The sequence below is a fragment of the Erpetoichthys calabaricus genome, chromosome 6, assembly GCF_900747795.2.
Source record: "Erpetoichthys calabaricus chromosome 6, fErpCal1.3, whole genome shotgun sequence".
NCBI classification, from domain to species: Eukaryota; Metazoa; Chordata; class Cladistia; order Polypteriformes; family Polypteridae; genus Erpetoichthys; species Erpetoichthys calabaricus.
Window position 1 is genome coordinate 114044037 of NC_041399.2, and position 72089 is coordinate 114116125.

General features: G+C 37.9%; 1 protein-coding gene across 3 annotated transcripts; it reads right to left on the reverse strand.

Annotated features, from left to right (window-relative positions):
• Positions 1-9469: 9469 nt before the first annotated feature.
• On the reverse strand, positions 9470-58030 carry abcf2a (ATP-binding cassette, sub-family F (GCN20), member 2a). 3 transcript variants are annotated; one of them, XM_028803873.2, is made up of 15 exons: positions 57954-58030; positions 56462-56663; positions 55048-55260; positions 54612-54794; positions 54164-54335; positions 52999-53094; positions 43551-43653; positions 42974-43069; positions 36680-36799; positions 32402-32491; positions 30392-30502; positions 30054-30116; positions 25742-25870; positions 13335-13538; positions 9470-10431 (listed from the first exon to the last, which is right to left on the reverse strand). In XM_028803873.2, exons 2-15 carry the CDS (start codon positions 56610-56612, stop codon positions 10324-10326), a joined length of 1839 nt encoding a protein of 612 aa, XP_028659706.1. In that variant the 5' UTR covers positions 56613-56663; positions 57954-58030; the 3' UTR covers positions 9470-10323. The 3 variants fall into 3 exon arrangements, with proteins under 3 accessions (XP_028659706.1, XP_028659707.1, XP_028659708.1); XM_028803874.2 differs by having other exon boundaries at positions 57940-58011; XM_028803875.2 differs by lacking the exon at positions 57954-58030 and adding an exon at positions 57622-57747.
• Positions 58031-72089: the final 14059 nt, after the last annotated feature.

Genomic DNA, 72089 nt, shown 5'->3' on the forward strand with positions numbered 1-72089 from the left:
TTAAATTAAATAGTGATTGAGGTGATCATTAAAATGACAAGAGGGCAAACTGGCAGGAGTTGACACAGTGATGACAAAGTGATGAAATGACAACCTGGTCCTGAATATCTGAAAGACAACAGAACACACTGTGAACCACATCTCAAGTAGTGTTAAAGGAGCAAAGGCGGAAACTACTAACCTCGCAGATAGAAATATTTATGACAAAACTCACACAGCAAAAGCTTTTGTGTTAACCTTACTTGAATCTGTCTCCAGGCTTGTAGAACAAGATTCCATAGCAGTTCCTGAAAATAACCAGCTGTACACCAAAGACAACAAGCAGAATAAGTAATTGTTTAAAAATGAACTGGTAGGACATGGTGTTGACAGAAATGCACACAAGCAGAGAAATCCCTTGAGCCTTCCTTATGAAAGTGCTGCACCGAGTTTCTATTAAATTCATTCCAACATATTCAAAGAACGTAAAAGTGTTCTTTTATATTGTTAGCTTTTTAACTATTCATTCTCTACTTACTCCAATGGCAAGTTTGAGTGAAGCTGAAGTCTTTTGTTAATATTTAGCAATGGGTCAGAATGTGGCGCCAATTTAGAGTCAGGGGATACTGTGACATTTTTGTACCGGGTTTTATGAGGGAACCAAACTGCCGAGAGAGAAATCAAAGCAGGCAAGGGGAGTGGAGAGGTCCACACGGATTATGAAGAGGCTGGGATTAGAGTCAGTCAAGCTGTGAGGTGAGCCTGAAAAACTAGGCCCTCAGCTTTTTAATTCTCAGGGTAAAAAGTTTGGGAAATCCATCCTCCCAACTACTACTAGCCAAATGAATATTTTGTCCGCTGAAAGTGGCTTTTTTGAAAGTTCCCAAAATATTGCATGATGTTCAAAGCCCATAAGAATAAAAAACCTGGCAACAGAAAGGCAAATATGATCACTGGGACCAAAACTACATACCACTGCATTGTTATTATATCAGAAAATGGCAGGGACTTTACTGAAAATTACCCTTCATAATTACCACCCTTTTGTTCCAAATATCAACACTTTCAGTATTACATCACCGGAGGGGAAACATGATAGGCGTTCACACCCAAGAGCAAAACTGTTCCTGTTCGTTGCAGAAGTACTCAGCTTGTATGACAGGGAGGACTGTGATGGAGCGCATCCATGCTTGCCACAGGCATACAAAACATACGGTGTGTGGTGTGTTGTAAAAAAGCAATGACATTCTTTGCAAGTTCTCTTCACGTTGGTGTGGATTTCCTCCCAAAATCCAAATGTAATATGATATTCATCAACTCTACATTTCTTTGGAAAAGGAGGGTGCTTGTTGTTTAAATGACCTCAACCACTAACACCTTTTATTCCATTTATTTTATACAGTGATCTTCTTGTTGACATACACTATCAGTCACACAATTAGACACACTGAGAAATATTTGTTTTTCATAGAAATTGATACCTTATTAAGATACCATGAAATTGTTTTAAAAACATAGTGTATATAATGGCTTGAAATGACTGATCTTCAATTTATCATTCACATACGGGTGCAAAGCCCCATTTTTAGCAATGCCTTCGATGTCCAAATGGTAAACTCCCTTAGCTTACCCTTAATTAGTCACATTTACACACTAATTGGTTATTAGAGTAACCATTCTAGCAGCACTAGCACTACTGAAACCTGCTATCCTATTCAGCTGTGACGATTAGCACGGACGACCCTACACTTGTACACTTAGGGTAGGGCCGTCTGCTCCCACATCGTGCCTGGGAACCACTCTTGCCATGTTACCATGCCCCCTCCTTCCAAAACGCGAGTGCGGCAATTATTTATTTAAAAAGATGCCGATCAGCTGTGGATCTCACTTTATCACACATATTGATGAACATAACAAAGTTCATGCCTAGCATTGCTCCACAATGACACTTACAGCACATCACACCCAAATTCACACCCTCCTCAAATTTTTTTAATGGTTACTTTATTGCCAATATATGGCAAATTAAGTAAACTTAAGCACATAAGTCTTTTACCATCAAACTATTTAAAGCATTTGTATAACGTGTATGGGACAGAATCTCGGCATATAGTGCAAACGTTTCAATATACCGTTATGGATGAATGAAGTCCGAAGCAGTACCACATACACTGAGAACTAATACATGGATGTTCGATTGTGAAACTGATTTTCAGTAATAAGTATCTCTTATTATAGGTTAATAGAGCCGCTATCTGTGATACCCATCTAAGATGAATGGAAATCTAAGTAATCAACGTGTAAGAGTCAATCTTAGAAAGTTAATGCTTTAAGTGAAGTTAAATTCATATTAGTATTTGCTTTGTCATAACCATAGACAATGGTATAGCATTTTACCCCCTGTAAGTTAATAAGAGATAGAACTTTCTTGCTATAACTAAGATACAGTGTGTTAATTGAGTCAGTTGTTGTTTAGAATAGGTCCCAGAACACAGCAACTTAAAAGACACATGATCAGCATAGAAATAGGATAGGCATACAGTTTTCTGACCATTTTCAAATGTGATTTGTAACGATTAGAAATGAAACAAGATTTAAGCTTTGAACAGAACTTTTCTTAACAAGAACTTTTCTTTTTTTGCTACATCAATTTTTCTCTATTTTATGTGAACTGTTTTACTTTGAATTTTTACTCAAGCTTTTTAAAAACAAAGATATTTAGTTTGTGGAATAATTTTGACGCGTCACGCTTTTGCTGAATCCCATTTCCCATTTCATATGCTAGAGCTGCTGAACTTTGCTAACTTTGGGAAAACATAGCTACACAATGTATACCTCATGTTTTTTTGTTGATACATGGGTTGTCCATTTGGTCTGTTATAATAATACAGTACATACCCAATCTCCTTCCCTCATGGAGGCTTTTTCCTGTTTGGCTCGGGCCTCCCAAGTTCATCACTTCCTCTCAGTGTCGCTCACCAAACTGACTACTCTTATACTTGAAGTGTTTTGCTGGGAACGTGCAGCGGTGGTTGCTACGGCATTGACCTGGTTAAGCAAGCAACTGTAGCCTAGTCATATCAGGGCTTTGGTTTCCTGACATAAGTGTTGATTTATTATTACTTTCACTCATCCACTGTTTATCACACAAAGTTATCAGTCATTAGGCATTACACATAGCTATAAACCTCGATCGTGTGGCCTGAGTGGATGCAAGAAAGCCTCTGCCATGGTGCTGTTTCTGGTGTATAATTTCGGTTAACAAAATAGGCTAATAAGACCAATTTTCTTATTCTTGGATCCATATTTAGTATTTTTATCATTATTTTTGATTTTGTTTACCCTTCTTCTACACATTTTGCCTATTTTTTAAAATTTTCTTCCAATCATTAGCAACCGAATAGGTAGATGGATACTTGTCCTTTTATCAAGGTGGATTATAGTCAGTGGTACAGAGCACAGTAAAGTTCTTGCACGGACATGCTAATCAACATGCAACACATCACCACTGTCCGACGCCATAAACAGTCAGTCTTCCTTACCTGAAACAATCTCAGATCATTGACATGCTACTACAGGGAGATTCACTCAAAAGAGGACCCGAATATTCTGTAATAACTCTCTCTAGGACGAAGCAATCTGAACGAAACAACGTGCCATGTGCTCCTCAGTATATGGAGCTTCGAACAAGCTGGGATGTTTTGGAGCGATGAGGTAGGCGCTGGACAGCTGTTGTGACATTTAACCTCCATTTGCAACTTCAAGGTGCATACTGCCCATACCCCTTCACTCAGTCACTCAACTTCTCATCAGGATGGTGGTGTATAGTATTGAGCAGCGCATCTTCATGGTGTGAACCGATTGAGTCACCAATTCATTTAAACGATGTCAGAATCAGCTGGATGATCGTGAGTTAATGGGAAGTTATTTGCAGCAAGATGGAGCAATGTGTCACACATCAGCAAGGAGCATGGCAGAAATTGAGTCCTTCTTCAGCAACAGGGTAATTTCAAAGGGGCTTTGGCAACCATGGTAGTCGGATCTAACACCACCAGACTTCTTCCTTTGGGGTATGTTCAAATGAAAAGTCTATCGGAACAAGCCTCGCACTGTGGAGGATTTGAAGGAAAACATCCAATATGAAATTGCTGCTATTTCCCCCCAAGATGCTTGCTAATATGTTCAGGAACATGGAGCATCGCGTCAAAATGCGTCTGGCAGAAAACGGAAACCACTTCCAGCATCACATATAATGAAATCGATTACACATATGTCAAGGTATATAGTGTATTTTTTTTGGTTCAGATTGCTTCATCCTAGCAAAATATTCGGGGCCTCTTTCGAGTGAATTTCCCTGTAAAATAATTAATGGTTTACAAGTCATGAGCATTTAGGAGCCAATAGATTAGTTTCTTAAATTACAAATGTCAATCAAAAGCCTACCAGTGCAGTCTAATTTGAGGGGGTTTCCTTTTAAGAATGCACACGGCTGTGATGCCGAAAAGCCTGTTATGTAAATGATCTCCTACAGACATGTAGCTGGGATTCTAGACAGGCATTAACATTCAGCGAGGGCATCAAAGATGTAACTTGCCTGACAAGAGGTGTTAAAATATATATATATACCTAAACACTGTAGGTATTTTCCTAAAGATGGCCAAGGTGAAAAAAAGAACATATTTTGCAATCCTCAAAACTAGTTTCCTTGATGTACACATCTTTGAATTATCAGGGAGGATGAGAGAAGAAAGTTAGCAAGTCCACCTGAAAAGGCCTCTGATTCAATACCTGCACTGGCATATCTTCATTCACTTTCTCTCTAAAGCATTGTGAGGTTTAAAGAAAAAGGAAAAAATGGATTAGGCAAAAGAAAGAGATTTACTTGCCTGTAATTTCTTTCACCTTGAATAATTTGCAGTTTGCCTTGAGACACCTGAAGACAGCAGAAAAGAGGGTAGAAATGAGAACATGAGTTTGCAACTATAACCCACGTACAAACATTTGCCCTTGTTTTTAACTGTTTTGAGTATGCAGTCTAGTTAGAGTAATCATTGGACTCCTGAATGGCTAGCCTGAGGCTTGGAGAAATCCCGTATCTGCATTTAGTCCCTCTACTGATACAGAAACAAAACGCTTTTCTATTTCCTAAAACTATTGACCTCAAGAACGGGTTCCAGTCAGTAAACTTTACAAGGTCAAAGGATAGCACCACATCTCAAGATGTAATGTTTTTGGTTTAATACAGATCCTCATTAATGTTTGGGGCAGACACATTTCCCTTGATTGACCCCCACTCTGCTCCACAGTTTAAAATTCTAAACTAAACAATTCAGATGACATTAAAGTGCACATTGCACACTTTTATTTAAGTGCATTTGCATATGTTTCAGTCACACCATGTAGAAATTAAGACACTTTTTCTACATGATCCATATAATGTTTGGGACATAGCAATGGTGGGTATATTAAAGCAGTCACATTTAATTCTTTGTTGTTTATGCCTCGCATGCAGTGACTGCTTGAAATCTGCTTTTCACAGACATCACCAGGTGCTGAGGATCTTCTCTGGTGATGCTCTGCCAAGCCTCTAATGCAGCCATCTTCAGCTCCTGCTTGTTTCAGGGGCTTGTCCCCTTAAGTTTTCTCCTCAGCATATGGAAGGAATGTTGAATTGGATTTACATCGGGTGACTGGCTTGGCTGTGCAAGTGAAATTTCCATGTTTTAGCTTTGAAAAACTGCTGTGCTGCCTTAGCAGTATGTCTGGGATCATTACCTTATTGTGGGATGATGAGCCATCCAATGAGTTAGGAGGCCTTTACTAGAACTTGAACAGATGTTTCTAGACTCATCAGAATTCATTGCGACACTGCCATCAGTGAAGATAAGAGTGCCAGAGTCTGTTTGAGCCATACATGCTAAAGCCAAGAACACCCCCACCACCATGTTTAACAGATGAGGTGGTATGCTTTGGATCTTGGGCAGTTCATTTTCATCTCCACAATCTGCTCTTGCCATCACTCTGGTACAGGTTCATCTTGGTCTTTTCTTCAGGCTCTTTTAAGCACTTTTGAACAAACTAATCTGACCATCCCATTTTTGTGGCTAACTAGTGGCTTGCATCTTGCAATATGGCTGATGTTTTTCCATTCATGAAGTCTTCTGTGGATAGCAGTCTTTGACCACCCTCATCTGCCTCTTGAAGACCGTTTCCGATCTGTTGGAGAGGCATTTGTGGATTTTTCTTTACCATGGTGAGGATTTTTCCATCATCAGCAGTGGAGGTCTTCCTTAGCCTACTAGTCCCATTGTAATTACTGAGCTCATCAGTACATTCTTTCTTCTTAAGGATATTCCATACAGTTGATTTAGGGAATCCTAAGGTTTTACCGATGTCTCAAATGGTTTTATTCATTTTTTTCAGCCTCATAATGGCTTCTTTGACTTTAATTGGCACAGCTGTTGTCCTCATAATGAACAATGGCAACTCCACACAGTAGAAAGCAAGCCTGGGAATCTACTGAAGCAATGAAACACACCTGCGGAATCACAAAAACCTGTGACACCAATTGTCCCAAATATTATGGTGCCCTGTACACCATAATATTATAAATATGTATAAAAAGTGTTGTCACTTCTACATGGTGTGACCAGAATGGATGCAAAAACCCTTAAATGAAAGTCTGCAATGTGCACTTTAACCACTTCTGAACTGTTTGATTTATAATTTTTAACTGTGGAGCCGAGGGGTAAATCAAGGAATACATGTGCCTTTTTCCTAAACATTATAGGAAAAATAACTAAGTTATTTCAGCTTGATAACTTTGTGACAAATGTATCGAATGCTGAACTACAGCATTTACTCATTGTTCTGCTAAAATGCCAGTTATGAATTATCAAATTGACTTGGCTGAGCAGCAGCACAGACTTGTCACTTCTCGGTCTGCTTTTTTTTTTTTTTTTTTTTTTTTTTTTTTTTTTAAATTCCACGTTTAGACGTTGCTAAAATTATGAGAATATTACCAGAACCAAAACACTAAGGCAAAGAACCAAGCTATGAGCTGTCAACTAAAATAAATTCAAAACTAACACATTATAGTTTCAGGAGCAAGACATGAACCCACAACCTCAGGTTTGAACTCTAAGGTCCAAAGCCTTAACCACTGGGTAACACGGCTAGTATTGAATGAAAGGTTCTAATGAAACTCCAGCCTTCAGCACAGTTATTCAGGCAAATAATGTCAGAACATTTGCGTCCCAAAAAGAGCTTGACAAAAGCAAAAGTTATTTTAATAAGATGAAATAACTTGATGTCCTGATGTTGCAGTGTGCACAACCCTTTACAATGATGTGCTAACCATTGACAGACTTACTCAATGTCATTTTAATTAAACTTGGCTGTTCCTTTATGTCCCTTATGCTGAAAAAGATCTTCCATAAGGACATGTTAATAAAAAATAAACAAAACGTGGTAAAATGTAAAGAACATTAAAGGAATTACTGTGAAGACCATCATTAAGAAGTGAACAGAATGGGGTATAACCAGGACAAGCTCAAAAGTGAGGCAAAAGAAGTAGATAGGGACCTTGTAAGAGTTGTGGGAATATATGGCAATAACTAGCCACTTCCTACAAAACAATGGTGCATTTTGGCCACAAGACTTGAGTGTTGGGATAGGGGGGTAACAAAGAAAAAGTAAACCTGAGCAAACCCCAAAAACACATTCAATCTTCCACAATCACACAGAAAAATGTCTTTTGGCAAAGATAGAACCTTTAGGCATTTAATTCCAAAACAGATGTTTGGGGCAGTGTCTTAAGATAACATTTGTCATTATTCTGAATAAAACCAAACATTTTGCACTTTCAAAACTCAGCCTTGAGGATAATATGCAAATATTTTAGAAGCTATACAATATTTCACTGCTAGGTATTGGTAAAATTCCAAACAGAGTTAAAATTTGTATATTTCAATTCTAAGATTTAAATTTGGTAAAGCATATACTATACCTAAAGACACATTTATCATCAGCAACAAACTATATGTTTAGCTCACCAAATGTGCGTTAGACATACATCTTCAAATTCTTTGTACATATTAATTCTAATCATTTAACTTTGAACAATTAGCTTTGTACATTAGTGGCATCAGCAACATGACATGACACAGTATATTGTGCATAAAGCAATTACTGTTCAAAGGTGCCATGCTCTACAATAATACCAACAGAGACAAACTACACCTTTATTGCACTTATGCTGCTGCAGATCAGTATGGGTAAGAACATAAAAGGCTTGGAAGTGGAATACTACAGTATGAGAATGGGTAGAGTTAAGACTGAGTTGGTGGCAACAAGGTGGACAGAATTTTATTCTCTTTTATTAAATAGTTCAGGTTAATTTGAGAAAGAAAAAGTTAAACTTTGTCATTTGCATTTAGTGCAATTAAATGTTTACTTGTATGCCCCCAGCAATGAAAAACATTATACATTAAATGCAGCATCACACAATATAAATTGTCAGGATGAGTGGATGTTGACTTGCCTATAAGCCAAGAATTAAAAAAAAAAAAATGCTCAGAACCCAGTGATTCAAGTGTTGTGGTCCTGAGCCATTGTATAATGTCCTGACCAAAGAGTAGTCATGGGTCACTAATTGGTTGCGCCATCTTCACTGCCTTCTATGCCATACATTCTAGAGCAGAACAGGAGCTGTACCTGGATGAACTCCACTGTGCTTCTGTAGAAGTTAGTAAACTTAGATATTCAGAGGAAGTATGAATGTTTCCGTCTAAGTAAAGGCATTCATGATCCTTCTTGTCGACAGTGGAGATGTGTTGTGCTCACTATAGGTAACCAGTGGTGGCAATGAAGGGAATTTAAAGCAGCTGACAGAGTTTAAAGCAGTTGAGGGACACCATGGACGATCGGAGACTATCAGTCAGAACATTGTGGGGTCTGCCAAAAGCTAGCTTCTGAGGGTGGCATCAAGACACAAGTCTTGGAACCTGGAGAGTAAATCTGAGGCATATAAAGGTGGACAATATTTATAAAATAATGCATGTTGTACCAACTATAGACAACAGAAGATTAAGATACTAATGCTTCAAAAAGGAAGCAAAATAGTACACTTTGCGCACAGTATAGCCACCCCTGCATATCTCATTCAATTTCACACCTTGTCTTCTGCTGCGAGGAATCATATACTTGCTAAAACGAGAAGCCACTAATATAATCAATGTGACAAGTATAAAATACAGCTTGTTTATTGTGAGCAGACACAAGATCAGGCTTAAGAAAGTAGAGTACCAAAGGGTATGCTCATTACTACCATTTTTGAGAGGTTGGGAGCAGGCACTGATAGCACGTTGCCGCACCCACCACACGCCAAATCAACGGATTGGGTGACACCTCAGCACCACACTGGAACCGTGTAAGGTGGTTTTTTTTTTGTTTTTTTGTTTTGTAAATTATATATATTATATATAAAAAAACGGTGGCTGGAGTGCCAATCCTGCCACCCACTCCCAAGTTTTCCCTGTAAGTTGGAGGACCTGCTTGCAGGGCTGGATGCAGGTTAACATCATACCCATTGCTCAAGGGCCCAATGGAGTAGAGTCACTTCTGGCATTTACGGGATTTGAATTAGCAAGCATCTGATTGCCAGTGCAGATCCCTAGCCTCAGAGCCACTCTCCGGCCATTATATTTAAATGTTGAATAAAATACTGTGGCAGTTTAAAAGCTCCACATTCTGACATGATGGCAGAAAAGAAAATATGTGCAATATAATGCAGTACTCAACAAAGCAGGCTCCAAGTATTAATTTTTAAATGTTGCACACATCAACCTTTTTTTCTCATTTTAAACAGATATAAACACTAATGTTCAATTATATTGGTTGATGAACCTTTATTGCAGTTACAGTGTTAAATAATAAGATTAAAAAATCTCAGATCACAGGATTTGTAACAGCCCATAACTATTAGGAGCCAGTAAAAAAAAAAACAAAACAAAACAAAAAAAAAATCCTATAATCTGAAATGTTACTGGACATCAAAAACAATAAACATGTCCTCCTAAGTGCACATTTACATCAACTTCACTTGAGGCATCCAAAATAAAATGTTTTGGTTTTTTTTTTTTTTGTTTTTTTAAAACAGTACACTGAACAAGTTTGTTGACTACAGCAGATATGTTGATGTTTCATGTAACCTGGGATTTCAGCTGCAGTAAGTGGAGAGTAAGGGGAAAAGATGAGGAATCTTGCTGGTACAGCATGCGATTAAGACTGCTACGGCATCCTTAAAAAGCTGGGCAGTCCACATCAGGAAGAAAAATGGAAAAGCTATTTGTCATCCGAGATTTTAGATTTCAGGTGCTCTTTGTATGCCAAGATGTCAGTGTTCCATTTAGTGATGGTCTGGTTCTCGCAAACCCAGATCTCTTGAGCCACCTAGCAAAGAAAAAAGTGGATACATTAAGTAAAAAAAATTACCCAGACACTATTTTAGCGTGAAAGACCAAACAAGTTCCTTATTTCAAAATAATCTGGGATCTATATTAATATTTTGAATCTTAATTTCATGGTGGGTAATGAACTAACATGAAATTTCTCAATGACTCAAATATAATTCAGTCATGTGGGCTGAGCCTATTTATTGAGAGGCTGAAAGCAACCCTCAACAGGTCACCACTCCATCACAGGGGTCCACTCCCAAACACACATACAGGGCCAGTTTGAACTGCCCATTAACTTAGCCTATCCATCTTTCAAGACAAGGTGGAAAACCACAGTACCCACAGAAAAACCCAAGCTGACATGGGAAGAACTTCGCACACCTTGTATTGCTGTGATCTCACACCATGCAGCATCTCAGTTCAGAGATTTGCACTGTGGTGAACTGCTGGTGGTCAGCCATGAACCTGCAAAATGTGGCTCAGAAGCAGTCTCCCACTGATTTGCACCATGAGCTAATAGGAGAACTCCTTGTCTAAGCTATGCAGAGACTGCTTTTGAACACTACAGGGCTTCCTTGGAGAGTCAGTTGAGCTTGCACTCTCTCAACCCCCATCTTTTCTGCACATTATCACTACATTCCACCTGTTCACAGTACAGGTTTCACTCTTGTTGCCAAGTGTAATGCTGTGGACTAACACCACAAAGCATCTCAGTTTGCAAATTTGCATTGTGGTGAACTGCTAATGGCCAGATGCAAACTGACATCATCTGGCACAGAAGCAGTCTCCTTACAGTGTGAGCTAATAGGAGAATTCTAACCTTCCTGGTGACGACAGCTGAACTCTCTCTCAGCCCCCAACCTCTTCTATTCAAGTCCAGCACTGTGCTATTCAGGAATGGAATTTGATTCACAGATGCTGGATCAGTGAGAAGAAAAATTCCTAATATTTGTGCAAAAAATATCCTTAACAACTCCTCATGTGTTCTTGTTGAACTCATTTTAAAGTTACAATCTCAATCCACTCTATTAATTTCTTTCATAAATTTAAACACTTCAATCATGCCGCTTCTTAATCTCCATTTGCTTAAACTGAAAAGGCTCAGCTCTTTTTAACCTTTCCTCATAACTCATCCCCTGTATGAGGTATGACACCCTAACATATAGGACTGAGAATAGGATAATAGTCAGTCAACTGTCAAGTCATTACAGGCAGTCCCCGGGTTACGTACAAGATAGGGACTGTAGGTTTGTACTTAAGTTGAATTTGTATATAAGTCGGAACAGGTACATTATTTTAATAAATGCTATTGTTGACCGACTGTAACCAAGTGCTCTGCCAATGAATGATGGAGTTTCACCTCTCTCCGACTTTTTTATTATTTCTACTTTATTTTCAATGGTGATGGTTTTTCTCTTCTTTACTGTATCACCAGCACTTGCATCAGATTTGTGTTTCAGAGACATTCTTGAAGGGTGAAGACAAAAGGTTAAGATGAGCTCTTCTGCACAGCACTATATAAGCTATCACAGCAGGAAGGCACCCGTCAACACGTCTGATATACTGACAAGAGACAACTTCCTGCTGTGTGCTTAACAGAACAAGCAGGCATGCTATTGAGAATGACTGGGGCCGGCAAGGGGTGGGGGGGTACAATCACTCGCCCACCACACAGTCACCTCCACTACAGTATGCTGCCTGCAGCGTCCGTTCACCGAGAATGAACACGGTGTGGCCAAAAGCGGGTAGTGAATCGCTCAATTCCAATTCAACAGGCAGCCATCCGAGGCACACTACAATGCTACCCCCGCTTCCCTGTTCACCCTCAATGGCCTCTGTTCAGCCACAACCGGGTCACCACTTGCAGCATCACCAGCCGTGTGTGCTGGGCGGGCAGTGAAATGCCCCCTCCGGTCCATCCAGCCTGCGTCCAGTCAGTAGCAGTAGCTACGGCGGCGTAGTGGGCGGGCAGCGAACCATCGTCCTGCACACGAGCGATAGCTGTGGCCCCAGTGACTATGGACCACGGGTCACTGCTTGCTGCTGGGAGCCGCCCGAGGGACACTACACTGCGCGAGCAGCGAAGTCGCCTCCCTCCGGCCACCGCTTGCAGCATCCCCAGGCCGAAGATTACGGAGCGGCAATTACTGAGGCGCATGCGTTGCAGCTGCATCCTCGTTCATAAGTCGTATGTCCGTAACCTGGGGACTACCTGCATTTCCTTTACAAGTGTGCTACTCCATAGAATTTCATGAAATTCTATTGTTGAATGTTTTTGATTTGTCAGAATACTATATAGTGAAATATTATGCATTGAGTATTTTCTGACATCTAACAAAGGAGGTCGATGGATAGGTGGATTTCTCTCATTTTATTCAGTGAGAGAGATAGTTATTTACCAAAAAATGACTTTTTTTAAGCCTTTCTACTCATCTTTAGTAGAGGTGCCAATAATTGTGGAGGGGACCATATATTTTTTTTGTGCTGATATGGGATCTGCAGCTTCTGCTATGGCCTTAGTACTATGCAGTCAAGTCTTTTAAAAACAGATGATCATCATACTCTTATCAAGGTATTCTCAGAAACAGTTTTGAGCTTTTTCTTTTGAGGTGAAAATACTTCTGTCAACTACAATGGTTTTCCATTGCCACAAATGTTTTTGCCAAGTAAACCAAGGATTTATTTTATAAGACAAGTGAAATTGAGGTCTTTGTATACTTTGTTCCTGTGTTAGGGTTGTAACTGAATTGTTTTATTACACAGCAACGAAAAAAGAATGGAACATTTGCAAATTTATCCTTACATTTCAAAATAAACAGATACTGGCATACAGTTTGTGGGTATATCTAAGACACATGGTGAGACAAAATCTTGTGAAATAAAAAATTGCATCCTTACCTGCTGAATAAGCCTGAAGTCATGGCTAACTAACATCATGCCCCCTTCAAAGTCATTAATTGCATCTGCCAGCGCGTCTATGGTCTCAATATCAAGGTGATTGGTAGGTTCGTCCAGGAACAGCATGTGTGCATTTTGCCAGGCCAGCCAAGCAAAGCACACTCGGCACTTCTGACCATCAGATAAGTTACGAATGGGGCTCACCTGTGGAATTAGATACAGGATAGTTCTTAATTGTTAATGCTCCAGAAAGGCAAAAACTATCTGAGCAACTCCTGGTGCAAATCAGTCCATTATTGAAAAACTACTTCCCATTATTTTCAATAAAGAATGGATTTCTCGTGCATGAAAAAAAAAAAAACCTAAGACAGACAGATGGTTTTTTAAATCATCCACTGAAATTGGGATACCTGTGCAAATTATTTGCTTCAACTTGCAAGGCTTAATTTACTTTAATTGCTGAAAAACATCTGCAGGTTGTAACATTAATTGTTCCATGAAGAAGGCCCATTTGTAATATTTTGAAATTTCATTTTTTTTCCAGTTTTTACTAAGCTAAACTTTAAATTAAAACATCTGGCAGTTCACTGCTTACCTTTTCACCATTTTAGGTCATTCATTAAATTAAATTCATTAAATTGGAAGAAAAAGTGAAAAAGCTGAGGTGTTCAAATACTTTTGACCAGTAGTATATAGAGTGGGGCAAAAAAAGTATTTAGTCAGCCACCAATTGTGCAAGTTCTCCCACTTAAAAAGATGAGAGAGGTCTGTAATTTTCATCATAGGTATACCTCAACTATGAGAGACAAAATGAGAAAAAAAAATCCAGAAAATCACATTGTCTGATTTTTGAAGAATTTATTTGCAAATTATGGTGGGAAAAAAAGTATTTGGTCAATAACAAAAGTTCATCTCAATACTTTGTTATATACCCTTTGTTGGCAATGACAGAGGTCAAACATTTTCTATAAGTCTTCACAAGGTTTTCACACACTGTTGCTGGTATTTTGGCCCATTCCTCCATGCAGATCTCCTCTAGAGCAGTGATGTTTTGGGGCTGTCGCTGGACAACATGGACTTTCAACTCCCTCCAAAGATTTTCTATGGGGTTGAGATCTGGAGACTGGCTAGGCCACTCCAGGACCTTGAAATGCTTCTTACGAAGCCACTCCTTCGTTACCCGGGCGGTGTGTTTGTGATCATTGTCATGCTGAAAGACCCAGCCACGTTTCATCTTCAATGCCCTTGCTGATGGATGGAAGTTTTCACTCAAAATCTGACGATACATGGCCCCATTCATTCTTTCCTTTACATGGATCAGTCGTCCTGGTCCCTTTGCAGAAAAACAGCCCCAAAGCATGATGTTTCCACCCCCATGCTTTACAGTAGGTATGGTGTTCTTTGGATGCAACTCAGCATTCTCTCTCCTCCAAACAAAAGTTCTATTTTGGTTTCATCTGACCATAGGACATTCTCCCAATCCTCTTCTGGATCATCCAAATGCTCTCTAGCAAATTTCAGACGGGCCTGCACATGTACTGGCTTAAGCAGGGGGACACGTCTGGCACTGCAGGATTTGAGTCCCTGGCGGCGTAGTGTGTTACTGATGGTAGCCTTTGTTACTTTGGTCCCAGCTCTCTGCAGGTCACTCACTAGGTCCCCCCGTGTGGTTCTGGGATTTTTGCTCACCGTTCTTGCGATCATTTTGACCCCATGGGGTGAGATCTTGCGTGGAGCCCCAGCTCGAGGGAGATTATCAGTGGTCTTGTATGTCTTCCATTTTCTAATAATTGCTCCCACAGTTGATTTCTTCTCACCAAGCTGCTTACCTATTGCAGATTCAGTCTTCCCAGCCTGGTGCAGTTCTACACTTTTGTTTCTGGTGTCCTTTGACAGCTCTTTGGTCTTGGTCGTAGTGGAGTTTGGAGTGTGACTGTTTGAGGTTGTGGACAGGTGTCTTTTATATTGATAACAAGTTCAAACAGGTGCCATTAATACAGGTAACGAGTGGAGGACAGAAGAGCCTCTTACAGAAGAAGTTGCAGGTCTGTGAGAGCCAGAAATCTTGCTTGTTTGTAGCTGACCAAATACTTATTTTCCACCATAATTTGTAAATAAATTCTTTAAAAATCAGACAATGTGATTTTCTGGATTTTTTTCCTCATTTTGTCTCTCATAGTTGAGGTATACCTGTAATGAAAATTACAGGCCTCTCTCATCTTTTTAAGTGGGAGAACTTGCACAATTGGTGGCTGACTAAATACTTTTTTGCCCCACTGTATGTATACATATACACACACACACACACATATATTATATACACACACATATATACAGTGCCCTCCATACTGTTTAGGACAAAGAAGCATCTTTCTTTGATTTACCTCTCTGATCCACAGTTTAAAATTATAAATCAAACAATTCAAACATTGCAGAATTTAATATAAACACCATGTAGAGATGGCAACACCTTTTATATATGGGTCCCCCCTATTTCAGAACAACATAAAGTTTGGCACAATTGGCATTACAGGTGTATGAGATTACTGTGGGTTTGATTACTTCATTAGTGCACACATAAGATACCTAGGCTTAGTTCTACATATAGACTACCTCTGGAGACTGTAGTTGCCATTGTTCAATATGAGGAGATGAGCTGTGCCAATCAAAGGCAAAGCCATTATGTGGCTGAGAAAAAAAAGAACTATTAGAAACATTAGTAAAACCATAGGATTACCAAACAACCGCCTGGAATATCATTAAGAAGAACTGGTGAGCTCAGTAATTGCAAAGGGGCTGGAAGGCGGAAGATCTCCACTGCTGACGATGTAAAAACCCTAACTATTTTAAAGAAAACAATCGTGTCCAACAGATCAGAAACAGTCGACAGAAGGTGAATGTGGATGTGTCAGAGACTAATATCTAAAGACAACTTCATGAACAGAAACAGAGGCCACACAGCAAGATGTAAACCACTGGTTAGCCACAAAACCAGGATGGCCAGATTACTGTTTGCAAAAACTTACTTAAAGGAATCTGAATAACTAGGGGGCTCCGCCCCCTGCTCGCTTCGCTCGCCAACCCCTGGTGTTGGGAATGACAAAGAGCGTGATGTATGAATGAGATATAGAATAGTGTGACGGTGTAGATGATGCAAATAGAAAGCAAACAATAAAGTGTGTGGCACAGTGTAAAGGTTTATTTGAAAATTTCTTTGTACACGCCGTTTAAGTGTAAAAGGTAATTCCAGCTCAGAACTTGTAAGGTCATTTAAGATGGTTATTGTTGTGATCAGAGTCAAGTTTGTCAGAGCTTAGAAAGAGTTGTGTCTTTCCAGGAAGTAATGGAATGACTTGGGTATTTATGTTTTCCACATTAATATTTTTTGGACATAATATAGTGCGTCGTGTTAAAAGGGGCATTTGGTCTAATGAGATTGCTGTTCCAAATCTCTCTGTAACTAAGTCGTCGCAGATAAAGGCTTGAGGAATTGTAATAATATGTGGCTGAAGTCCATCTGTATTAGTGAGTGTACCATCTCTCAGTTGTAATAAGCAATTGTTATGATCTGGTTTTGGACATCGTATCTTTTTTACTAACTGTATCTTTTGAAAGCAATGCCAATTGTCTGCGTATTTTAAGGTGCACTGAACAATAGCTGAGTGCATGGCATCTGGAAGAATAGCTAATCACTGTCTAAAATCTCCTCCTCATAAAAGTACCTTTCCTCCAAATCGAATATTATTATTCATAAACGTTTGTTCATGCCATTGAACATTCATCAATAAACAACATTTTTTCAAGACGGATGTCACGTGCAGTGCCACCGTTAATGTTCATAGTGGATTCCGATTTGTAGGATCTAATGTAGTTGATAAAGATTTCACTTTCTGGTACATCGTCAGTTATAAGCTTCTGTAGATATTCAGTATATGAATATAAAGAAGGCAGTCTAATTTGACCCTTTTGACAACAACGTGTAAATGTATAACTTGTATTGCCAGTTGTTTCTTCAGGGAAGTGAACTGAATGACAATGATTGCAAATGACATTCATTAATCCGAATGAATTTTCCTGGTGTATGTTTTGCTTGTGCCGTTTGAGAGGCGCGTTTCTGCATGTGTAGTATTTGGGACGTGTTGTTTTGGAGCTGTAATCGATTTGCCTGTGCTGGGTGAGAAGCCCGTTGTAGCCTTCGCTGCCATTAACGTATGTCTGAGACGGGAGGTGTTTCGTTTTGAATCCGTGCCTGTTGCGATGCAGCACTTTGATTGATAGTTTGCGTCATGTGGATCTAGGATGTAGATTTGTGCATATTAAATGAACTATTGTAGGATGTAATGCAGTTCATAAAGTTTTTACTTTTAGGTACATCGTTGGGGGGGCTCGTAGGCTCGCAGGTCTCACCTTCTCTCTCTCTCTCATTTTTCCTAGGGCACGAAGCGGAAGCGGAAGCAAAGCAGAAGCGGACAATGGCCGACAGTGAGGTGAATCGCATTGCAACTGTAGTCGAGGAACTCCAGGCACTCGATGAACAGATTCAGAATCTTCTGTCCAGACGAAGATACCTCAGAGATCTGAAGGCTCAGCTGTTGGATAAACCGTCCTCGCCATCTGTTATCGGCGTAACATCAACCCCGCGTTGTGCCGCGCAAGTCACCTTCACCCCCGCGCCTCGTAGGAGCGACACCGATGATGACCTTGGTGTATTTCAGCTATGTAGGCGGGGGTTCAAGGCCAGAACACCTCCATCGGCACAGGCAAGCATCGTAACCCAGAACCGGTTTGACCCTCTAAGCGTCCCCAGTTCGCCTTCAGCTCCTGGTGATGTAATTGTGGTAGGTGATTCTATTGTTAGGAACCTCAATATCACTTGCCCTAATAGAAAATCTTTTGTTTCTTGTTTTCCCGGTGCTCGTGTCCGAGATGTGACGAGACGTGCACCGGCGATCTACAAGAACAGGGCAGTTGGAGCCATTGTTATACATGCTGGCGTAAACGACATAAGGCACCGACAGTCGGAGATCCTCAAGGCAGACTTCACTGCATTAATTAAAGACACAAAGGAGAGGACCCCATCGGCAAAGATATTCATCTCGGGTCCACTCCCTCTCGTCAGACGATCAAACGAGTATTACAGTCGTCTGCTTGGTTTAAACAACTGGCTGCAGGGCTTCTGCAAGAATCAAGACATCGGGTTCATTAACAACTGGGACCTCTTTTGGGAAAGACCGCGTTTTTTCAAGCGAGATGGCCTGCATCCGAACAGCTTCGGCGCCCGGGTCCTCTCCGAAAACATATCCAAGGTAATTCGTTTATCTTGACTATCTATCTCTGCTTTTAACCCCTTCCGAAATGCCACTCCTGTGTTTGGTCATGATAATTGTTTAAAAAAATCTTCCATAAAAGTGCGCAACATAAATACTGTAATAACCAATCTTAATGCACATAGAAAATCTAGGCAATACGGCATAAACGCCAATAATTTAATTAAAGTTACTACTTTAGATGAACAATGTATTAAAACTGTAAAAACAGATCATAGATTAAACAAAAAATACACACAGAGCGGCGCTAATAAAAATAACTTAATTCCTGTTCCCTATATCAATAACGCACATAGTATTCATCTCTGCTCCTCCGAAACATTGAATATGGCACTATTAAATATTAGAGCTTTAACTAACAAGACGTTTTTTATCAACGACATTATTAGTGAAAAAAAAATAGATTTTTAGTGAAACGTGGCTTAGCTCAGATGGCGCAGCTGTTTTAATCGAATCTGCGCCTCCGGATTACAGTTTTACTCGTGCTGATCGCCAAGGAAAGAGAGGTGGAGGGCTAGCAAACATTTACTCTAGCAGGTTAAAATGTAAAAATATCAGTTTTGGTAAATTCAAGTCTTTTGAGTATCTCGCCATTATTATTCAGGGAGATTCTCACGTTCTAGTATTATCCGTGTATAGACCTCCAAAATTCAACGCGTCTTTTTTTGAGGAATTCTCTGACTTAATGTCAATCTTAATTACGAACTATGACGCACTCTTAATAGTCGGCGACTTTAATTTTCATGTAGATAATCAATGTGACCAAAAAGTAAAAGAATTTATGAACCTCCTGGACTCTTTTGATTTGAGACAGCTCGTTAATCAGCCTACACATAAAGCAGGTCATACGTTAGACTTAGTAATTACTAAAGGACTAAAAGTTGATATAAAGCAGGTCATTGATACGGGTCTTTCAGACCATTTTCTTCTACTTTTTAATATAGAAATAATGATAGAAAACACTCATGAGAAGCATATTGTTAAAAAACGCTTCTTTGACTCATCAGCAACTTTAAAACTTACAAACATTCTAACCAATCAGTCCGTTTATAGTGCCAACTATAATAGCGAGGAGAATGTAAATAGTAAGGTGGAAAGATTTAATACTAAAGTGAGGGCTGCTGTTGACATAGTTGCACCTGAAAAGACAGTTAAAAAATCTTCTAGCATTGTTATACCTTGGAAGACCCAAAGAGTGTCTGATTTAAAGAGAACATGCCGTAGAGCTGAGCGTAAATGGAGGAAGACTAAACTAACTATTGACTATGAGATATTAAAAGTTAAAATAACAGAATACAATAACATAAGACAGAGTCTTATTTTCGACAATTGATCATCTGTTAAACCCAGGTAACTCAAAGGAATGCCACCTAAGTACTTCCAGTAAAACCTGTGAGGCTATCGCTGTATTTTTCAATCAAAAAATTAATGATATTAGAAATAACATAGTATATCTCCCCAACACTAAGGATCCCCCGAAACCCCAGTACTCCATAATAAATAAATTAGAGTCTTTCACTAGGATAGATTTACCTGATTTACATAAAATAATTTCTCAAATGAAACCATCCACCTGTGCCCTTGACCCAATACCAACAAATTTTTTCAAAGAAGTATCGGGTGTGCTTATTGATAATGTTCTTGACATAGTAAATTCGTCATTAGATACGGGGGTCTTCCCAGACTGTCTTAAGACTGCGGTAGTTAAACCCCTACTTAAGAAAAATAATCTCGACCCCTCTGCTCTTGAAAATTATAGACCCATCTCTAACCTGCCTTTCTTAAGTAAAATTCTAGAGAAGGCAGTCATTATGCAGTTAAATGAGCACCTCAATAAACATGCTATTCTTGATAAATTTCAGTCAGGTTTTAGAACAAATCACAGCACAGAAACTGCACTCGTTAAAGTAGTAAATGACTTGCGGGTAAATGCAGACAGAGGCCATTTATCTGTTCTCATCCTCTTAGATTTGAGTGCCGCATTTGACACTATTGATCATAATATTCTTAAGAATCGCCTTAGTCAATGGGTGGGCCTCTCTGGCAGTGTCTTAAACTGGTTTGAATCCTACCTGGCAGGGAGAAAATTCTTTGTTAGTTGTGGTAATTATAACTCAAAGACACATGATATTCTATATGGTGTTCCACAAGGCTCTATCCTGGGTCCGCTGCTCTTCTCCATCTACATGCTTCCATTAGGTCAGATTATCTCGGGACATAACGTGAGCTACCACAGCTATGCTGATGACACACAGCTGTATTTATCAATAGCACCTGATGACCCCAAATCTCTTGATTCGCTAACACAATGTCTAACCTGTATCTCAGAATGGATGAATAGTAACTTTCTCAAATTAAATAAAGAAAAAACCGAAATCTTAGTGATTGGCAATAATGGATACAATGAGGCTATTAGAAATAAACTGGATGCATTAGGATTAAAAGTCAAATCGGAGGTAAAAAGCTTAGGGGTAACCGTTGATTGTAATCTGAATTTTAAATCGCATATTAATAAAATCACTAGGACAGCATTTTTTCACCTAAGGAACATAGCAAAAGTTAGACCTCTTATATCATCGAAAGATGCAGAGAAATTAGTTCATGCGTTTGTCTTTAGTCGGCTAGATTACTGTAATGCACTCCTCTCAGGACTCCCCAAAAAAGACATCAATCGTTTGCAGTTAGTGCAGAATGCAGCTGCTAGAATCCTTACCAGGAAAAGAAAATCCGAACACATTTCTCCAGTTTTGATGTCACTACACTGGTTACCTGTGTCATTCAGAATTGACTTTAAAATTCTGCTTATGGTTTATAAAGCTTTAAATAATCTCGCCCCGTCTTATATATCGGAATGTCTGACACCTTATATTCCAAATCGCAACCTCAGATCCTCAACTGAGTGTCTCCTTAGAATTCCAAGAGCAAAACTTAAAAGAAGTGGTGAGGCGGCCTTCTGCTGTTATGCACCTAAAATCTGGAATAGCCTGCCAGTAGGAATTCGCCAGGCTAATACAGTGGAGCACTTTAAAAAACTACTGAAAACACATTACTTTAACATGGCCTTCTCATAACTTCACTGTAATTTAATCCTGACACTCTGTATATCCAATTCATTATAATAACTATTCATTCAAAATTTGTACTAACCCCTACTCTCTCTTCTGTTTCCTTTTCCGGTGTCCTATTGGTGGTGGCTTGTGCCACCACCATCTACCCAAAGCACCATGATGTTCCAACAATGATGGATGGATTAAAACCCAGAAGTCTGTATAACCATCAGCATCAAGTGACTCCGTGAGAACCCTAACTACAAAGAGGACTATTTCATTTATGTTAGGTAGAATGCCCAAAGGGGACTGGGCGGTCTCGTGGCCTGGAACCCCTACAGATTTTATTTTTTTCTCCAGCTTTCTGGAGTTTTTTTTTTGTTTTTTCTGTCCACCCTGGCCATCGGACCTTACTCCTTATTATGTTAACTAAGGTTGTCTTATTTTAATTTCTTTTTTGTCTTTTATTCTTCTTTTCTTCATTATGTAAAGCACTTTGAGCTACTTTTTGTATGAAAATGTGCTATATAAATAAATGTTGTTGTTGTTGTTGTTGTAGTTAGAAGCTTTAGTTGAGCTTTGCGTTTTTGGAGTCGAGTCATTTTTTCTTTTAGAAATATGGATAAGTAATAAGGAGTATTGCACTCACTGTTAATATGGAGCCTTTTCTGCAGTTGAACGGTTAATAGTGCCTTATTGTAATGAGATCCACCTATGCTGCATAGCCGTCTATTTTGTTGTTTCTTTCGTGTTCGTGTGTTTGTTCCTGTTATCCTTTCCTTTTCGTTTTGTACCCGTGACCGTGTACTCATGACTTGTTTCTTTCTCAGCATGTGAAATATGGATAAGTAATAAGGAGGATCGCAGTCACTGTTAATATGTTTCCTTTTCTGCAGTTGAACGGTTAATAGTGCTTTATTGTAAGGAGATCCACCAATGCTGACACCTATGTCGTCTAGTGTGAAGGTGTTGATGTTCACTTTAGAATATGTGGCTTTGGGTGTCACTTCTTATGGATGTGTGGGGGGGGGGGGGTTGAGGATTGTTGTCGCGCGAGCGTCTTCTTTCTTTTTGTGTTCCTGTGTCTTGTTGAATCCCCGTTTGTGTGTGTCCCGTCCCTTGCTTGTAGGGTCTGTGGGGTGGTTTTGTGTTCTTTTTTTTGTGTTCCATGGGCTTGTTGAATCCCCCTCTTGGTGTGTGTCCCGTCCGGTGCCTGTAGGGGGGGGGGGGGTGCCTCGCCGTTGTGCGCGAGCCTCTTTTTTTTTTTTTTTTTTTTTGGGTCTAGTCTCGTGTGCAATGTGTTTCGTGCTTTGCCTGCGTTTCCTCATTTCTCCATTTTTCCTGTGCTCACTCCTTTTTTCTGTGGTCTTGTCCGCCTCTCGCGGCCCCTCATCCGCCTCTCTCGCCCTCTTTTGTCCGCCTTTCTCGGCTCCTCAGCCGACTCTCGCGGACTCTTTTTGCGCCTGCGCAGTACGTCTTTTTGCAGCTACGGCCCATTGCCGGATGTGCCTGCGTCCATCATCCGGTTTAGCATTCTCGGTTAGTAATATGGATTCTAGAAAAAAAGTCTATCAAAGTCTACCAAATCACCACAAAGCTTAGAAAAGCAGGGGCTCAGTATCTTTTTTTTGTGATGAACATATTTAACGATCACTTTTTTTTTTAGGTGAAAATTGGCCGGTGAGAGCATCCTTATTCAGAAGCGCTTCTGTCTACATCACCATACGTCTTAACAGTGAAGACAGTCCGGATAAGCATTGTGGTCTATGGATATACTTTGCATTAAAATGCTGCAGCTATTCTGGCATAGCATGATTACGTTTCCTAATAAGACAGTAATGTTAACTTCCTTAAAGTTATTTGTTTAGATGTGCCAAGAGACAGTGGATGCTATGCAGTCTCCTGCATCCTCCTACTGATGTTGTTAGATAGATTTATTGATTCTGGTGTGTTTTTAACAAGGTGTGGCACATTGTTTATGTTGAATGCATAATTTGCAATTCATATGTCCACAAACATAGCAGCTCAGTAATCAAAAGTTTGCTCTCTGATGAAATTAACAAGCACACCTCTGCTCTCTATAGTACAAAATCACCACCACAACTACTGTACTTTGAGCTCTGCCTTCATGAGGTGTAGGATTGGTTTAGAAATATGCCAACTGGCGTGCAGGCTAATTGATCCAAACCACTTTTAAGTGAAATTCACTCACAGTAGTCTCCAAACACATCTTGAGGCAGCGAGACTACATGTAGCTTAGAAGGAGAGACTATTGTTGAAGAGGGTATGCAGGAAACGAGTATATTTTTACACCAATGGTCACCCCTCCACAAGTTAAGCTAGGGAAACCAGTTAAAAATGAATGGACATAGCACCATGAGACAAAATACAGACACCACCAGCCTTGCAATCATCAGATTTAATTGCTAGAAGTGGATTATTCTCACTTGCATGGAGGTGGTTTGGCTTTGAAAAGTTGGATGTTGCTTAAAAGAAGGCCATCTGCAAATTTAATCTGGACATCTGTTGCCATTAAAGACAGCTCAACAACTACCTTGTTTCACCATCTGTGAAGATACCACTGCATGGAATACGTTTCAAGAGTCAGCTATTCACAACACTCCACCAAAAACTAATATTTTTTAGATGCTACTTAATCCATGAAGTCTGTAGTGGTAGAGGAGAAAAAAATGTTTAATCTCATGCTTTCAGGGAGAAATACTGAGATAGTAGGTACAGTCGGGCATCATTTTGCCAACTGGCAACTTTGGTTACTTCTTTATAAAAATAAAGAACTAAAATAATTCCATGTATTACACATTGTAAACAGCAGACAAACTCACACTGAACGTACACTGAAAAGCATTTCTTGTGTTATGAAAATATTACAAAATAAACAGCAATACAGAGCTGAATAACACAAATGCCTGTGCCTTTAAGAGCAATGAATCACATTTGTGATTAACTTTGTGATGGATTACTGTATCAGTTTATTATGCACCTCTGAATGGTGCTCAAGTTTTTCTTAAAAAAAAAAAAAAAAAAAAAAAATTACTTTGTCTACATTGTCAGTAATTAGGGCAGATCAGTTGGCAGCAACTACGTCACCTGCCGTCGAGAAAACCTTCTCACTGGGGACTGAGGTAGGTATAGCCAGAAATTTTGCCATCATGGCTAGAATAAGTTAAACTGACTCATGTGCCTTCCACCAGGCAAAGAGGGTTACCACTAGTGCAGGTGTAGTGGACAACTCATGTTCGATCACTGCTCGTGTATGCCGGTAAAATGCAGTGACTACTGGTTGGCTTATGTACAAAACGGATGGAATGTTGTAACAAGGGTCAAGCACTTTTAATACTTGATGCCGGGGTCTTCTACCACTGCATATAGCCACATAACTGATGAAATAATAATGGCAATTGCTTCTGTAATTTTTTTTGTCTCTCTTGCATCTAAAGGCTATTTAAAAACAACGGGATTAGTAGTTGAACTCCTGTATTTTATTTTGCCTAGCTCCAGTGACAGGAACATCTGGGTGATACTGTCAAACATACATTTGCAAGTTTGATGTGTTTGTTTACACATACCCTACAAGTGGCGAACAACACCAACACACCATCCTCATCCTCTCACTCTCCATTGCTATTGTAATTCACTGGGATCCCTAAATGTTCCCACACAGCTGATTTAAAAGAAGGAGGTGGATCTTCCAACTCCTCTGTGGTGTTTACACTCGCCAAAGTGCGACTGATTTCATGAAATACCATTCAGCTAACGGCTTACAGTTTAAGGATTCTGTGTGAAACCCACACTTGAAATACTCTTCCATATTACGTTAATCATCGCACATTCATCAGATTTTCTTCTTACAACAGCACGTAGTGAACCACAAAATCCATACAGTGACTGTTTCGTAAAAATACAGTACCATTATAGCCCTATTCAGTACAAGTCTTTATTAGCAACGCCACACACCCCAAGCAATACTGCAAAGTGAAGGGCAAGAGCATACTTCAATAAATTATCTTTATACCTGCTGTTTACCAGTAAGTCCATAACGACCAATTATTTTCCTCATTTCTTCTTTCTCTTTGATCTCTGGATAACATTTCAACATGTAGTCAAGAGGTGACAAATCCAAATCCAGTTGTTCTGTTAAATGCTAGAAGAATGCATAAAATATAACAAAGGTTAAGCATAGTTTACAACATGGAAATAGGTTTGGTATCTAATTTTAAGTTTAGTATTTAGACAAATTATATAGTGAGAAAACTTTAAACACCTGATGTACTGTATTCTTAGAGACAAGATTAAGAATAAGGAATGTGCTCAGAATGCAAAATCTGATCTGGATTAATGCTAGTAGTAAATACATTTTGATTTACAGTAGATCTTAGCAGTGCAAGGCATAGAGTCAAACAGCAACCAAAACATACTAAACAAAGTGTCTGCATGTAAAGTTTGGGAACTCTATTCAAGCAGCATATTCACTGAATTAATTAAGTATAATAAGTTAAAAGTTTACGGGGCACACACAAACATGTTTTACTACTATTTGCGGATTGACTTTAACAGACTGAAAACAAATTTGAGAAGTGTAAAAAAATCTTATCTGTTTTACCAGTTCATGAATACATACATTTTTTTTTTTTTTTTTTTACTTTTACCTGCTGTATTAATGGGCTTCCATAAGCAGCAGACTACAAACTTCACAATAAACATAACTAAACTCTTACAAAACAAGGGATGTTTACATTAGGGGTGCACAATGATTTTAGAGTAATATTTTAATCCATTATCTACCGATATAGAAAATTTTAATCGACATCGGATATGACTGGTAATTTGAACCAATATGTATGGACACATTCATCATCCTCCAGATGAGCAAGACATTAAGGTGATGATAAACTTATGCACAAAAATGTCTGCAGTGTGGAATTTTATCATAGCAAGTGACAGTGACGTAAAAACATGCCATTTCTAACACTTATTGGTCCCTCTGCACAAGACATTAGCCAAAAGTGTGAAATGTCAATACCACCAACTTAATTACACACTTAGACGTGTCACCTTGATAAATACACAAAATTCCTCAGAGCAAAAAAGGAGTATCCTACACCAATACACACAAAATAAAAAAAAACCGCACTCACTCAGCCTGTTGAAAGGCTAAAACAATTACTAAAAAGGTTATGGAACGTATGTCTCTGGGTGACTGGCCACTTTCTGTGATGGAGGAAATCAGATTTCGAAGGCTGTTTGAGCACCTAGAGCCTCATTACACAATAACCAGACAATGTTATTTCTCTGAAATAGTTGCTAGTCACATGCACAAACGTCTTGCAGACAATGTCACAGCCATAAGCTTTACCACTGATATATGAGCATCTGATACAAATGCCATGAACATACTTAGTTTTAACTGCTCAGTGGATTGTCCACAGTTTTCAAATACAGGGAGCAATCTTGTCCAACCAAAGAATGCTCAGGATCACACACTGGCACTTAACTCTCTGTTGTATTTAAAATATTTTTTTCAAAACATGGAAAATATCCAAAGAGAAAACTGACGTACCACTCCAAGATAAAGTATGTAACATTGCAAAAGCGATGGAGTAATGCGAGATCCTAAATTTAATAGGTACGCTCTCACTTTACAGCTTCCTGTTAGTGAGGTGTACTATCCCAGCACAGCATCTCGGATACATTAACCTCAGTTAATGCACTTTTAATGATGAAAACTAAGACAAATGCTTTTAAAATCATTGTTGACGAAAACTAAACAAAACAAATATGTTACAGATGGACAACAGGACAGCGAGTGATGTGAAGGACTTTGTACATCTCTATTACATGTGACATTACACAAAAAATAACAAACATGAATGGAGTGGTGCAATTTAAAATATTTTATGTACACTTGTAATTGGGCACCATCAGGAAATCGTCTGGTCAGCTAGAATCCTACTCCACTCTGCACTGTTATGTTGGCCAACGTGATTCTTGGGGAGGGAAAAAAAAAAGCGGTCAACCATATGGACCAACTTTAATTACAATGCTGACGAAAATAAAACTCAGCGCAAGCCACGTGGAATGAAGCTCACAGGAAAGAACACCACAAACCTGAAGAGTCATCTAGAGGCAAGTCATCCTAAGATTCATGCCAAGGTGGGCAACGTTATCTAGGAGGAGACCTGCCCAACTCCAATACTTTTGCCACTGGCTCTAGTTGACCCAGTTAATACTTATGCACCAAGTGTGACTGGGAAAAATGTGCTTATTAATGAAAAATAAAATTTAAAAAACACACAGAGATATACAAGATTTTGTTATTGCTAGTTTTATCCCTTTACAAGTTACTTAGGAAACAGATTTGTGCAGCTTTGAGAGCACAATCAAATGCGCTCTGCCTCAGATTTGAGTTGTAACCGTTTAGCTTGAAATGTCATTTGTTACAGCAGATGAAATGACAGAGGGATTAATGGCTTTTAAAACAGTGTCCTAACAGTCCCCATAAAGGAACGGAAGCTTCACTATCGTTGTTTGGTTGTATTGAGCACATCTAACTCCTGTTCATTCGGGCATTCGTCCATTTTGTAACTGGTGGATACAGTCCAGGGTTGGGGTGAAACCACCTCGCACCCATTCACTTATACATTACAGGCAGTGGCAGTTATGACAACAGTCGTAGCGATTAAAAATCAAGGCAAGTTTCAAACAAAGTGGCTGTTTGGCTTATCTACGTCATTGATGAAATTAAATGCTCCATTGTTAATTCCAATATAACATGTATGTAGAATTTCAGTCCTTGAAGCACATTTTCCAATATAATATGTACACATACAGTACAGCAAAACAATATTGCTTCATTGCTGAATATGAATCTGCAGACACTAAATTTGTGCTATTTGTTTGGTTTTTGAGGGCAAACTAATGTTTATTAGTGTAACCCCTGAAATGTGACGAATGTAGTAAAATGTAAAAAATATGACTCATCTGTTAAATGTTACCCTTTGGTGAGTTGTTAAAAAAAAAAAAAAAAAAAAAAAAAAAAAAAAGTTAATGAATGGTGTAAATATAAATCTTACAATACCAAATGCTGCAAACCTAACTGAGTGATTCTGAAAAACCAGATTTTAAAATTATTTGTTACAAAAACAGCGTTTAAGGTTATGTTTAAATGTAAATATACTAAATTATTTCAGAATTCACCAATTCAATGATACACATACTGTATAATAATGTGTAATTTTTATTTTTAGCATTATGTTAAACAGTATTTTTCAGTTGCTGGAGAAAAAAAAAATGAGAATAAATTTAAAATGTGCATATGGTCAGATAAACCAGAGAGTCTGATGATCTCGTTATTTATAAACCTGATGCTGAAATTAAATGTGTGCTGCTTGGTCCAGCCTTTTGTGGTAAAATCTTATAGCAGCACAACAACTAAGGCATGCTGAAGGCCAGAAAACTGTAATGACAGACCAAAGCTGCCATTATCTGACCAATAGCTATCTGAATAAATCCTTTCTACAACTACTCTATATTATATGTTCAATAATTACTACATGTGGTTTGGCTCCTTAGTGTCATTGTTAGTGTAATAGTTTAGAGGTACAGTATATTCTGTGCATAGTCACATGTTAAAAAAAATATTTAATTTTGACTGTTTAATTTACTTTTAGTCAACTAAAATTTACTTTTACCTTGACTAAAATTTATTTTTTGTTGACTAAAACTAACAATAATTAACTGACTAAAATGTGACTAAAACTAAAATGCAATTTTGTCAGAATAGTAAGACTAAAACTAAACCACAATGTAATATCAAAATTAACATTGGCTAGGATGGAAGGGTCCTGTGGCTGCTAGGGCTGGAATAAAAGGAATAAATATGTTACATTGCATTGCTTTTTGTTGGGATCAGTCATGATCATTAATGGCAAGTTTTCCCACCCAAGTTTCTTAAGCAATAATGCACAACTCGTAAACACTTAATGCTTTACAACAAAAAAGAAAGTATTTTAAAACGGCACATACAATACAAATGTGCATCCAAGTACCCTACACTTTTATCCTACATTTGAGTAATGGATACTTATTATTTTAATAATAAGGCAAAATGCAGGTCAATCTTTTAAATATGAAAGATGGCATTGAATATAATGTTGTATCCCTATGCATGTTTAATTACTCAGCATGTACAAGGATTTTTGTGAGAAGCACTAACCCAAGGAATGAAAATTCACTGCAGTCCGATTTTTACCACTACAAAAGTAGCATGCAAGTTCCCATCAGCTGTGTGCATTAATTTTAGCACAACGTATAAAATATTAATATACCTGATGATATCGTCCAATCTTTACATGAGAATGCTTTCGGATCATGCCATCTGTTGGAAGGAGCTGCCAAAAAAAATTTAAAACATCAACTTAGTGGGAATAAAATTAATCACACAAAGTTGTTAATAACATTTCTTTCAAGAAAATGCTGGACATTAAAAAAAAGTTACGAAATAACCTGCTACCATTATTGAATTAATGTTGCTAGTGTGTTACAGCCATGCAAGTAAGAATGTCATTGCACTATATACAATAAACTTATTATAATGTGGATATAGAGTAAAAACATTTTGCTAATCATTAGTACAATCTTATAACTTCTCTATAGAAGCACATACCTCACCAGTTAGCAGTTTGAGCAATGTAGACTTTCCAGCACCATTTGGGCCCACCAGAGCAACTCGTGTGTCTAAATCAATACCAAATTCCAGATTCTTGTAGATATAAGGCTAAAAAACAATATATAGTTATAAAATTCTTCATGTATTTAATGAAAATACCCTAATTTCTTTAGAAAATGCCTACATATATTGCAAAACACTACATAAAAGGTCATGATTCAAATTACCAGTCTTAATAAAACCAATACCAAAGGAGCCATGAACACACTTAAAAGGATACCACCCCCATAAAAGTCAAGTTTAGGATAGATTGGATTACAATATGCATGGAATCTCAAGATGTGACATGTCTGAAAACGGACGTTTTCAATTAAGCTTAAGGGCTTAATACATTTTTACGTTTGGATTAGCACCCCTTGGATCCCATTCTAAACTGCTAGAACCGGCACAATATATATATGTTATATAAAAAAAAAAAAAAAAAAAAATTTAAGTAACAATGCTTCAGTTTAGAAAACATTTTCATCTTGCAAATGAATATACAGTAGACCCCCGCGAAGTCGCAGTTCAGGGTTTGTGGACTCGGTCATTCACGGATTTTTCCTTAGAACCTAACTATTCATTGTTAGCGGAAAGCGCAAATATCCTCCACAACTTTTTATGGCTTTTTTCGTGGCAATACTGTGCTATAGAGAGAACAGGAAGCAAATCTGTTTTTAGGTAATGTATTAAGGTAATTTTTTAGGTAATGTATTAATGTATTAAGCTGAGTTTGCAACAAAATTAAAGTGCTTTGGGGGCATACTGTATTTAGGGTTTAAACTATAAAAATATGCATTTAAAAGGCATTTTTTTAACCACATCCAAAAGTCACTGTTTTTCACAATTCGTGTATACCACATCACAGTACAACTTGAACAGTCAAAAGTTATCACATATAGAACAAGAACTAACCATGATTGGTGGAGCCTCCATTTGTGATATTATGATTAAGGTGCATCATTAGGCGTTAAGTTATTTTTCTACTTGTGATATTTCTTGACTGTCCAAGTCAAACCGGTACAACTGGTTATGCATATATACAGGTCTGTTTAATTAACTGTTGCGGTAAATTAATATATACTATTATTGTGAGGAAACAACTTTTGACTTGGAAAATATCAAGCTCATCCTTGAACAGCTTAGTTTATCTTTCTTATGATTGCACACTTTTGCCTTTTGGCAAAAGGCAATCAATTACACTTTAACTAATAAAGAGGCATACAGTCAATATGTTGAAAATCTACCTCATAATTTATGCTATTTATAAACTACATTTAGATTCAATGTTCACAATCTTATATCTGTATTATAATAAAAAAAATCCCGGGACAAGACGAGACTTTCAAGTCCGGCAAGACGAGACTTGTGCCAAGAGATTTAACCATGCCTGGGGCCAGAAATAAAAGACAGTAGATGACAAAATAGAACGTCATAAAGGATTCAAAAACATTGTCTCGATACACATGTAGAACAGGACAGAGATAATTAAAGTACAAAATTTGAAACTCTCAAAAAATGATAGTAAAGATCGCATAGGCGCAAACAAATGGAAATTACTCAGTGAAATAACGGAACAGCAAAAAGAGATTGAATATATTGTTCGAATTTAAACTTTAAATGTGAGATTTGTAGATCGTCTAATTCGTGTTGCCATCAGGGAGAACTAGTGTTGTTTCCCCCCAATGAAGAGGCGTATCTGAGAGAATTAAAAGATATGTTGTTTGGTGACAGTGAAATCCACATATGCAAGTGGCAGAGATGCAAAGTGGCTGGCACTTAGCACAGGCGAGTGAAGCAAACAGGGGGCGAAGCACCCTAGTTTGCTATAAAATTATTTATTGGGGAGCTTACTTTCTAGAGATTGTGATCACCATCACACAAGGGTATCCACCTAACCACTAATATCATGATAAAATACAATAAAGCAGCTCTCATTCACAGGATAATGCATATTAAAAATCTTACCCCATCTGCAGAATACTTAAAGCTAACATTCTGAACCATAATGACTGGAGGAGGAATCTTCCCACAGGGAGGAAAATAAAATGACAGTGTCTGAAAAATAAAACACCCAGAGGGAGGTTACTGATAATTTTATTCCGTTTCACATAGAAAGCAGAAAATATACTTTTAACAGTAAAAGGCTGCACTGTTCTACCAGTCACATTAACTTATTATATATATATATATATATATATACACACATATATATACATATATATATATATACACACATATATACAGAGAAGGAATCACATTGTATGACAGATGCAGACAAAATATAGAACCTTTAATTGAACAAATTTTGCAAAAGCTTAAACTATGATTTCGACAACATATTTTCAACCATCCAAAGAGGCATTTAGACTTAGTAAAATATCCAGAGGTGTTTGTCAAAAGTTGGATTGCACTGAACACATCTTAGAAAAGGAATAAATAGTAAATATTTTTTGTAAACCAACTACACTTTTTGTTAATGTTAACAATCTCTGTCCACTGACACGTTAAAGTGACTTTTTAAACAATTTTACCATCATTAAACTGCATAATATTTAAACTAATAAATAATAACAATAAAATACATAATAGTATTACTGATAGTTGCACCATTACTTCAAGGTTTCAAGCCCAGGTGCATTACACAGTATTCACCAAATTAAAATTAAAATAAAACAAGTGCAATCTTGGTGATGACATCTTACCAACTGTACCAAACAAACTGCATTAATATGGACCATGCTTCAAGCTAAGCTATTTACATAAATAATAAAAACTGCAACTTGCATTTATAATGCTGTTTGTGGTATAGCCCTGTGGAAGCGCATTAGGGCCACTCTGAAGAAAAAAAAAAAAATATGGACACGGAAGAAAAAAAACTATGTCGAGAATAAATTCGACATGTTGACTATGTCAAGATTAAAGTCGACATTTCCACTTTATTCTCAGTTTATTTTATAATTAAAGTAGAATGTTGTAAACTAAACTTCATCCTAAAATCAATGTTTAATTTACTAGATTTTCTCAAACTCCGTCACAAGTTAATGCAGCACATCAAATACTTTGTGTTAAGTGTTCCCCGACCCAGTCGTTAATCACTACGCTTCTTAAACTGACTTCCTCCACACTAAGAGCAGGCGCCTGCACGAATCACCGCACAGAATTCATTCACTTCATGATATTCCTGCTCTCTACCAAAACCACACGATAATTACCAATCACCACACGATAAACGTCTTTGTGAAATTAAAACTAGTTATTAACTTAGCCGACGGAGTGTTTAGAACTTTAAAAATATCTTCGTTATACATGTTTAATTATGCCATCTATTCAGAGTTGCACCCATCTCTGAACGAGTTGATAGCACATCGCAGAATGAATACAAGCAAAACATACACTAGCAAGTACAAAAACAAGTACAACGTGGCTTGCAGTATTATCCAGTAGTATAGAAACAGTATTTACACATCTGACCTTTTAAAACTAAAGTATCTTCAGGCGACGGATGTGACTCCTTTTTTTCGGCAAAAGTTCTTCTGTTCATCACATGTTCAACTTTACCTTTAGTTCAGTTTCGGAATGCTCTCTGTCCATTTTCACCGCGCGGCATACCAATGCTACTGCCCACTATTTGGTGGTGTAGCAGTGAAAAAGAGCCCTAGTGCAACAAATCTGTGTTTAGCGGTGTAGCAGTGAAAAAGGTCCCCATTTAAACAGTTTCCCGCTGCGCCACGTTCCGAACGGCGTTTAGGCAATTTAAACCGGTGTTGCGGTATAAGAAAAATCCATATCATAAAAAAAAATTAAAAAACGGTTTTCGGTATGAACCGGTATACCGCCCAGCACTAATACATTATATATATACATATATACACACATACATATATATACATACATATATATATATATATATATATATATATACATACATATACATACATATATACACATATACATACACATATACATATATATATATACACATATACATACACATATACATATATATATATACACATATACATACACATATACATATATATATATACACATATACATACACATATACATATATATATATACACATATATATACACATATACATATATATATACACATATATATACACATATACATATATATATACACATATACATATATATATACACATATACATATATATATACACATATACATATATATATACACATATACATATATATATACACATATACATATATACATATATATACACATATACATATACATATATATATGTATGTATTATATATATAGATATTGCCAAGTTGTAAAATTTTGGTTTGCCAGTTTCATAATATTTGAAATACAACTACAAGGATAAAACATATTAAGACAATGTTGAGCTATCAAATTAATCATAAAGTAATCTCTGCTGATATCAGACAATAAATCAGCAGACACAATAGCATAGCATTCCTAAACCTTTATTTTCTGTAACCATGGTTAATATGGAAAAAAAAAAAAAACTTTTTAAAAATATGAACACATTCAAGATTAATCTCACAAATCATGAACGAACAAATTTTTCCACTCCCACAATAAACAGGATGGAGATTTAACACAACAAATAACTACACCACATGCACAGTTTGGGTACACTGCAAGTAGATCAGATAAACGCTTCAGTCCAGTTTTTGTCATTGTGCCAATGCACGAAGAACAAACTGCTGGGCAAAGGCACTGCAATTCGGCCTTTTGTTTACATCATTTCATAGCAGCATCCCAAACAAAACCATCCACCTTTTAACACACTCCGTTCACTTGAGATGAAGAAAATCAGAACCATGATCAACTGGGAATTAAATTCAAGATGTAGAAATAAAATTATGTAACAAAATATTAATGTGAAAATTCAAAAAGTAGATTAGACAAGAGTTTCTTCTCCCTTTACAATTTAAACCAATGCAAGTCTTAGCTGGAACCTGAAATACAGAGCTAGAAACAAAACAAAAATGAAATTGAGACATGCATGTTCCTAAACTGCTCCTTTCTAAAAAGTAAAAAATTGTTATTAATATAGTAACTCCATAATATTTTCAAAAGTTATCTGCTCTTGTTTGTTCAGGCTCAGTGTACTACACTTGTATAATGAAATTCTGAAATGACTTGAATTGCCGTTTCTAATTTTTGTCTCTCTTAATGTCTAAGTGTCAAGTCAGTTACGCCCATATCTACTTCATTCATTGATAATCACCATTTTATCATCATCACTTTAACTTCTATATGCAAATGCGCTGAGCCACATGACATTGCTCATTTTAACCAGACCATATTTTGATTGTCTTGCAGATATTTAGAATAAAGAAAGAATGCAAAATACATTTAGTTGTTTATAAGCTTTTGTTTTTGCAGTGTATCAACAATATAACTCTAGCTGTACTAATGTTCTGTATTAACTAAGTCCAAAAGCAGCAGTTGTAGTACCACTATACTAAAAGATCTACCAACCAAGGTCCTTAAAAAAAATGTATGCTTTCAGGAAAAAGTCCATGTACCATTTAATTAACCACAAACAGAAAAATTAACACTGCTACTAAATAAGGAAAAGTATATTTAAAACCACAACACCACATAGAATTAAGTTATTCCCAACAGCAATTTTGTTGCTAAATTAAAAAATTAAATGCAGCAACATTTCTGCCAAAAACCCAAACTAATCTTATATTCTGTGTGAAATACAAGCAATTTTAAGTTATAAAAAGTACATTTTAGTGTGAATGTTGCACACCCAAGAACAAGAGATCTGAAGCAGGATAAACATGTTTTTAGACACTACCATGCTTGAACAGCAAGCTGAAAAACCATATGATTTTATTTAACAATTTATACCATTTCTTTAAAAGTATGTATTTCATTTAATTTCATGTACACTGGTCTTTATTTCTTAATATTATCTGGACAGCCAAATAAATTAGGTTTAAAAGCTATAAACTCTCCATGCTGAAATCTGTATCCACTGGTAAATCCAGATTTCACTAAACATGTTGCTTCCAGGAACATATACACATTATATGGGCTATCTGTACAATTTTGTAAAATAAGGCTTACAAAGCACAGACCTTCGAGCGGTTGCCTTTACCAGTAATTTAAAAAAACCCATTTTTAATTTTATTATTTCTAACACAAGTTGAGATTTCTTTAACAAAGCAGATCTTTTGTTCCCACAATCCTAAAGGTCTTCGGTTAATAGTAAACTTTCCTTACCTTGTCATTCACTACTCTTTCAGTGAGACCAGAGGCAACCATTTTCTGCAGTGTCTTTTCTTTACTCTGTGCCTGTCTGGCCAACTTGGCAGATCCATGACCAAAACGTGCAATGTAATTCTGTGAACCAAAACGTATATACATTATTAACAAATTAAGTAATTATTATATACTAGCCAACCCGCGGCGTACCATACGCCACATAATCAGGCCGCTTTTTTAATGATTTTTAAGCACAGGGAAAAAATTAACATTTGAAAAATCCGGAGGAGAGGGGAAGGACGTTGATGGGCGGGGTGAAGCCTCGCGAAGCATCAACACGTTTGAAGCAATTGTGTCGGAAATCGTATTGAAGCTTCGAAGCATTTGACACTCGCCTCTCTCGTGACACCTCCTGGCCATTTTCATTAACGTTACAGAAAGTTATGATACACTTCAATGACGTCTGTTAAAAGTCGTATTGCTTTTATTTTTTCGTAGCTACAGACTGACAACGAAGAGAAGGGTTCGTCAGCAGCTTCTAGTGTCTGATGTCTAAAAAATATAAATATAACTAATGCCGACAGGCAGAATGTACTATACGATAGCAAGAGTTAAACAAAATAAGACGCCTCACCTCATGCATTCCCGGCTCTTTCAATTAGTATTTACTTTTGTACTGTATCATTATAAATCGCTCGTTATTAGTATTATAATTAACCTTGATCTTTTCTTGAGATCACATTTAATAGCCTTAAATGTTTTGTTTGGTCTGTCTTAATTAAAACGGAGTAGACAGAAAATAAAGGTTTATCCCTGTACTTTGCCATGATATAGGTAAGGACATTTGAGAAAGAAAATGTGAAATCCTTAAATCACAGATGTCATTATTCGATCAAGTATTAAAAACACAGTGTCGAAACCTTAGTATAGAACGGCGCAACACTGTTTGCGATTCTGGCCGCTTTTCGCGTACTGAGTTGTTTGGGAGTCACAGTTGAGAAACAGTTTTTTAATGTCTTTTAAGCACAGGGGAAAAAATGAACATGTGGCCTGGTGCATTGTGGAAGATTGTGGGTTCATTTCCCGGTTTGTCCCTGTGTGGATAGCAAATTATACGCGACAAACAAACTGTTTTACACGCTGCAAACCAATCCGCGCTGCTTTTTCAATGTTTTTTAATCCTTCGAGTTGCTAATTAACTAACTAACACCCACCCACTCAGCTTGTGTGAAAAAAATGCGCCCGTTCTTTTATCAAAGACGTGGTGATCATGTTTTGTAGACTCAATATATATTGGCTTTTCACTCAGCGCGAGGGCGCGCATTCATCTGGGATTATTACATCTTGCTAGACTAATCTGCTACATGGCTGCGTTTGAAAAACCGACTTATCCCGGATGAGTTTCACCGGCATTAATGATTAGGAATCTGGTTGGAACAAAACCCTGCAGCCACAGGGGTTCACCAGGACCGAGTTTAGCAAACACTGCTGAACAGAGACGAAACCGACTCAGGTGAGGAGTGGGGGCGGGCAAAGTAGTTGGAGCTATTGATTATTCAGTGTTGTTTGCCTGGGTGTCTGATCTGCTCAACAGGATTATAAATAAAAGGAAAACAATGTGAAGGCAATGTCACAGGTGATCCTGTGGCATAGCGGGTCCACAGCTCCCCTTCAAAAGCCCATTTTTAAATAAATAATCATCACACTCACAGTGTAGACTCGTGGTTTGGGCATTTCTCCCCTGTGCAGTGTGTGAGCGAGTGAGGAGAGAGAGAGAAAGCCAGTAAGTTACAGTGAGCGAGAGCAGGCTTGAAGGCAATGTGTTCCTGTGGTATAGCGGCTCCATAGCTCACATTCAATATTAGTATTATAATTAACCTTGATCTTTTCTTGAGATCACATTTAATAGCCTTAAATGTTTTGTTTGGTCTGTCTTAATTAAAAAGGAGTAGACAGAAAATAAAGGTTTATCCCTGTACTTTGACATGATATAGGTAAGCACATTTGAGCGCTTTGAGTAATGAGAAAAGCGCTATATAAATGCAAAGAATTATTAATTATTATTATTATTATTATTTGAGAAAGAAAATGTGAAATCCTTAAATCACAGATGTCATTATTCGATCAAGTATTAAAATCTGCAGTGCTTTGAAAGCTCGACACAGTGTCGAAACCTTAGTATAGAACGGCACATCACTACCTGTGAGTCACGTAGAGTTTTCATTGTTGTTTGCGATTCTGGCCGCTTTTCGCGTACTGAGTTGTTCGGGAGTCACAGTTGAGAAACAGTTTTTTAATGTCCTTTAAGCACAGGGGAAAAAATGAACATGTGGCCCGGTGCATTGTGGAACATTGTGGGTTCACTTCCCGGTTTGTCCCTGTGTGGATAGGAAATTATCCGCGACAAACAAACTGTTTTACACGCTGCAAACCAATCCGCGCCACTTTTTCAATGTTTTTTAATCCTTCCAGTTGCTAATTAACTAACTAACACCCACCCACTCAGCTTGTGTGAAAAAAAATGCGCCCGTTCTTTTATCAAAGACTTGGTGATCATGTTTTGTAGACTCAATATATATTGGCTTTTCACTCAGCGCGAGGCCACGCATTCATCTGGGATTATTACATCTTGCTAGACTAATCTGCTACACGGCTGCGTTTGAAAAACCGACTTATCCCGGATGAGTTTCACCGGCATTAATGATTAGGAATCTGGTTGGAACAAAACCCTGCAGCCACAGGGGTTCACCAGGACCGAGTTTGGCAAACACTGCTGAATAGAGACGAAACCGACTCAGGTGAGGAGTGGGGGCGGGCAAAGTAGTTGGAGCTATTGATTATTCAGTGTTGTTTGCCTGGGTGTCTGATGTGCTCAACAGGATTATAAATAAAAGGAAAACAATGTGAAGGCAATGTCACAGGTGATCCTGTGGTATGTGTGTGTGTGTGTGTGTGTGTGTGGCTCTCTCTCTCGCGCTGCCTCTGTGTGAACCAATATTCCACTGAGGTTGACTAATGAAAAGTCAATGTAGCTCAGAGCTGCAAGTGGAATGTGGCACAGACAAACAGAAATGACGGCATGTTTTTCGAGGCGTCGCGTCCGAGTTGGTGGGCGTGACTGATTTTTTCGTCGTATCCAATGGTCTAAGAGTTGGTGGGCGTGGCTCCTTCCTGCGTGCGCCATTGGCGTCTTACTTGTCGGCGGTTTAGTGAATCCACGCCCCTTCCGGCGTGCTTTCCATGGTCGGCTACTTGTTTCCTGGCTTAGTGAATTATATATATAGATATATAATCCCTGTGTGCGTCCAGGTGTCCGTGTGTGGGTGTCTTCTGGTGAAGTGCGTATGCGCGGGGCACGGTGCGATGCGTGATATTACTGTCAGAGAAAGTTAGAGGCGTTTTACGGAAATACAAACCAGTATTATCGCGAGAGGTAATTAAAGGTACACAATACAGTGACGCATATTACAGCCACTTACAAGGCAGTATTACTGTCAGAGGAGATTAAAGGCATATTACCGACGCGCACGCCTGTATTACCGCCAGAGAAAATTAAAGGTATATTACGGACGTACAAGCCAGCGGATGTACAAGCCAGTATCCTTTAATAAGGGCGCACACAGGCATCCTTCAATAAGGGCGCGCACAAAAAGGCGAGCCTCAAAAGGGCAACCTCAATTGGGCGCAGCTAATAAAGGTGTGCGTAAATAAAGATCTGCACCTTTGGTGCTCTTCACATATTCCAGAACCATCTGAACTAAATTATCTACGAACGTCTTTATTCGCCACGCTCAATTGAGGTCGTCCTTTTGAAGTTCGCCTTTTTGTGCACGCCCTTATTGAATAGAGCCGTACAAGACAGTATTACTGTCACAGAAAATTAAAGACACACAATACACGGCGGCAGCCCACGAAGAACGGTCAGCTCAGCAAGTAAACATCAACAAAAAAAGGCTGAAAGAAAGAAAATGAATGAAAAAATGAAAAAGAATGAGGTCAAAGTCCCTTGCCATTTAATATAGACTGTTCCTACTAATGTTTATGCACTACTGTTCCAGCGCCCGTTATTGTAACGGGCTAAATGACTAGTTTAAAATAAAGCATGCAAGATTTAATTTGGCTACAAATGTAGAAGTACATTAAAAGTATGGTGGAATGCATTTGTATTAACAAAAAAGTCTATAATTGAACCTGTCACCAATAAACATTGTTTACAATTTTTTATTTTAATTTAATTTAATTATTTAAAGCCATGGCTATTATTTATTAGTTCACTTAAGCTGCTTACTGCTAAACATTACACGCAAGTCTTTGGTGGTGTTGGTGTGAAACAGATTAGAAATGAGGTTACTATACTGACTTTTTACCTCATGTCAAATAAAATTTTGAAAACAAATACAAAATAAATCATCTCAGCCATAAACAGCATTTGAAAAGTATTATATTTAAAATTATCAGGATACATACCTAACACGTTTACTTTGCAAATTAAGTAATTCTCCACCCAAAAATGTTGTTTTAATATGTTACTTATATTATGCAGTTTGTACTGATGGTCAGTAAATTCTATTGTGATGTTTTCATATAGAACAAGAGAAAATAGTTTATGATTAATGGATTGTGATGGCGACCAGTTCGTTCCAATGGCAAACAATATAAAAAAAAAAACAAAAACAAAAAACAATCATTTTAAAAAGAAAAGAATTCAAGTTACTTGTGTTCATAATCCACCTGCACATTATCCAAAAAGATAGGACTTTTGACCAGTGATTGAGCGAAAGATGAAAGTTGTCAATTCAGAAGCACAAAATTATGGGAATGCATCTTTCCAGTTTAACTTCTATGCCAATTTTTCTTGAAGTATTAATATTTCGGTAGAAAATCAAAGCATTTTGCACATTTTAGGTATTTGACTGGATAGCAGACACTATTATTTTTTCCATGGACTTTTTCATATTTTTTATCAGAACAGAATGGGTTGCCATTATGGTCCATTCTATCAAACTTATCTCTCGCTCTGCATGAAAACATGAGATTAAAATATTTTTTGGCCTTCACTACAAATTAAATGGGGTAATATATTAAAAAGTAGACAATTGTTGGATAGAATATTCCATTGAAATAAAAAACCCTGATTGGAAATACATATGAAAATATCAGTGTGTAAAGGTGTTGCATCACAAATTGTAGACCTTGAAAATCAATTCACTTTGAAAAAAAGAAGACAAAAAACACAAAATTTGTAAAATGGAAAAAATCTGCTGTATGTTTACTTAATCCTGTATTAATGGAGAATTTAAAAGTAGCATTATTCCTCCACCCATAAAAAAATTTACATTTAGATAAAACACGTACTTCCCAATTAAAAACTAACTAAAAACCATCATATTGTTGATTACAGTTTATGACAATAATTTTAAACAGAGCAGGGCTGTCAAATTAGCCAAAAGAGAATGCTTGAATATTCATAAAAATAAGAATATATTCAAATATATTAACGATGGTGGGCGCTACTAGTACATGCTTTTCTGTATACTTTATTACTAGTGTAACACTGCAGCAGCCAACACAAAACAAACACCAGCAGCAATTAAAAAAAAACGAAAATACTAGTGGTTCTTGGGCAACCATTATTCAAATATAAGAGCCATCAATATCCCAAGCAGCTGCACTCCCTAGAAAGGTGAAGAATCAGCACCACCATCTTCATACTTTCAGTCTGGTACTAATGACTGGGTGACTAAGTCTTAAACAGCTCAGCTTGTTGGAAGCACCTTCGAATGTAAAAATAGGATCCTTTCCAGCTGCTTCTTGCTGAAGGGGTTTTGTTACTCTACCTTCTTAAAATACTTCAAAGATGTTCTATTGGATTGAAGTTATAGGACATACTTGGCCAGATCACAGTTTTCTATTTTTCAAATTTAAGACTTGTGTGCTTTTTGCAGTGTGTTTGGGATCTTGTCATGCTGGAAAATTCTTCTCCTGCCAAACTCGAGACTGAGAGGTCATCTTTTCATTCACTATTTGGGCACCATCCATAAAAGATATCTTTTCTACACCTATTGCACTCATGCAACCTCATATTAAACACTCACACCTCCACATTTCATGCTAAATATAGTGGAACCCATATGATCCAAAGGATTTTTTTGTTTTTCATCTGAACACAATTTGGGTTTTTAATTGTTCAGGCAATTCGTTATCATGTGGAGTCATATTGCTTTGTGATCACAGGTTAAATGTGGATTTCAATGCAAAATGCTGAAAAATAGTAACTTTCATATTCAACTTCAAAAAAAGATCAGACTTTACCTTCATATGGGCAATCTGATCTTGTTCCCAGTTGTAGCGTTTCATCTGATTTTCTTCTAATTCAAACCTTGTCTTCACATACTGATCATAATTACCCTTGAAGAGAATTAAAACAAGACTTGAAATTCAAACAAAGTATGGTCAGCTTATCAGTTTACTTAAACTAAATAGTTTACCGATTGGATGTGCCTAGAACATGTTCTATTACGCAGTTAATACAATACAATAATACAATATATATAGTCTAGTCACCCATGCTACATTGGAAAATTTATTTTTCACTGGAGAATTTAAACTTTTCAAATAATAACTAGAAGTAATTTTGAACAATCCTTCAACTAAACTGAATTAAATCAGCATGCATATTAAAAAGGACAAAAATTTTAAATAATTTTAATTTTACACAACATAAAAAAACATAACACAAGCAAGATGTATAGTTCATAAAAGGATAAAGACAGTCAGTATAATCCTTAGCACCAGGGCTACTTAAGGGCATGTACTCTGACAGGAATGTAAAAGAAACAATACCATACCAGTACACTGTAAAAGGATTTCCAGATAAATGAATACTTACTGTATAATACTTTAATTTACGGTTGTGCAAGTGAATTATATTAGTGCAAACTCCATTCAAAAAATCTTGTGAATGAGATATCAATACTAGAATCCGTTTAAAACTGAAAAAAGAAACAAAAAAAACACTTAATAAGGACTGGTTCAAAAACAACTTTAAAAAGAACACATTTTTATCAGACATCTTAAGAATTTTATCAACACTTGCACTTTAACCTTAAAAATTGACAATTAACATTACTATATTTTATACATATACGTATATAAAATATGTGCACCACCACATTTTCAGTATGTGGACCAATTAATTAAAGATGTACAGTAAAAGCTGCTTAAGATTATCTTTTTTAGTGCCACAGCTTTCAGATTTCCTCATAACTATGCAATTCACATTTGCTTTAGTGTCTCCATGTCCATGAAACAAATAATGATAGAATCAGTCAATGAAACAATAATAGAAGAGATAGAAGGAAAACTGAAATGCTTCTTCAGATCATATATAAAATTCTGTTTGACAACAGGTTTGAACTTTAAAGTGTCAATTTGCAGTATTTAGGTAATTCACTATAGCTGTGCTGCAGATACAGAGTATGTCCTAAAGAGGAAACACATCATTGATGCAAATCTTAAGGAGCTTAATTAGATCCAGTAACCAACCTGAGAACATGCAACAGAAAGGACTTTTTTACAAATCTTACCTATGATACAGCATTCACAATTCAATTGACAATAGTTACAGAATTCCTTATGTTTAACCACTACACATAGTAGTGAAGTATAATGATCTAGCATACTTATAGTACTTGTGTTATGTAGGCTGGAGTCTATCCCAGTCAGCATCCCCATCAGCAAGAGGCACAAAAAGAAGTGGCCATTCCAGACAGAATGCCGGTCCCCCATACAGCAGACAGCAATTCAGACCAGATCTTTGGAATATGAAAGTTACCAAAGAAAAGCCTATGCAATGAGTGACCACACTACAATTCAAATGCAGCCTCTTAGTGCTGTGACGCAACATTTATTAATCAACTTTTCTGATGAAACAGGATTTTCAAGGAACAGTAACAGTACTTGCTTTAAGGACATATTTCTAGCACCCTCTTTAATAAAATCCCTGTGTGCGTCCATGTGTGTGTGTCTTCTGGTGAAGTGCGCATGCGCGGGGCATTCTTTAATAAAGGACATCATTGCTGGGGAGAGTGCTGATTGGGTACTCGTGGCCGCGCTCATAAAATCCATTGCTGGGGAGACACCGCACATACAATAATCAGCTGCACGCCAGCACAGATTAAAATACTTGCTGGGGAACTGCACAGTACTTGCTGGAGAGACGCAACAGCCACGATTATCAGCTGCACGTCACACATTAGATCAGTTCCTGGGGAGACTCTGCTGATTGCCCACTGTTTTGACAGAAAATTAAATGCATATTACGGACAAGGCGGAAGTACAGGGAAGGGCAGAATGAGTGGCAAAGTCACCGGCCTCTACCAGATGCGTCAAAGGCCGCCTGACGCGTTACACAAGACAGACAGGGCAGGACCTATAAAATATCGCGCTGGAGAGACACCACAGCAAGCTAAAATAAAGAGAGGCAGGATAGGAGATCTTCAAACAGACATAACACATCAATCAACAGCCACAGAGAAGAGGATAAATGTAATATTAATTATACTTACTGTATTGTCATATACGTTTCTATTTTATTTTTATTATTATTTTACTTAAGGCTTCTTGCAAAAATATTTGACAAAAAAAAAATTAAGACAAGAAACGGAATGAGGTCAAGGCCCCTTGCCATTTAATATAGACTGTTCCTACTAATGTTTAACGGGCGCTAGAACAGTAGTGTATATTGTAACGGGCTTAATGTCTAGTTTAAGTTATAAAATGTTTAAACATTGTGTAAAAACTACTTCACTTTGAAATAATCTGTTAGTGAAGTAACATTTAAAATCCCTAAACAGGATAAAATCCTAGTAAAGGGAGCCATCTAGTGACCAATACTAGACAACATAATACCATTTTTATTTTCAGATAAGGGATTTAAGTAGTAGTAGTATTGTTAGAAATGTATCAGTCAGACATGCATATGTTTGAATGTTAATTTATTGTTCATTTTTTCTTTAAACAATCAAGCTAATAATTTGAGTGTAAATTACACTATACAGTAATCCCTCGCTATATCGCGCTTCGACTTTCGCGGCTTCACTCTTATCGTGGATTTTATATGTAAGCATATTTAAATACAGATCGCGGATTTTTTGCTGGTTCACGGATTTCTGCGGACAATGGGTCTTTTAATTTCTGGTACATGCTTCCTCAGTTGGTTTGCCCAGTTGATTTCATACAAGGGACGCTATTGGCAGATGGCTGAGAAGCTACCCAACCAGAGCGCGTATTACCTATTAAATAAAACTCCTCAAATATATTGTGAGCAAGGGGGCTGTTCGCACCCCAAGAAGATACGACCGCTCCTCAAAAGACACTGAAAGATTACCTTCACATTGCTCTTTTCCTTGCTGGGCTTAAATGTGGCTGCTTTGTCAAGCGATATGCTTCCTGCATGGTGCTTCGCATACTTAAAAGCTTGAACGGCACATATTGATTTTTGATTGTTTGTTTTTCCTCTGTCTCTCTCTCCGACATTCTCTGCTCCTGACGGAGGGGGTGTGAGCAGGGGGGCTGTTCGCACCACTAATGCTGAAAGACTACCTTTACATTGCTCCCTTCCTAGCAGCTGCGTTGTCCGGCAGTGCTTCGGATACTTAATAGCCCAAACAGCCCTATTGATTCTGATTGTTCGCTTTTATCTCTCTCTCTCTGACATTCTCTGCTCCTGACGCGCACTCCTTTGAAGAGGAAGATATGTTTGCATTCTTTTAATTGTGAGACGGAATTGTCATCTCTGTCTTGTCATGGAGCACAGTTTAAACTTTTGAAAAAGAGACAAATGTTTGTTTGCAGTGTTTGAATAAAGTTCCTGTCTCTCTACAACCTCCTGTGTTTCTGTGCAAATCTGTGACCCAAGCATGACAATATAAAAATAACCATATAAACATATGGTTTCTACTTCGCAGATTTTCACCTTTCGCGGGGGGTTCTGGAACGCAACCCCCGCGATCGAGGAGGGATTACTGTACATCATTTTAAAGATCTTTTGAAAATAGAAGGTGTCAGGTTCCCAAGATAACCGTTTTAAGTAAAGCAATATTTTGCTTTTCCCCATAAAATTCACCAAGAATTTTACAATTGTGACACTACAGGGTACTTGGCGAGTCTGTATGTGAAGTAAAAATAAATTGCAATCACAATGAATATTCTGAAATGCTTTCCAGCATAGCCATTTAGTTCAGTAGTGGGCCAATATTAAATTTAAGCTCTACTAGCTAAAGTGTCGACATTACTGAAGGAGTAATTGGGACTCACAAGTACAAATATTATTTTCATTTTGTTTTTACATTCTGGATTGGCACACTTATGCACAGTTTCATATATATGTCTACTTGGTGTGAAACAGCCAAGAGTCCCATTTACTTTTGAATTAATGTTGACTTCATCCTTCAGCCTCCAACAAGTTTTGGTGTATTCTTCACTGTTACGGTTATAACACAGAAACTGAAGTCACAGAACTTGTTGTGAACAAAAAAGCAAACTAGCATCATTGACACAGGCAAGACTGGGGCCAAGACAGTGAAAAAAACATGCACTTTTACTTAATTGCTCATACACATACCTAAGAAATAAAATTCACCTCCACAAAATGCACGAGATACATGTATTAAGAGAGGATCTAAAAATGTATTAAGTCCATGTTATTAAAAGTTAAGTCTGCGCTGTAAACATTAAAGTTTGTGCTAATCCTAAGGTCACAAATTATATATGGCTATCACACTGCAGTCTAATTCAATTAATACAAGGTACAGAAGGGGGTAAACTTTTAACAAAAGTTATGGATGTCATTTAATAAAAAGAATATTGGAATTTATGTTACATTCTAAGTTCTACGGTAGATTTCATTTTGACAACATTTTCTGATTGGAAGGTAAAGCCTGTGGCAAAACCACTGGAATCTGGATCATCGATTATAATTCCTTCGCTTGGATTATGTTGTCTGATGAAATGGCAACAAGATGCTACTCATGCAGCCAAACCTTTTAAGCCTCATGCAAAGATTTTGTCTGTATGATCCACTGGGAAATACAAGGTCTTCATTTAGTAGTATTCTAGTTTTGCTATTTCATTTTCAACTTTACCTTTGCATTTTCTGCACAGTTGGCAGTTTGTGAGAAGTAACTGCATGAAGGCAACATACATCTCCCGTCATGTTTGTTGGTTAGTTTCTAAACCTTCTTTGGCAGCATGTCTTTTGCCAAGTAACATTGTTTATGTCTCAACGTTTTCTTGTTTGACATACCTCTCGCAAGCATACCGATATTGTTGTTTATGTTGGTTCAACCTGGCTTTCTACTACAATAATTCAACTTGCATTTACCTTTTTTGCATTTCATTTATTGTAGAGTTATGTGTCGTCTGTGAAGCTGGAATAAATTGTATTTGAACATTACCTCAAACTGATCAATCAATGTCTGATCTATGGTTCTGCAGTCAAGGAACTGCTAAAGACAGATACAAATATTTTTCTGTACCAACTCAACAACGTTTTACCCCTCTGCAGTACTCATATTGACAGAATAAATGAGAGACTATCATATTCTGTCTTCTCAGCAAGCTCACACACCAATAGGCTACTAGTCCAAAATGAAATGGCAATACAACTGATTAAGGAGGTTTCCCATTTGCCAGACTTACTATATGTTCTACACATCTATAGATCATGCGAAGTAGAGGTTGGAAGCAAAATCCCCTACAAATAATGCTTGCAGCGACTGGAGGCACAATGTGTATAATAGTGGTACAAAAAAATCACAGCATTTTGCAGTTTAGTAAATGCACAGGTTTAAAATCACAATTTTGATTTAATTGTGCAGCACTATCGTATAACATACCATGACTGTGGGGAGGCGCATGGGGTGGGTAAATGCTGACCATAACCCTTAGGGCTCGTTTATACTTCACGCTCAGAACGCGTACACATCATGGCTGCCACGCGTTCCCAGCGTTCATTTGACGCATCCTCTGAAATTAACGCGACACGTGCACAAGTTGCAGTGCCAGCAAAAAGCTGGGGGGTGCAGTGTGCTAAAAGGTTGAATGTGACATCAGAGTCTGTTTACTATCTACATGTGACAAAAAGTCGATTTGCGGATCCTACGAGATCAATGTGCGTGCTTCAATGTTTGATGAATGGTTCAATGTGGTGAAGCAAAATGCCGACATACAAATGCATTCGTGGTGCTTTTATTTTCAAGCATTGCATATTCCCGATCGTAACGACACGATACATTTTAAAAGTCTCACATGCCGTCTTTTTTTTCTGTGGCTTCCTCCGGACCTGACAACAGCGGCAAACAGCAATAGAGGCCACACAAAACACAATAAATGTATGATATTCCAACTCTGAACATTTAGAATCCTAAGATTTATACTTGATATCACTTTCATGATGAAATGCATTAAAGTATGTATGTTACGTTTTATAGATAAGTGGTCATTATTTAAATGAAATTAACGATTTAATAATTACACACATGGGGGTGACACGGTGGCAGAGCGGTAGCACGGCTGTCTTGCAGGGAGTCACGTCGCTGGTATTTTCTGCCTGGAGTTTACATATTTTCCTGCTGGGTTCCCAGTGTGCTCTGGTTTCCTTCCAAAGATATGCAAATTTGGTGACACTAAAATGATGCTAGTGTATGTGAGTGCTTGTATTCACCTTGTGATGAGCCAATGCCTCGTCCAGGGATTGTTTCTGCCTTGTGCCCAATGCTAGCTGGAATGCACGTGCCCAATGCTAGCTGGAATGCACACATCCCTGGATTGATGAATTTCATCATTAAACATCCTTTTCAGAGATATTGCGGTAAGGTGTCATCGGAATTTAATGGGTGTTCCAGGCAATTCACAACACAGTGAAGCCGAACCCATTCTCAGTGTGATAATATCTCACACTGCCATCCGGTGGATTCCTCCAGATTTACGTAAAGTACGCGCGCAAGTATAAACCTTACAATGCTTGCGTAGCAGGAGGGTCCGCTGCTGCAAGCGTTGCGTGAAGTATAAACCCGGTCCAACTGTTGAAAATCAGAAAGGTCAATCTTGCACTTAATCTCCTCTTTCCCATTTCCAAGACATTTTTCCAAGCACAATCATTGACCTCTTCATCCTCTCAGCACTAGGGCTGGGCAATATGGACTTCAATTAATACTTTGGTAGCATCTCCCAGCTGCTACATCCCTTTACCCACACTCCAGAGGCAACTTGTATGCCCATTATCCACAAGCCCTGTGTGAATTGCTGGCCACCACACATCCAGGCAGGTGGATTCTAGTAGCTAGGAGACAAATCCAAAGTGCTCTAAGTGCGTGTCTGCAACACAGTGATTGCGGAGCTACTTTTACTCTAGCTTCTCCAAGTAGTACCGTCTTCCTCAGCTTGTCCCTCAGCTAGTTCAGACCCAGGTGCACTACATTATTATTTCCACTGCACACCTGGGTAACTCACATGGTGCACCACTGTGTCATGGCATACTGATTGAAAAATCACTGCTCTATGTGACTGCATAAGGCAAGATTTGTTTGTAATGGAGTATTGCCCTCAATTTCAAAAGATTATTGTCCATTTTCAATCACTGAATACTTGATAATCAGTGACAGGAAAAATGTTGGAGCATTCAAGCCATCACATGCGATTCATTTTCTCAGCAGTAGCGAGCCCAGTCAGTTGGAGTTACTTTTAATAAAAAGACTCAGCACTGCATCAGCATTTGTTTGGAATTGCAGGCTAACTAGCATAGTAAACAGTCCACTGTTTTGCCTTTTCACCATTTTAAACACTAAAATGAGTTATGCCTGAAAACAAAGGACCTCTTTTACACAAGGATTCTGAATACACTCTGCACACAGCATGGAACATTCTCTGACTTGGTTAAAAGGCTTTCCCAGATCTACTCATTATCATCATTTACTAGTTGTGAAATATCTAACACATTTTATCTGCTGAAAAAGGCCTTCCAGTATTTGAAGTTCTGTTTCTATTTTTGTCATAATACTGCTTCTAGTTATGATTCTTTTTAGTTTTTGCTGGAATTAAACAAAAGTGGAACAGTTCACTTTATCCTCTTTTTTTAATTACTTTATCACGATAAATGACAAAAAGGATACGATTAATATTTGGCATTCTTGCCCTCACTACCTCAGTTGCTTTACAAGCAAATGCTATTGTTTCTCTTGCTTGCTTAATAGACTTGTGTATGCATATCCATTAAGCAAAAGCGGAAAGTAAAAGGTGACCATATTCACGTTAATGGGTAATACATGAGGAAATACGCATGAAATATTTTTGCATGCGTATCTGGCGCTTGGATGACCCGTTTCATCATAATTGGTCAATTGTTTATCATTTACCACGTAACCAGCCTCTCCTCAAAATTCACCATTTAAGGCATATGGTGCTGCGTTCGCATCACCACATGGTTCAGAAAAAAACTATGCAAAGCGCATGGTGTAGACCTAGCATGGGTTGCCATGTCTCACGTTATTTTTGTTGAGCAAAAGCAACACCAAAGATAAGATTGTACATGAAACATTAGGTCTATTGAATTTATGAAACTGTGCTCGATTAGAAAATATTAGATGGACCAAGGATCTGAAACATCTGGTTGTCTGCTGGGCTTTCAGAGTTTGTAGTTTGGTTGAATGGAATTAAAAACGGGTAGTTCCAGGAGTCTGAACTACAAGTACAAGTGATATGACCTGTTGTTATAAAACCGTTTACTTAAACGAAAATATCATGAATTATCTTGTAATTTACTAACTCAACTGTAAAGATAAAATTACATTTGAATGTTAAGTATTGATTTTAATTAGTATTTTTCAGTTACTGGAGAGAAAACATCACTAAATAAAAAATATACAATAAGCACATTAGGTAGATCACAATGACATCATTCTTAACCCCAGCCACCACTGTTACACTGGGGAAATCCCTGTATCTATCACACATTAAAATTCAAATCTTGTATTTTGATATTTATGAATGCAAATACTAGCTTACTTAAATGATAGTTGGGTAACTACTTGATGGGTAAGCCATTATTTTAAAGCTGTTATTACTGTTAGTATTTAGACATTTTTACATCTCTCTATTAAAAAAAAAAAAAAAAGTCTTGGAAGGTTGGAAGGAGACGAGATGCGATTTTCTCAGAGAGACACTTTCACGTCCCGCGAGACGAGTCTTTGTGCCAAGAGATCTAACCACGCCCAGGGCCAGAAATAAAACAAAGAACAGATGACAAAGTAGAATGTTGTAAAGAATTCAAAAACGGCACGGTACACATCCAGAGCAGGTTAGAGATAATGGAAGTACGAAAATTCGAAAGTGTTAAAAAAAAAAAAAAGAATAGTAATAACGGAACAGCGAAAAAGGGACCGAATATATTGTTCAGATTTAAACTTTAGGTCGGAAACTTGTAGAGCATAGATTTCATGTTGCCATCGGGGGGGGGGGGGGGAGTAGTGCTTCTTCCTAATGAAGACGCGTTTCCATGAGAATTAAAAGATTTGTTGTTTGGTGAAAGTGAAATCCAGCGAGAGAAATCATTTCTCATTTGTGAGAATGCTATTGTCAGACACATTTATTGGAGAGAGAAAGAAACGATATTCACTCACGGGCAGTACATTGCATTGTCACGATGTAATTCCAAACACCAAAACAAAATTCAATGCAATACTGATGAAAAAGGTAAAAGCGAAAAGAGATTAAATATATGGACATAGGTGATATGACAGAAGTGCGCAGCACGAGATGCAGATCAAGCGGCACGGTAGCAACAGCAAACCAGCAGCTGATCGAGCAAAGAGGAGTTAAAAACAAAAAAAACTGATTCCCATTGTATCACCGTTTAAGAGGGGGTTTCAGAGGAGTGACTGCATGTCCTTGGGGTGCGTTCAGCCCCCGTCTTTACAACGCGAGCGGCAGAGACGTGAAAAAAGAAAAAAAAAAAAAAAAAAAAACTGGTTTGGGGGTTAGCGAGTGAAGCCCCCTAGTTCTGCTACAAAAAAAGGAACAATGTTGCTAACTTGAATAATGAAGATACTGTTAATAAAAAGCATTTGCATGGGATTGCTGTGGTAGGCATCAAAATTGATAAATTTATGAACACATACAGTGCATAAACATGTTAAAAATCAAGTTTGCTCCAGGCCACCTACAAAAAATTAAATATAATTTAGGCTATTAGAATATTTTATGCAAGTACTTTCACAAGTATGCAAATAGTCCCGAAAATATTGAGCAAAGTTAGCATTTTATGGAATACTGCAGCTTACTGTTTAAGTTCCTCCTCCAGCCACACACAGGCATCCAGATCAAGGTGGTTAGTGGGTTCATCAAGCAGAAGCATGAAAGGCTTTATGAATAATGCTCTGAAAAGATAAATGCTTGAGTAGTCAGTTTGGGAAAATGCTTTCCTTCTTAAATACATTTAAAGACATGTTTTACATTTATTATTATGTTAAAATTTTTGCAAAGAGATCAACAGAGGATAACAGAAAAACCCCAACCAATCAAATTCTCATTGGTGAAACTTGCTCAGAAAATATACAAGAAAAAGGTGTTTGTGTTTCCAACAGTTTCTCCTTTTCTTTGCAAAATTTGCAAGTGAGCATGAGAGTAAAAAGAGACAAAGCATTCAATCTCTGGGTATGGTAGCTTGGGGAGCAAAAAAAAAAAAAAAAAACTAGCTTACTAGACACACATAAATGAAAAAGGCACATTAGAATTATTAAAGTCCCACAAATGCAGTTTCTGTGGCAAAAAACAGTGACATGGTGACTTATGCATGATGAACAAGATATTCGTTTTTTCACAGGGCTCCAAGTTTGTTACTCTAGCCTGGCATTTATGGAAATGACAAGTTGCTGAAGAGTGCAAAAACATACATCTTAAGTCACACCACATGTAGACACTTGATGTTAGAAAGTCCCACAAATGCAGTTTTTGAGGCAAAAAACAGTGACCTGGTGACTTATGCATGATGAACAAGATATTCGTTTTTTCACAGGGCTCCAAGTTCGTTACTCTAGCCTGGCATTTACGGAAATGACAAGTTGCTGAAGAGTGCAAAAACATACATCTTAAGTCACACCACATGTAGACACATGATGTTAGAAACATCCAAACAGAGGCAACATGAGGGGCTGTCACTAGGTTTCAAGAACAAAAAAGCAACCACTTAATGGATTTCCTAGTCCACAATCTCAGTCTCTCTCTACAGCTTACACTTTGGACACAGCAGAATTTACCACATTATCACACGGCATGAATTCTTCTACAATGTTATACAATATTTGGCATACCGCAACTAACTCAAGGTAGTCATTGCTGCCTTCTAACAGGTGACTGAAGTATATTAAACACAAAACAAAAAACATCACACACAGAACAAACAAATCATATCCACAAATTATGCAATAAAATGTTCTGGTATCTTACCTAGCTAATGCAACCCTCATTCGCCAACCTCCACTGAAATCTTTCATTTTCTTTCTCTGCATAGCAGGGGTAAAACCAAGACCATGAAGAATGCGAGATGCTCTAACTTCTGCCTTATCTGCATCCAACTCCTCGAGACGCTCATAAATTTCCATAAGCTTTTCACACTCCGCTGCAAAACAGGAACAAGACCAAATATGCATACATGCAAATCAGTTTCCATTTAACTCGGTACTCATTCTGATAGGATTTACCAATGCACATATCACAAAAGACATTAAACAAACCACTGAATAGTTGTAGGGCTTTCGAAAACTTACAAAGCCATCAATATAAAATGCAAAAACTGTAAACAGTACACACATAAATAGTATCTCAAATATTCAAATAAAACTATTTAACTGAAGGGAAAGTATTTTAAAAACATTAAAAAGTTACTGATTCTTACAGTCTTCATGTGCTAGTCTTTCTGCCTCCTTCTCCAGGAGAATTCGCTCTTGATCCACCTCCATCACACACTGCAGAGCTGTTTTTTCACTAGGTGGCATTTCTCGAGAAAGGTGATAGATGTCTATGTGTTCTGGGATTGGTACTTCACGATGACCAATTGCAGACAACAACATAGACTTGCCTGTAATCAAAAGTATCTGTTTAAAATAAAGATTTCAAAAGTAGTTTTTCCAAATTTTCTATAATTTGTACACCACAATTACTTTTTCCAGAACATCATACACTGCAACTCACACTACAGATGATTTAAAAAAAAAAAAACAAAAAACAAAACAACAATCTGTTAACAATAATTTTTTTTAAAAAATCCATTCAATTCTGACACTTTTTTGCCCTTCTGTTTACACATCTTACTGAACATGCGGGTAATATACCTGTGCCATTAAGTCCAATTAAACCATAGCGCCTTCCAGAATTCAGTTCCAAACTTGTGTCACTCAGAAGTTCTTGTCCATGAAATGTAAGAGATAGGTTAATGATGTGGACATCTGTACTGTTGGGGTGGGAGGCCAGAACTCCAGTTACAGCACGAGCAGCAGTCTTTTTAAGTTCAAATTCATCTAATTCCTTGGTAACATCTGCCACATCTGTCAAAAACAAACAAAAAAAACCCTCAGATTTTAACCTTAGAAAAGCGCTATATAAATGTAATGAATTATTATTATTAAATTATAATTAGAACATTGTGACATGTTTAATGCCATTAAATTTGCATTATTAAGAAAATGTAGCAATACTAGCATACTTCTACAGAAGCGTCCAACAGTTCTACTAGAGTTAATTGAGAATTTATGCAAAAAACAAAATAATAAAAAAAAAAAATCAGGTTTAAAAAAATACTAGAAATAAATATAATTTTTCCACATGAGCCACTAATTAAAATGCTCATATCAACATTTTCCAATATCTAAAGACTATAATATAAAATTAACCACTTCCCAATAAAAAAAAACTATTAGCACATAAAAGGCACATAAAATTCACTGAAAACCATTGGCTGCAAGTGCATTGTAATGTAAATATAATCTGAGTGCTACCTAGTCAACAAGTAAACAAGCAGGTATTTTTGGCAACTAAACAAATAAAAAATATACATCTATGGAGCTTTCAAGTGGACATCCCAGAGGAAAAAAAAAAAAAAAAAAAAAAAAGTTTTCTAAGAACACCTAGAATGTTGCTACAATACTGCTGCATGTCCAGTAAGACAGCATGATTTCACAAAGAAATCTGAAAGTATGAAAAAAGTTAAAAGTCTATATCTATTCTACATAGAAAACGAAAACGTGACATCTCATTTGTTATGTATTCAAACACTAAACCAAAAATGCTTATTACATGCCTGTTAATAATAGCATATATCAGAAAAGCCATTTGTTTTGCGTTTTACACTACCAAGCATTTTTTAAAACTGTTTCAGACTCCAAATGCCTCATAGTGCAGATGGACACTTCAGTAATCGCTTAGGGAATATTACAATTTTAATAAATAGTTTTACAAACTGTGCTCAACTGAATACCAAATGGAGACACAGAAGCACATATTTTCGGTGTTAACCCCATATGACAAGTTTTGCAAATCAGAAAACAAACAAGGAAATTTTTTCTTCCATAAGAAAATTGTGAAATTGCCACCTTTCACTGTGGTATACATATTATTTATATTTGGAGTGAGTGAGTGGCGACTTCAATACGGACTCATATTTCCACTAGGTGGCAGATACATAAAGTCTGAGTTATGTAATTAATATTAAAATTCCAATACATAAAAAATTATTATTCTGTTTCTCACCATAATCATCTGCACCATTTTCTTGGCTTTCTTGTTTATCTCCCTCATCATTCTTGAATCCATTAAGTTCATCACCTTTCTTGGGACGCTGGCGAGCCTTGGCTGCTTCCTTCTTCTTAGCTGCCTTCTTCTTAGCCAGATCAGAAGGCATGTTTACAGGGTGAAAGTGCTGCTATTCCACTGGCGGCAAGCAACCTACAGCCTTTAAATAAATTCATACACGTTAAGTATTATGGCTGTAAAGTGAGGATAAAAATACTATGTGAAAGAATTCAGTAGCTAATAATAATGATGTAAAGGAAGGTAATATCTAAAGAAAAAGGAGGTATTAATAAAAGACACAATTATGCCAGATATGATAGTGTGTGCTCTGTGACAAGATGTCATTCCATCCAGGGTTGATTTCTATATTCAAGAGGATACGTTTAGTGACAATATTACCAGCACCATGGACAGAAAAAAAAAAATACACAGCTATGGTTTATAAGAAAATAATCTAAATGATTTAGTATTTAGAACATAAATGGAACAGAAGAATGGACAAGACTAATAACACTCCCTTATGAACCAGTCAGTACATAAGCCCAAATCCTTAACATGTACTTTATTTAATTGTAGAAGTAAGAGGAGCTCAACAGCGCTACAAGACTTGAGGGGAAAAAATGAACTAGGTGGGATCAACGTAGCAAAGTGCTATTTATGTATTTAAAGAAAAAATACACTTCGAAAGAAAAAAAAACTATAAATGACCGGTGGCATAAATTATATAAATTACAATAATTAAAAAAAATGTCATTACAGTGTGCTATTTCCAGGACTTTATGACTGGTTATCCGGGTTAAACTCCAAATACGACTAAGGCAAAACTGGGCCTCATTGTAGTTTTGCCTCACTTCGGCGCTATAACTTGTGATTTCTTTGGACTCGGAACCCTAGATCGGTGTCAACCTTATTAACAACATAAATACGTTAATTTATAAAAAATAACATCACGAAGAACAGTTTCTGTTGACATCTATCAACATTTCGATCAAAGAAGAATTTGGCGGTTTAACATGATACAAGGAAACAGTAACGACTACCTAACCACGAGGAGTGTTTCACCGACCAGGATGCAGAAACCGGCATCTGAAAGTAGGCCCGGCCGCTCTCTTCCTCACCTTTCGTGTCCACTACATCGAAACTGTTCCAAAGCCTAGAATCTCAGGAAGACTACAACAAACGGTTAAGTAACTCCTACGATTGTTTTCGGCTATGTTAGGAAAATCTAACTGAAAACTGAAATCTAACATCCTTGTGTCCCACTCTCGCCGCATTGAACAGCACAATCAACACATGACGGGATGAACTCATGATATCATTAACCGAATTACTTAAAATTCAATTCTGAAAAAACTAACTTCCGTTCTAAACTTATTCTCCAAACATCACCAGTGTAATATCTTTGGTCCAATTAATTTAAAACCTTTATTACGCACTTCTTTCAACTTACCCCGCCTGTGTCATAGAACGAAGCACCGCTGAGCTAGAAGCAGTCAGTCTCGCGTGCCCCTACAACACCGGCACACGGACCAATCAGAAAGAACGCCTTATTTGGGCAATGAAGAGCACCTACGAAACCATGGGACGCTGGAAGTTGTAGTCTATTTTCCAGTTAGCGACCTCTAAGTGAGAGTAGTACTGAACTCTGTCTCCCAAAATACCCCGCTTTCTTTCCCGTTACTGTCCAGTAGTCGAACACTTAAGCGCCGTAAATGCTTGATTACTGTGACACGTTCAGTTGCGATTCATTGTACAAGTGGGTGTTTAAAAAAATAATCGAAAAATATTAAGTATGTTTGTTTATGTCACACTCTGCTCAGAATTTGTTTTTCTTTATATTTTCGATGCATAGAAAATAGCTCAACAATTATCTCAAAAAGATTCTTAATATTTTAAATTAAGTAACATAAATTGTGCACATTGTACAAAAAATCATCAGCATCTCACCGACGTTTTTTAAGAACCGACATGATATCCACATTTATGCCACGATTCAATCGTTCGCTAGAAAATAATCCAAGTAATTTTTAAAGTGTAGAATTCGGGATTCTCTTAACATGCTGGAGATTAAATATATACTTTCACATGTACATTTAACATTGTGACTAGTAAAATCTTACACAAATACTTACAATGTTATAAAGTTTTACAGATTAAAAGCCACAAAATTCCTTGAACATTTGTCCATATTTGGACAACGGGGATTTAGGTTTGCTTGAAACCAGGATTTGTAAGACTTGTGATATTTCACAAGACCTAAAAGTTGAAATCTATGTTTACGCTGCATGGAGCTTCTTATTCCTGTGGGCCCTGAAGGCAAATACACATTTCACTCTACCACCCAATGAGCATCAGTTTGGAAGCATGGGATAAACCATGGGAGAAAATATGAGAAAACTCCATTAGTCTCCGAGCATGGTCTTCTCAAGATAGGGCTGGAAGCACTCTAAGGAACACATGAGGTGAACTGGAAGACATCAGGGTCTGGACCAGCATCATTAAAGTCAACTGGATTAAGAGGGATGTCAGTTCCATTCACATAACTTTGACTCAGTATGAAAGAGGGGCTAACCCGGTCATTTGCAGTTCACTTATGATAACTGCAGAAGAAGGAACTCTGATATTAAAGTCAAAGATGTTATGGAAAGACAAATCTAAACCCAGCCCTGAACAGGAATCATGGGTAAAGGCAACAGTTGGAAGCCTTGAAAAAGATGGTGCTTGGACAGAGAAACTTGTCACTTTGATATTTGGATAAAGAAAGAAAACCAACCAAATTCTCCTTGTTATTTGTCTTAGTTCCTTTTTCCTCAATAAAACATTCTGTAGTTAGGGAGAATGGTAACATAATAAAACTGCTGTCTCGATTGGTTAATCACATCCATACCTCCATTTTGTAACCCACTTATCCAGGGCAGGGTCATGGGGCAGCTGGAGAGTATCCCAGCAAGCAACAGCTGGAGAGTATCCCAGCAAGCAATGGGTACAAGCAGGAACAACAGCCTATTGCAGGGTGAACACATACACACACTCTAGGGCTAATGTAGCATCGCCATTTCACCCAACCTGCATGACTCCAGTCTTCCACTAGTGGCTATTAAAATGCATCCTAAATAAGCATGAAGGTGTGGTCAATACTTAACAGTTAAGTTTAAAACAGTGCATACACACATATAGCAGCACTAGAAGTGGTTCAAAAATGAGTAACAACGATCACCTCAGGATTGAAAGCCATATTCTGATCTTGCTCTGATGGGCTAAAGGAATTCAAATATTTTAATCTTGAACAGGGCAGGCTTCATGGATATCTTATATAGGTTTTCAGAATTTTCAAAGGCATTGATAAAGCCAATACAGCAAATTCTTTTATTTAAATCATACATTATGTGGAAGTGCAGAATAAGTAGTAATTGTAAATTAGCCAGATCACTAACTAATCATAGTGCCAGAGAGTGGTGATATGTTGCATATTAAAGTAGCACAGAGTTTTACTGATGCGCTGTGCAAGAAAGGACAAAGCCGGTTATACTTCCTTAGAAGGCTGGCTTCCTTCAACATCTGCAATAAGATGCTGCAGATGTTCTATCAAACAGTTGTGGCGAGCGCCCTCTTCTACGCAGTGGTGTGCTGGGGAGCAGCATTAAGAGGAAAGACGCCTCACGCCTGGACAAATTGGTGAGGAAGGCAGGCTCTATTGTTGGCATGGAGCTGGACAGTTTAACATCTGTGGCAGAGCGAAGGGCGCTCAGCAGGCTCCTATCAATTATGGAGAATCCACTGCATCCACTAAATAATGTCATCTCCAGACAGAAGAGCAGCTTCAGCGACAGACTGCTGTCACTGTCCTGCTCCACAGACAGATTGAGGAGATCGTTCCTCCCCCAAACTATGCGACTCTTTAATTCCACCAGGGGGGGTAAACGTTAATATTTAACATTATACATAGTTATTGTCTGTTTTTTTCACCTGTATTATTATCATTCTTTAATTTAATATTATTTATTGTATCAGTATGCTGCTGCTGAAGAATGTGAATTTCCCATTGGGATTAATAAAGTATCTATCTATCTATCTATCTATCTATCTATCTATCTATCTATCTATCTATCTATCTATCTATCTATCTATCTATCTATCTATCTAAATGTGAAAAAAAATTACCCTATAAACATATAAACATATTAGTTAGTGTAGGTGTGTGCAGCTGGTGTCTCAACCAGGACCAGTTCCTGCCTTGTGTCTAATTCTGCTAAAGCACTGGTTCCTGTGACCCTGAAATGGATTAATGTGGTTTGAAACATATTTGGATGGCATTCAAGATTAAACTGGGAATAATTTCTCTACATAATTGGATGTGAAACCAACAGCCAAGTCATGTATTTCAAGTAGAGGCCTTGGCATCGGGCAGCACTAAATAGTTAGACAGTACAAGAATTAGGTAACCAAACAAACAGAAGTCAACCATAGCTTTTATTGTAGAGATTACAGCTTTGTTAGTTTCGTATGGAGTTTTGAAGAAGTCAGTCCTGCTCTTTAGTGGACTAAATTTTATTGTGCTTTGATCAGATGATTACAATTTGATAAAAAATTACCTATCTGAAAACAGCTTAGTGGCTAAAAGATGGTAGGGTTGGGTCTCAAGTGTCCTCTGTATATTGTTTACTCACTTTTGGTCCCACCCCAACCCACCTCCCTACTTAAAAAGGCTGAAACAGAAAATATTTTGAGACTACAGGTATTTAAATTGATTTTGGATCAGCAAGTTGTAAAAATTGATGAACAGGCAGATTATTTTAGAAATATTGTATATTAGAGTAAAATACAGCATATGTATAATAAATATGACTCCTGTGCAAAAAAGCACTTTAAAGTAATAATCCACATGTTTTAATTTCCTTAAAGGGTTCTGTATGTCTTGCTCTGCTGCATATAACCCAAAAATAGCCTATCGACAATGTGGGCCAAAGCCATAAATAACTAAATAAAAGTCTGTCTTTTATATATAAATATAAACAGACCTTGTGTTATAGAATTGTGGGACCAACATAATTACCAAAGTAACAGTTCTGAAGCACTGCATTTATATACACATATATACATATGAAGGAAATCTGACTTCACATTACCGTCTAAAAGAGTAGTTTCTCTACAGCAGGATGTGCATTTGCTTCCAATTTCTTTAGGGTTAGTTGTTTGGACAACATTACCAAATAAAATATGTGCAATTTAGCTAATCTATTAAGAACCGCTACTCTCTACAAATGAATAAAATTGCTCATAGCATTTTCAGCACAAGTGTCTATTTTTCTTATAGTGTAACTGCAATGTAGTACTTAATTTGCCATCACAAGCTTTACAAAGTACAACCCTTCTGTAGAGTACAAAGAGAATTGGGTTTAATTAAAGCAACACATGTTTATTTACCTGAACACACATCTGTCATTGAAAACTGTAAAAGCTTGCTGTCCCACAATTCTCTTTTATGCAAATTAGGATTGGTAATGCTTTTAGAAAAAAGTTAAGCTTTTCACCCAGCCATCTATCATCAAAACATCTTAGTCCAGTTCAGAGATATTGAGATCAGAGTCTATCCTCTTAGGGTACGTGCATGGCAAAAGCCAACCATGAACAGGGTGCCCGTGCATTGCAGAGTACACTCACACACCAACACTGACTCATATGGTGCCAATATGTGGGTAAAAGTCACTAATTACCATAGCATAAACAAATTTAGAATTTAAAAAAAAAAACGTGTACCTAAATTAAAAACACAAACATGGAGAGCATGTTCATACTCCACACGGACAGTGCCCGTGCCAGGACCAGCACTCCAGAGCTGGGAAGCAGCAGTGCAGTGACCACAATGTCGCCCTAAAGGTGGTCAGAGACCTGTGAAGTCAGCTTTCACCTACAATTTTATAGCTTTATTAGTGTCATTATTGTCACATGTACCAAGTACAAGAAAATTCTTATATACTTCTGCAATCAACATGCAGCACAAATTGAAAAGATATTTTGGTTTTCCTGTGTAATCCACTGGTGGAAATCCATCCATCCATTTTCCAACCTGCTGAATCCGAACACAGGGTCACGGGGGTCTGCTGGAGCCAATCCCAGCCAACACAGGGCACAAGGCAGGAACCAATCCCGGGCAGGGTGCCAACCCACCGCAGGACACACACAAACACACCCACACACCAAGCACACACTAGGGCCAATTTGGAATCGCCAATCCACCTAACCAGCATGTCTTTGGACTGTGGGAGGAAACCGGAGTGCCCGGAGGAAACCCACGCAGACACGGGGAGAACATGCAAACTCCACGCAGGGAGGGCCCAGGAAGCGAACCCAGGTCCCCAGGTCTCCCAACTGCGAGGCAGCAGCGCTACCCACTGCGCCACCGTGCCGCCCACTGGTGGAAATGTATGGCAAAAATGAGTAATCCTGATGTAGAAACTATTGACCTCAGAAAATTACATTTATCAACTCTGTTTAACTACCCTACTTTGTTATTTATGTTTACAAAAATCATGCCCTTAAAAAAATAAAAGCAATGAACCAGAGGAAAGGAAGTCATGTGTCACAACAAACAGAACAACTAAATAATTTTAATTTTAAACTACTGCACTTACACTTAACTGTATATCACACTATACACTGTAGTTGACAAAAACATATTGTGGCATGGATATGGCAAAGGAACCAACAAGACTATGAGCTACTGTTGGAATAAATAATGTCTATGATGCATGCATTGATTTATATGAATGGATGCAAACAGTCAAGTTACCAAAGCATGATGACTTCAAGGAATGTATAGTAGCAACCTAAAAGGCATTGTACCTTATCAGTCCTTATATTGTACTTGTTAAGCAGATGCAGCATTTTGCTGATGTGAGTCTGTAAGAAGAACAAGCAGGTTTTCACAGGGGTGATTATGCAGTGAGCACATCTTTATACTGAGGAGCATCGTTGAACAAACTCTTAAGAATCAAAACTTCACACTTTCAGAAACTCACTTGCTACTGTGCACACAATTCATTCCGGAACATTCTAAAAATATATTCTTCAGTGGTACCTCCACATAGATAAGAACATCTCCCTGAATATACTGTATTTGTCATGGCCTACTAAAGGTTTTGGTGTACATAAGTAGGCCACACACAGATGAGATATCATGCAAGTTGGCCATTGAGCCTCTATATGAGTAACAGTTATAGTAGTATTAGAAAGTTTCTAAAATTAAACATTTTCTGTTTTTGCATAAATATGACCTAAAATGTCATTAGATTTTTACATAAGTCTTAAAACTAGATGAACAGAACCCAATTAAATAAATGACACAAAAACTTCACACATTGTAGGAGGTACACAGGATGAACAAGCACCCAGGCCAGGAGTCGGACAGGAGGCTCCATGGGAACATAAGGGCATCCCAGCCAAAAAAAAGGAACGGGGTCGCACCTGGACTGGGCATCTTTAATGGGTGGATGGACATCCCGGCCAGAATGAAAGGTCCCTTTCCTGGGTGGGAAGTTCCAAATAAATGGACAGGCATCCATACCTTCCCTGGCGATGACATAAGAAGAGGATAGAGAAGGACTGTCTCTGGGGGGATGTTTATTCCCCCTAGGCACTAGATGACAGCAGCCCATTTGGGAATCAGCAAGGAATGCCGGGAGTTGTAGTCCAGCAACACAACCCTACTGGGGTTCGTGGGTGCTACAAGGGGGTGCTGTGAGGAAATGTACTCCCTGGAATATGAGTGTCTCATATGACCTGGAAGTACTTCCTTTGGGTAGTGGCCCTGGCACTGGAATTTCTCCCAGGTCCTCAATAAAAGGGACTGCACTCCCTTATCCAGGCAAGTTGAAGCTGTGAGGATGTAGAGCAACACTCCACTGGAGGAGGGCAGTGCACTGAGAAAAAGAGAGGAATTGAGGAGAGAGAGAGAGAGAGAGAGAGAGAGAACCTTTGATTTGTGCTTTGTGTTTACAACATATTGGAGGTTTTTGTGATGAATAAACCATCCATTATTTGAACTCAGGACTCTGTGTGTTCTTGTTGGGGTTTGGGGCTCGATGATGGCCTGATTCCTTCACAACATGTTCATTTATTTATTGAAGGCAATGATCCAATGTTTCATATTTGTGTGAGAAACAGTATGTGTGCCTCTAGGATTGTTAGGTAATTTGAAGGGGAAATTATGTGTCATTCAATGGGATGACAATCAGGTGTGAGTGCTCTATTTAAAGAACATAAATGTGGGTCCATCAACATCTGATCTTCACTACACAGGATTGTGGATGTCTGTCATGCCTTGATCAAAGGACATGTCTGGGGACCATGTGACACCCCATGTAGTGGGAAGAATGGCAACAGAATACATATTGGGTGTCTTATAGTTTGGGACTGATTTGAATGAGAATTAAGAGGTGTTAGACAGAGAGATGCAAACACAAAAAGATCGCAGGTTGGTTTTATTTAGATCATGGCGGCCTTGTGTGTGTACGTGTGAACACGAGCACAAGCACACCCACAACGGCATTAGTTGGATAGTCAATACATTTTCCGGAATTTACTATAGTAAGTTGCCTTCTTGTAAGTTTATCTCAGGATCCCCTTCTCTGATATAATGCATGCATTTATTAAATTAACAATAACAGCATTTATTTATATAGCACATTTTCATACAAATGATGTAGCTCAAAGTGCTTTCTTTACAAGATGAAGAAAGAAAAGTTTATAAAAATAAAAATATAAAAATAAGATTAGGCAATAATAAGTAACAAATAATAAAGTACGGTCTGATGGCCAGGAGGACAGAAGAAACAAACAAAAAAACTCCAGTGGGCTGGAGAAAAACACAAAATCTGGGCGTTCTACCTAACATAAATGATCTAAATCAGTCCTCATGGCTTTCAGGCTTTACATGGAAGAATTAGATGATGATGGTCATGTGGACCTCTGGCCTACAATTTATCAATGTAGGGGCTGCATGGTGCTTTGATCAGGTGGTGGTGGTGCAGAGCGCCACCACAGAAAACTGGAAAAAGAACAGCAGAGAAAATAGGGGTTAGTATGGATTGCGGAGCCATGATAAAAACAATAATTCAATGCATATACAGAATATCAGGTTTACACTAAAATATAGTTATGAGAAAGCAATGTTAAAATAATGGGTTTTTAGCAGTTTTTTAAAGTGCTCCAACATATTAGCCTGGCGAATTTCTATCAGTAAGCTATTCCAGATTTTAGGTGCATAACAGCAGAAGGCTGCTTTACCACTTCTTTAAAGTTTAGCTCTTGGAATTATAAACAGACACTCATTTGAAGATCTAAGATTATAACTTGTAGTGTAAGGTGAAAGGCATTCTGAAATATAGGATGGAGCGAGATTATTTAAGGCTTTGTAAACCATAAGCGGTATTTTAAAGTCAATTCTAAATGGCACAGGTAACCAATGTATTGACATCAAAACTGGAGAGATGTGCTCAGATTTTCTTTTTCTAGTTAAGATTATGACAGCTGCATTCTTCACTAGTTACAACCGATTAATGCCTTTTTTATTTCTAGGACCCTCATTGTATCGATTTTTGCCAATCGCTAAGATTTCTGTTTTCTCCTTGCTTAGTTTGAGAAAATTATTATTCATTCACTCAGAAACACAAGTAAGACATTGTGTCAGTGAACCAAGAGAGTCGGGGTCATCAAGCGCTATTGATAAATACAGTTTTGTGTCATCAGCATAGCTGTGGTAGGTCATGTTATGCCTTGAGATAATCTGACATAATGGAAGCATATAAATTAAAAAGAGCACTGGACCCAGAATAGATCCTTGTGGAACACTATATGGAATATCATGTGTCTTTGAAGTATAATTACCACAACTAACAAAGAATTTTCTACCTGTTAAGTAAAACTCAAACCAATTTAAGACACTGCCAGAGAGGCCCACCCACTCACTAAGGCGATTTATAAGAATATTGTGATATCAAATGCGGCACTCAGATCTAAGAGTTTTGCGTCCAGATTTGTGTTCCTATTACTTGCTTTTGTTTACATCCCTCCTCGGGCGGACGTGGAGATAGTGAGTGACATCATCCATTCCGATGTGGCTAAATTACAAACACAACACCCCGAGGCACTTGTGCTAATTGCTGGAGACTTCAACCATGTAACGCTGGACAAAATATTACCTGCTTTCTCCCAGTATGTGGATTGTAACAGCCGGGGAAACAGGACTATTGACCTACTGTATGCAAACGTTAAAGACGCATACAGCGCCACCCCGCTGCCTGCACTTGGGAAAGCAGATCATAACCTGGTTCTGCTTCAGCCTCACTACAAACCAAGAGTAAGGGAACTACCTACAACCACACACTCATTCAGGAAGTGGTCCCCTGAGGCAGAGCAGGCTCTGAGAGACTGCTTTGGAACTACGGACTGGGATATCCTGAAGGGATCTTATAGTGAGAACATTGAGGAGGTTGTTGACTGCACTACTGACTACATTAACTTCTGTATGGACATTGTAGTTCCAGTAAGAACAGTATGCTGCTATGCTAACAACAAACCATGGATTACAAGTGACATCAAGGGCCTTTTGAACCAGAAGAAAAGGGCTTTTAAAGGCGGTGATCAGCATAAGCTCAAGCGCGTGCAGAAGGAACTCCGACTCCAGCTCAGGGTGGTGAAGGAGCAGTACAGGAGAAAGCTGGAGCAGAAGTTGCAGAATAACAGCATGAAGGAAGTGTGGGATGGGATGAAGATCATCACTGGCTGCAGCTCGAAGTGGGGTGCCATCACCGAGAGAGACGTGGAGAGAGCAAACCTGATGAATAACTTTTTTAACAGGTTTGACCACCCTAACCCACTCTCACCTCGGAGTACTGCACCCTCCACCCATCCTTCTGCTGATACCAGCATAGGAGAGAGTCTACCCCAACCCACAATCACAGCAGCCCAGGTGAGCAGAGAGCTGAGGAGACTTTGTGCCAGCAAAGCAGCGGGTCCACATGGAGTATCGCCACGACGGCTGAAGGCCTGTGCATTGGAGCTGGGGGGTCCTCTACAGCGCATCTTTAACCTGAGTCTGGAGCAGGGGAGAGTCCCGAGGCTTTGGAAAACATCTTGCATCACCCCAGTCCCAAACGTATCACATCCTAGTGAGCTGAATGACTTCTGGCCTGTCGCTCTGACGTCGCATGTGATGAAAACCATTGAGCGGCTGCTGCTTCACCACCTGAGACCACAGGTCCGTCACGCCCTTGACCCTCTGCAGTTCGTATACTAGGAGAAGGTGGGAGCGGAGGATGCTATCATCTACATGCTACACCGATCCCTCTCCCACTTGGACAGAGGCAGTGGTGCAGTAAGAATTATATTTCTGTACTTCCCTAGCACCTTCAACACCATCCAACCTCTGCTCCTTAGGGACAAGCTGACAGAGATGGGAGTAGATTCATACCTGGTAGCATGGATTGTGGACTATCTTAAAGACAGACCTCAGTATGTGCATCTCGGGAACTGCAGGTCTGACATTGTGGTCAGCAACATAGGAGTGCCGCTGGGGACTGTACTTTCTCCGGTCCTGTTCAGCCTATATACATCTACTACTTTAACTAGTGCAGTTTCTGTATTGTGATTTGTTCTAAAACCTACCATGTCAAGAACAGAATCTTTATTCAAGTGATCATTTAGCTGTGTAATCACTGCCTTTTCTAGGATTTTACTTAAGAAAGGCAGGTTAGAAATAGGTCTAAAATTGTCAAAAATAGAGCAGTCGACATTATTTTTCTTGTTTAACAACAGCAGTGTTAAGACAGACAGATCTAATGATGAATTTACTATGTCAAGAACATTGGAATTAAAACGTTGGATACTTCTTTGAAAAAACTTGTAGGTATTGGATCAAGGATACAGGAAGAGGGTTTCAGTTGAGAAATTATTATTATTACTATTATTATATTATTGTACTATATTATTTCTAATATCATTAATTTTATGATTAAAAAATATAGAGAAAGCTTTACAAGTTTCACTGGAAGTTTTTTGGAGGCATTCCATTGAGTGACCTGGGTTTAGCAAATGATCAATAGTAGAGAATAAAACTATTAGATTACCAGCATTATTATTTATAATTTTAGAGAGCATCACCTCTCAAGACGATTATGTTGTAGTATTCTGTTATTTTAACCTTCAGTATTTCATAGTGAACAATCAATTTCGTTTTCTCCATTTACACTCAACTCTCCAGTATGTTTTCTGTAAATTAGACACTCTTTCACCTATCCACACTTCTCACTTTACAGTGTTAGGTGGCTATAGAGATGCTCACTTTTTGACTGGGGTCATGCAAAGTCATTTAGGCCTTTCTTGAATGCATGTCTACCCCACAACCAGCATCACACAGCACGATCCTGCCTGAGCCAAAGTTAAAATATTCACGGAAGCGCACACTTGCACTTCGACTTTTTGAAAGAGGTAAGTGCTTTTATTGTTTAAAGTTTAGATCAGTTTTACACAAGTCTAAAAACTTTTCTGTTGAATTTGCAATGCCTGTCAAGCCGATTACCACAGACTTCAGGAAAAAAAGTTGCTGATGCTTACCAGGCTGGAAAAGGTTATAGAACAATTTCTAAAGAGTTTGGACTCCACCAGTCCACTGTCAGGCAGATCATGTAGAAATGAGGAGCAGTTAACCAATAAAGATCACTCCAAAAAAAAAGGCATCACAGGACATCACAAAGAACTGCTGGGTAACATCTTAAGGATCTGAAGGCCTCTCTTGCATTGACTAATGTCAAGTTCATGAATCCACCATCAGGATGGTCCTGAACAATTGTGATGTGCATAGGAGGGTTGTAAGGAGAGAGACACTACTCACAAAGAAGAACATTTCTGCATGTCTAAAGTTTGCTAAAGAAGATGTAGATAAACCACAAGACTACTGGAAAAATATTCTGTGGATGGATGGCTCCAAAATAGAACTGTTTGTCTTGAATGAGAAGCATTATATTTGACAAAAAAGCAAACACTGCAGTCAAGCATAAGAACCTCATCCCATCTGTGAAACATGGTGGTGGCAGTATCACAGTTTGGACCTATTGCTGTCTCTGTACCAGGATGGCTTGATATCATTGACGGTACCATGAATTCTGAATTATGCTAGCAAACTCAAAAGAAAATGTCATGGAATTCATCCGTGAACTGAAGCGCAAGAGAAAGTGGGTCATAAAGCAAGGCAAAGACCTTAAACACACAAGTCATTCTACTAAAGAATGGTTAAAGCAGAAGAAATTTTAATTGTTTTGGAATGGCCAAGTGAAAGCCCTGACCTTAATCCTATAGAAATGTTCTCAAAGGACCTGAAGCAAGGCTTTCATGCAAGGAAGCTATACAACATCCTCATTTTTCTCAATAAATAATGAACAAGTGTAATGTTTTTGTGTCATTTGTTTAATTAGGTTTTGTTTATCTAGGCTTAAGATTCACATAAAACTGTGATTATGATTTAGGTCATATTTATGCTGAAATAGTGAACATATTAAAGGGTTCACAATCTTTCTAGTATCACTGTCGACAAACACCAAGTAACATACATTGGCATATCTTGTTAGTACAACATTATGAGGAACAATAACATCACTGAGATCATTGTCAGCTGCAGAATCTGCCAAGCAGAAATGGTGTTTCAGTAAATATCTTGAATATGGGGAACAGCAACAACAGAACAATAGAAACTATTAGATACAGTGCTTAAAAAATGTAGTTTACTACCTCTTTATTTACATACACCTCACAGAACAACACAGAACAGAGTTTCAAAAATGTGTTCAAAGGATCATTCTGAAAGATTTTTAAAGAGTATATTTAACAGAGTACAAAGAGAAAAGAATTTAGCTCTCAGTTGCCAAAATTACCATATTCACATTCAAGGCCAAACCAGCCTTCATTATATTTAGTTTTAGTTACTTATAAGTTTCAAATCATGTTTCACATTCTGAGCATAGTCCTACAGAAATATCAAAGAAGAATCCTTGTTGTTGCCTGCTATATATACCTTGACTAAATTACAAATGAAGATGTCCTTATAAGAAGTGACAGGATATTATTAGCTAAGAAATGGTTTTGCTGGCTAATTAATGATATACCACTTATGTACTGCAATACAAAACACTGGGTGGTGAAAATATTTTGACGAAAAAAGACATATAGTGGCATGTTCAAACAGAGTCTTTACTGCCCTTTTAGCACCTGAGGAGAAGTGAAGCTGTTGAAAATAAAAGAAACATGTAGATCTGCCCACTGTGTGTAGGAATAAGACAGAGGTACTAGTAATACTATGTAATACTAAGATGAATATAGCTAAAAAATAACAGTAACTATAATGAAACCAGTAACGGCGCACTGCACATTATTGTGCAGTGAATACACTTCACTTGAGCATTCATAGTTTTCATACTCTTTCTCTGTATGTTAAGCGTTCGTTTGCTCAGAGGTTGATGTGCTTGCTGAGCAGCTCTTCTTTTCTCCACCCTAGCGGCCCGCTTCTTCTCTTCCTTCGTCGGCATCTTTTCACATTAAAATTGATTAAGTCAGTGTTTTTGTTGCAATTACTTAGTACGTTTTCTTTAATTTTTCACTTAAGCTGGCACTTAAGTCTTAAATCTGCCTCAAGAATTTAAGATATGAAGAGGTAGGGGAAGTGACGGCGAAGGTGGTAGGGATAAGAACGGTATCCGTATGCATGCACTGCACAGCTGACCTGCTGATCGCTGCTGGGAGTTGATTCTACAATAAAATTAAATAAAAATTTAAAAAAAGGAATAACCTTGGAGGTCAATCATCACTCCAAAAGCGGATAGTAGATGTCACATAGTATATGTGTACCAAATTTCAGGTCAATCGTTCAAACGGTTTGCGAGCTACAGGTAATTTAAAATCCTGGACAGACAAACGAACAGCCACGGTAGCGTATTATACTGTATATAAAGATTACATGCAAGAAAAATATAAAACATAACATTAAAACATCAGTAGAAAAACATCTTCAAATATACTGGGACAGCTAGTCATATAGACAAGGGAATTATAGACAGGAAAAGGCAGCAGAGTGCAACACGAAAACGAGAAAAGAGAAAAATGCACTGGTAGTGATTGTGCATATCAGAACGGGAATAGGCTGAAGCATCCACACAGAATAAAAAAGAAAGTAGCAGCTTGGGCATGAGAATGTAAAGCTTCCAGAGGAATCTAGGTAGCAAGCAACTAAAACAGACAAAATATCACTTGAAAGGCATAGGAGATCTTAGCTATCAGCTGACCAAATAAACTTAATGGACTGATTGGTCTCCTCTTGTTTTCAAAGCACAAGAAATAAGACAATGTTTCTCTTTCAGACTAGCAGGAGGTCATTAGGCAATGCTGGGGGGAAGTGGGTGTTGGTTCCAGACTTCAAGAGCTGGTACTGTATTGCCTCATTAGTAAACACAGATACTGTATGTGGCTACACCAGGAATTAATAGAGGGGATTCTATTTTGGTGTTCCTGGTGAAGAAATAAACTGTTAAATGATTCTGGG

Bases quoted from the DNA above. Each gene is read 5' to 3' on its own strand.
- abcf2a (XM_028803873.2), bottom strand. From the start codon at position 56,612: ATGCCTTCTGATCTGGCTAAGAAGAAGGCAGCTAAGAAGAAGGAAGCA. The intron at 54,795-55,047 runs GTATATTACCCG...TTTTGATTACAG, and splicing joins AATTGGACTTAATGGCACAG to GCAAGTCTATGTTGTTGTCT. The intron at 36,800-42,973 runs GTAAAGTCTGAT...TTTGGTTCACAG, and splicing joins ATCAGATTGCCCATATGAAG to AATTACATTGCACGTTTTGG.